Source organism: Pogona vitticeps, chromosome 8, assembly GCF_051106095.1.
Source record: "Pogona vitticeps strain Pit_001003342236 chromosome 8, PviZW2.1, whole genome shotgun sequence".
Classification (NCBI taxonomy): domain Eukaryota; kingdom Metazoa; phylum Chordata; class Lepidosauria; order Squamata; family Agamidae; genus Pogona; species Pogona vitticeps.
Genome location: NC_135790.1, coordinates 6,006,921 through 6,079,009, shown reverse-complemented (window position 1 = coordinate 6,079,009; position 72,089 = coordinate 6,006,921). Strand labels below are relative to the sequence as shown.

The 72,089-nt window shown below is 42.2% G+C and overlaps 1 protein-coding gene and 1 long non-coding RNA gene across 2 annotated transcripts; one reads left to right on the top strand and one right to left on the bottom strand.

Moving 5' to 3' along the window:
• Positions 1 to 16,323: 16,323 nt before the first annotated feature.
• On the bottom strand, positions 16,324 to 71,173 carry ADAM28 (ADAM metallopeptidase domain 28). Its single transcript, XM_020780350.3, has 25 exons — positions 70,971 to 71,173; positions 59,803 to 59,915; positions 58,171 to 58,247; positions 54,729 to 54,807; positions 48,132 to 48,208; positions 45,611 to 45,806; positions 43,920 to 43,982; positions 42,528 to 42,599; positions 40,965 to 41,134; positions 39,016 to 39,100; positions 38,272 to 38,402; positions 34,792 to 34,969; positions 33,766 to 33,855; positions 32,565 to 32,760; positions 29,918 to 30,020; positions 29,443 to 29,599; positions 28,047 to 28,127; positions 27,074 to 27,152; positions 25,185 to 25,287; positions 24,054 to 24,150; positions 23,106 to 23,171; positions 22,586 to 22,642; positions 22,140 to 22,208; positions 20,401 to 20,469; positions 16,324 to 19,076 (listed from the first exon to the last, which is right to left on the bottom strand). Exons 1-25 carry the CDS (start codon positions 71,020 to 71,022, stop codon positions 19,044 to 19,046), a joined length of 2,493 nt encoding a protein of 830 aa, XP_020636009.3. The 5' UTR covers positions 71,023 to 71,173; the 3' UTR covers positions 16,324 to 19,043.
• Positions 25,286 to 27,415, top strand: LOC144584176 (uncharacterized). Its single transcript, XR_013538271.1, has 2 exons — positions 25,286 to 26,186; positions 26,538 to 27,415. It is a non-coding gene; the product is annotated as an uncharacterized LOC144584176 (long non-coding RNA).
• Positions 71,174 to 72,089: the final 916 nt, after the last annotated feature.

The window sequence follows — 72,089 nt, the reverse complement described above, 5'->3', positions numbered from 1 at the left end:
AATGCATGAAACCTAGAATGGTAGCTTCAGCTTCATGATAGCTTCAGTTGCATTGGCTCCACAACTCTATTCAGCTATCATCATCATCATCACCATCTTAGAACTACAGAGCTGGAAGGGATCCTATGAATAGAGTACAGCCCTTGTCAAGCAGACACAGCGGGGTGGGGTGGGGATTGAACTCCCAACTTCTGGCTCTGCAACCAGAAGTCCATTAATGCACCATCATCAATGTTAGAAGGGAGGGCTAGCCCTTCCCCTCTATCACTGCTTTCTCCAGGTGAGCAGAGGTGAATCTGAAGAGCAGAGGTTCCTTGTCACCTGTAGATGTTGCTGGAACCAGTTGTATTGGCTCTTGCCTTTCCATTGAACTATTTCAGCGACGTGGAGAGAACATAATATTGTTTGCTGGAAAAGTCATTTCCTTCCACAGCTCCTCTGTGGATTATGGTCTGAACAGAGAGAGGAACTAGAAACTCAGGAATTAAATTGCCACCTGACCCATTAAAAGATGTCAGAGATTAAATGGATTTCTTTCATTATCAACAACAGTTTCAGCTGTGTTCCTGAGCTCCTAACCCCTCCCTCCTCTGGTTGGATTTCATTTTGCATCATTCTGTTGGGAAACAGAGATAATTTCAATATAGCTATGGATTTAGGGGGATATACAGCATTAATTATGTTGCCTTTGCTTCTGGAATGATGTGAATATGTCATTTGTCTATTTTCATTTGTGGATTAATGCTTAGTACTTACCATCACCTGAGAGATTAGGTCTCCTGAATGCTTATTTCTCTAAAGAGAAAGATGCTATATTGGGTGGAAGGAGGGCAACATTTCCTACATCTCACCTCCCATTTCCCTCTTCAGTCACAATAAATTAACTCTTTTCCTTTGCCAATTCCATTATAAAGCCAGGCATGATGGACTTGTTTAATAAAGTGAATATGGGAGGACGGCTGTTGATAAAATACACGTCACGTCTAATAGTGGCTAATGAAGATGAAAGCTTTGGGGCTTTGGTGTCCGGTCTGAAGCTTAAGCGCAAGGTTGGTTCCTCTTCATCAGTCATGATGTAGGCATCAGCTGCATGGGACATATGTAGACATATTAGATTTCTGCACCTTCTTTGTACAAAAAGAGACCAGATCAGGAATATTCGTATGATCCCAATGAAGGAACATCTATGTTGATCCCTCATATCCAAGGTGGTCTTTGTAACATTACAAAGATGGTCAGCAATTTAAACTGAGGAGACAAGAAAGTGGAAGTAATAGAGCAGAAGTGGCAAACCAGGGCTGAACCACCACCCCATAAAGCTCAAGTTCTCTCCTGGATATGCAGGGAGAATTCGGGCTGTGCATTTCTTGGCAGCTGTTCCACCAGCCATTTCACGGAGCTGTAGGGCAAAAAGCAGAAGTGTTTGGGTAATCTCATGGCGCAGTGGTTAAACTGTAGTACTGCAGTCAAGGCTCTACTCATGATCTGAGTTTAATCTTGACAGGCTGAGGTAGCCAGCTCAAGATAGACTCCTCTTTCCATCCTTCTGAGATTGATAAACTGAGTACCCAGCTCATGGGGAGGAGAGGCAATGTGTACCCTTCATAATTAAAGTTGTAAAAAGCACTATGAATGCTATGGGGCAGTATGTAAACAGGACACATTGCTTTTACATTCTGAAATTTATTTATTTTCCTTTGTTCTCTCTCTCAGCTTGGTTCAGCAAACTTTTCTGAAATATTCTTACATTTTAGGATTGAGTATACGTGATTGTGGGAGGGAAATTGACGTATAGGCTTTCAGTGCATAAATTTCAGTCATAAACAGTGCAGAGGAAGCATAACCTATTTAAAGGTGACTCACAGCTTCTGGAAGCTTCCAGGAATACCAATGCATAGTTTTATATTAGAGAAAAATTATTGGCAAGGGATTTTGAGAGGGTAAGGGCAGAGAACAGGCTTCAGCGACTGCGTACAGCCCTGGGGTTTCACTTGCACATCCCTGATTTAATACAAACTAAATGTCACAAGAGGGACGTGGTGGTGCTGCGGGTTAAACCACAGAAGCCTCTGTGCTGCAAGGTCAGAAGACCAGCAGTCGTAAGATCGAATCCACGCGACAGAGTGAGCTCCCATTGCTTTGTCCCAGCTCGCGCCAACCTAGCGGTTCGAACGCATGTAAAAATGCGAATAGGTACCATCTCGGTGGGAAGGTAATGGCATTCCGTGTCTAGTCACACTGGCCACGTGACCACGGAAACTGTCTTCGGACAAATGCTGGCTCTATGGCTTGGAGACGGGGATGGGCACTGCGCCCTAGAGTCTGACATGACTGAACTAAATGTAAAGGGGAACCTTTACCTAAATGTCACATAGCAAGATCATTTATGGCCAAGGATTTCATTTAGTGGAGGGATATTTAGTGGGGGAGACAAATATCAATATCGCCACCACAGGTGGCTGGGCCCTTTGGATCCACCCCCTGGAACTGGCTGGTCCATTTACTGATCGTGGAGCAGCGCACGTGGCTGTCGTTGTTTGCGCCACGCCAATCACGTTTCCCTGACTCCCTGCACTGCAGGCCACTCAGCAGCTGAGCAGGGAGACTTGTTATCCCACCTCCTCACTGGAGTGGTCAGCAGTGCAGGGAGGCAGGGAAATGCCAGCTGGGTTGCTTCCATGATTGGTGCAGCATGAACGAGGATGGCTACATGGGCCACAAGCAGTTATGCCGGGGGGGGGTGGCTGGATGCAAAGGGCTCAGCCACCTGGGGTGGCTATATTTGTGTTCGTCTCCCTCAGGAGATGGATACGAGTATCCCATCTCTAATTCCATTTATTTTTAAGGTGAAAAGAAATATTGGCAGTCACATGCATTGTAACACAAGGCATTTAGGGGGTGGGAATACTCCGATAATTCTGCTTTCTTCTGCATACAGAGTTTTTAAACCTGATGCTCATTCCACCCTGAACAGAGAAGGGAAGCATTTTGTGTGGGTTTTTAAAATATATTATTATTGCATTTGCCAGAATCCCAGAGCCTGCATGGTTACTTTGGACCTGACAGCATTTTCGGCTTCATGTATGCAAAAAACGACCAGCTTCAGAAGTGCTTTGGGTCCTCCTCGGAAGCTGGATGCTTCTAATGAGATGCTCTTCTGGAATCTGCCTGCTGTCTGCTCTGCAGTCAGCAGATATACCCCACCCAACATCCTTCTCTGTTCCTGTGCTTGCATAGGGGAATCACTCTGCAGCATTATTCTTGGCAACTGTTCTCGGCTGCAGCACCGTCTCCTTCTGCTATGCATAAGTGGGCTTTTGCACAAGCAGAGAACACGCTGGCTATCATCTGGTCCCGTTAACGGATCAGCTGTTCCAAAATGCACAGGGACCCTGGTTTTCTCAGGCAAAATCTGTCCACCACGGTAATTCCCATCTCTGACATTTACTTGTCCCCGCAGCAGGCTGAATTACAAGACTGAAAAGTTTTGCTGGCGTCCTTCTGAGTTTCCATCACACACACACACAGAGAGAGAGAGAGAGAGAGAGAGAGAGGATGGGGAAGTATAGTCTATGGAAGAGGAATCTATTCATGACATTATGGTCTAGCATGATGAGATGGCCTTTTGAGGATTCTTCAAACCATAATGAGGCTGAGATATCAAGCACTTCCTTATAATGTTTTCTAGATGGTTCTGTGCAAAGCCCAGTTCCTTTTCTCTCTCTTTGAAGCTGTGGAGAGAAGATATAGCTAGCACAAAACAACAAGCAGATTGATTATAAAGATACAAACAGCCCATATAGTGCCACTCCACTAGTCCAGTGGGTGAGAAGAGAGTGTGCTGTTTAAAAAGAGGGAGCACTTCGTGCTGACATTTTGGACTCAGCTTGATCATGTGTTACCCCTCAGAAGGAGATGGTAGGCTTACATGACTGAATGGTGGAATCCCCCCAAACCTACGACACATTCAGAAAAGGAACTTATTGAGTCAACCTCATTTCTTGCATGTTTTATGTGATGCATCCTTAATGATATTTAAAACACCACCTACTATACATACTACCAGATGTACCTCACGGTCTGAGCAGTGGGGAGAGCTTCATCCTGCAGGTGAGGGAAGAACCCCCACCCACCCAGTCAGACCACGGCCCTTCCCCATTATACCTGCTCTGGTTTCCCAAGTGTCTTGTCTTGCTTTGGTTTCTTTCAGCTGAACACTTCATCGGAGGTAGCCTGCTTCCACCCACCTTCTATGTTTATGAATTTTAGATTGTATTTTACTTTTAATTTCCAACCTATTTGAGGCTGGGTCCATTTTGCTTCCCTTTCACTCTTCAATCTGTACTATAATTCTTATTAACTTTAGTTAAAAAAAAGATCGTCGTCATTATTATTTTAATGCTTTGCTTCTGAAATCCCTTCCAAGATTCTTCTCTTTTAATGAATTTCAGTATATTATTCTCTCTTCCAAGCTGCTGTGGGTTTTTTTTTGGGGGGGGGGGTCTTGTCTTCTGCTGTGGTTAAACAGCCCATCTTTCTGCTTTCTGTTGTGGCATTCTGGTAGTTATGGTCTTTTAAAAAGCAGCATTTCCTGCCTCTGTCTGAAGGCAACCTGCATATATTTCCCCATTATTAATTGGAAGGAAACCTGCTCCAAATCCATACCCATTTTTGGATCTGCTCTGTATCTCAATCCCAGTCCAATCTCTTTCTCTTGCTCACTCACTGAATACATTGCCCAACCTTAACCATGCATATGCAGAAATGTGTCCCATTGCAATCAACTCACAAACTTTCAAAAGATGTGGATGTTCTTTTTAATAATATTAACTTTAATAAATTAACATTTCCTTCTTGTATCGAACTCCTTTTGGCAGAAAAAGACACTTGGTCAACAGTTGAAGGACTCCCTCTAGAGGCAAGGTGGTAGAAAGACATGCCATTTCTTCATTTCATGTACAAAAGGTTCTTCAATATTGAGAATAAGGTCTCAAGCTTGCAGTCTATTAAAATATAAGCAGTCAGAGAAAAAATCAAGCTAGAAGCCCCGTTACTTTTTTGCAGCATCAAGATGTTTCATTTCCTATGACTAGAAGACACATAATGCACGGCATGGACTAAATCTGAACTGGTTGGGGTTTGAACCATCTGAGTACCCTATAGACAATTCCTGGTGTGAAGTAATGGTTAATGTGATGAAATGGAGCAAACTTTGTAGGGGAAGGGACAATTTCTGTTCCCTGGACCTGTCCTCTTTGTTCAGAAGTCAGCAGAAACAATTTTGTAAAACAATTTTTTTAAGGGACCAGCCATAGTTAGAAGATTCTAGAAATTATGACTCTCCCATTTTTAATTGGGAAAATTCACGGCATTGGGACCACACAAATAGGTGTGGAACAGAAGTGTCCCAGAGGATGCCTGATTCTCACATCTGGATTAGACCATTTGATTCTTGGAGGGACCTGGATTCAAATTCCCAAACAAACATTAAGTTGTGTAGGTAAACATAGGGACAATCAGAGGCTCTCGGCCTAACCTCCTTCATAGAGCTATTTCAAAGAGAAAAATGTGGAGGAGAACTCATGTACATCACCTTGAATTCTTTGGAGGAAAACAGGAATATTGATGTAATAAAAAAGTATTCATCCATTATAGAGGAAAGAGTGGGTGGAAATAGGATGGAATTAATGTCTGAAATCCTATCACGTAGCTCCATCCATGCACCAGGAATGACATAATGGGCAGCAACAGATTGCTGATGATTAAAGACTTCCCTTTGCAATTTCTAGGTGTGCACAACTCATGCACAATGTGATGAAGTTGTGTGCATCCAGAAATCACAGAAGGAAGCCACAATCCACCAGCATGAAAGACATTATTCCTGTTACAAAGGCAGAACTTGACAACTAGGATTTCAGCCTGTGAAGGGCTCATCTGCTCTCTTTAAGCTAATAAATAATAAATACCTTTTAAATAAGAACTTGCAATTTTAACATTAAATAATCCTCTTGTGACTAGTTGGAGGCAGACACGTGAGACCCACCTAAAAGAATCATATGCTCCTGACTTTGGAAGAGAGGTTGATTATACTCTTGGTCAAGTGACAAAGAAGTAGGAAAAGTAAAATCCTTCTAAGAAACAATTAACAACAGCAGCAACAATAACAATAATAATTGAATCTTGCAGGCATGTCATCTGTCTCCCGATTAGGATCTGATTCCTAATTTTTAGACATGATTCTTTGGTCCACCACCAAATATCAGCAGTGTTGAGCAATGATGAAGATGATGATGATGATTATCTGGACATTGTTAAAACAACTTTCTAGCCTAGAGATACCGTTTCTTCATTTGTGACCTTTTGTCCTTCTCCCTCCTTTGTCATATTAATTTTTTTTTCAAGTACAGAATGTAATGGAACAGAACAGACAAGATCTATATTGATCTATAACTCAATTGCTTCTTAGCTACATAAAACCTTATTGCCTTATAATGCTTATAGCAAGGGAACAATTCCCCCCCCTTATTGAACCCAAAATATATTGGAAAAATAAAATGTGTAAACTGTAGAATAAAGGATTTTTTAAAAACTTATTTAATTTTATCCTAGTGCTTCTGGTCAAAACCTTCCACTACCTTAATCATATAAGGACACCCTCTCTGACCTTCTTCCCTGTCCTTTTACAAGTAACAATCACTGATTTGGAAAAACTGACCTCAGGCTTCTGTTATATTATTAAACACCTCCAAAATGGAAGGGCAGCATTATAATTAGAACTGCAAAGCCCTTAAACTGTTCCTGCAAGAACAGCTGGAAGGAAGCAGATGTACTGAATTTATTTTCTCGACACAGAATCTCCTTCCTACAATAGCTCCAGTGTGTATTCAAAAGCCCAGATATTATATCATCTCGAGGGTCTGGCTGTAGATGAGCCAGATGCCTGGCTGTAAATTTGTTGTTGTTGTTTAGTCGTTAAGTCGTGTCCGATTCTTTGTGACCCCATGGAGCAGAGCACGCCAGGCCCTCCTATCTTCCACTGCCTCCCAGAGTTGTGTCAAATCCATGTTGGTCACTTCGATGACACTGTCCAGCTATCTCATCCTCTGTCGTCCCCATCTCCTCTTGCCCTCACATTTTCCCAACATCAGGGTCTTTTCCAGGGAGTCTTCTCATGAGATGGCCAAAGTATTGGAGCCTCAGCTTCAGGATCTGTCCTTCCAGTGAGCACTCGGGGTTGATTTCCTTCAAAATGGATAGCTTTGTTCTCTTCGCAGTCCAGGGGAAATTAGGCAGGTTTGAATATGGTGGGAGATCAACTGGGAACTCTGTATCAGGGATGTTGGCTAATCTTTGGGATAAAGTCCAAAGTCTGAGTCTGAATCTTTTGGACCAAGTCCTAAGCCTAAGTCCAAGCTTTGGGGTCTGATTCCCAAGCCTCAGGTCTTGAGGTTTTATTGCCTACCTTTCCCCGAGGCTTGGGATTTGGGACTCACACTGTGCATGCACCACCCAGCTGAAGCTGGTACATGCGCAGAGACAGCAGGCGAACGTCCCTTCCCTGAGCTGGCCCCTGCCTCTGTGCAGATGCTGGCCTCTGCCTCTGTGCAGATGCTGGCCTATCAGTTGATGGTGCATGTGTGGGTGGAGGCAGCAGCTGACTCCTAGAAAGAAAGCTGGACCTGATGCCTCTCAGAATGGCAGTGGCGGCAGGCAAGGCCATCCCATAGGGACCCAAAACACAACTTGGGAAAATGGTTCCAAGTCTCAAGTCAGCCCCCCTATAAGTTCCAATGTTTCAATGGGCCTGCTCCAATGTGTCATACTGTAGGACCCCTGTACCAACAGGATCAATATCTGCTGATTCACTAATCCACAGTCTGAAAGTATTAAAATATTAAAAGAAAAATCCTAGAAATATAATTTTTAAAGATGAAGTTACCAGAACCAACAACTAGAGGGAGCCAGAGACCATACTATGTATATCACTTGCTGTTCAGATATTGTTTAGTATACTCTGAGGAGGGTGAAACTGATCCCTTTCGGACATGAGTGTCCTAATGGATTATGAAAAGCAATAGGATTCCAGCCATTGTGTTTATATGTATACATTTAAATTTTACTTGTACTATTAATCACCAATATTCATCCTATCAGGTGATCCATTTAAGTAACCACCCCATGACCTCCCAGTTTCACCATTTTCCTACAGTTTTTTTATTTTTATTTATTTACGGCAAGAGTACCTAATCTTTAAGCAGTCACAATCACACAGAAATGGGGAATTTTAATTTTTGGGCTACGTTTATGAGATTACAACAACCACAACCACAACCACAACCACAACCACAAACAAACAAACAAACAACAAAAAAAAAACACAAGGTGACTAGTAGCCAGATAGTCAAAGATATTCTGGGGGCGCTAGTCCAGAAAACAAACTTTTCCCATCAATACAAGTGTGGCCGTTAGTTACAAGCATGCTCACTTAACCAGGAGAGTAAAATGATATCACAGTTCTGCAGTAGCAGTAAAGGCATCACTGATGCCAAATGAGGGCTGCTGAGAAAAGAGCAAGTAATGGCAATATAACTGAATAAGCCAATATCACTAGAAAGAAGAAAATATACGAACACTGAAGCATTTTTCTTTGTTTGTTCTTATCTGATGGCATCACTAAATTGTTCATGAAAACATGTCCATTCTAGTTCTCAGTAAGAACTGCTGGATAGCTCAGTGGTTTAGACATCCGGCTGGGGAGCCAGATGTTGGGAGTTCAATTCCTCCCTTTGCTTCAATGATCTACGCAGTTCCATCCAGCTCTACCGTTCTAAGATTATTATAAGAATTGATTGAGTGATTACATCAATAGCATTAAATGTAATTCTAGCGGGTACCTATTAGGTATCACCATAACAGAAATAAAAGATTTAGCTCGCTGCTAAGTCTGCAGACTTTGAGCAAGTGAGCATTGTTTGCCTCCCACCCCAGAAAAGGCAGAGACATCACAGGGACACGTGATGGTTGGGGGGGAGAGAGGAACCTATTTAGGTGACTCACCCAGCGCACGTTGTCCTCTTCTTTCCGGGCACCCACCCGCCCTCCCTAAATTTAGTGTGAGTTTTTCTGGTCGCCATCTGGGGCCGGATAGGAATTTTTGACCTTCATCCTGATTGGCCTTGGATGGGGGGATTTTTCGCCTATCCCACACCGGATGAGGGTTTTTGGTGGAAACTATTTTGGTCGCACTGGCGGGTAGTGCGGAAATAACCGGTATTTCGGTGTGTCCCCGTTTGTAAAATCAGGTAAGCCAACAGCGCATCTGACCTTCCTGTGCTGCGGATCGTGCGATTACAGTGCCTGTGGGGGGAGGATGCGCTGGGCCACTTCTGGACCAACAGTCATCAGTCAAAGATGTCTTGAGGTCTGGGGGTGTTTATTAGCGGCTAGCCAGGATCCTGTGGTCTCGGGACCGCCGGAGCTTGGGGGCCAGGGACTCGCCATTTATTGATCAGGGGGTATGGGAATACCCCCAGTTAACCGGCTTCCCGCACTACAGCAGGCCCCCATATTCTTTTACTGGCCGAAAGGCAATTTTCCTGATTCATTATTTAAATAAAGTGTGGCCCGCATTTAATCCAATCTAATGTCTCATGTCTTTATTCTGGGGTTGGGGTGGCAATATAAAAATCGTTCTACTATACTGATTTAGAATAGCACTATACTGCATGTCAGTAACAAGCCCAAATCCTTGCAGGCCATCTTCAGGATGATGAATGATATTTTTCCCCTGTTGCTAGCCACACTGTGCTTTTCTTAGATGCAGATTTGATATGCATGCTGCCTGAACTGCACTTGTTGTCATTAATATTTCAGCTCTATTTTTCCAGTCTGCTCTGTTCTGCAGTGCACGGCTGATGCTAGCATGACAATTTCTGGCAAATTGCAGGCATCTCAAGGATCGGATGATCACCGGATGATTCAGACATGAGGGGCTTGGCTGCAGTTCTCTTAAGGACAAAGTGCCTGTTGCAATGAAGGCTTTACTTACTTTTTTATTTAAAGTGCAACTCTCAAGAGTTGGAGTGGTTTGCCCTTATTAGACCAGAAACAGCCGATTCAGAATACTGTTGCATAAGGCTGGAATCCCATCCACCAGGGAGTGGGTGAACTCCTGCCTTCTGGCTTAATCTGGCAAGATTTGTCCAGAATGCAGACCTAGCCTCTGACATTTCCCCTTGTCTCCTTAAATGTCTATCCTTGCAGAGAAAAGACAGAAAGAATGAAGATGCCCCCTTTGGCATGGTGTTTCATGCTCCCACTGTGCCATCGTACTGACTCCTACATGGGAAAGGAGATGAGAAGCCAAGTCTGATACCCATCCCAAAGCACTGGGTGGAAAAGCCCCCTCCGAATGCTTCTGAAGAAGAATCCATTTGATGTCAGAAGTTGTGGCCATGCCTTCTGACATCAACCTCTCCCTAAAGGAGTGGTCCTTGGCAGAGCAAAGATCCTTGAGGAATTCACAGTATGGACTGCCCTCTCCAACCCTCAGATTAATTCTAGCATTCACTGCATGATTAGAAGTGGAGAAGAGAAGAGGGCCATAGTATCTTTCATTTGAGACCCAGTGAAGGAATGGACGGGGAAAGAAAGAGCAGAAACTCTAGGGGTAGAACTAGAAGCTGTCTTCCGCCCTCCTTTTTCAATAGATATACACCAATTAGTTCTTTTTCCTGAATAAACCTATTTGCTCATCTCATGGATCAGAGAAGAGAAGGTTGAGAAAGGGAACCAGATGCAGTAAGCACACCGGCTCATTTGAATGAAAAGCAAGCTCCCTGTATTGCCCTTTTAAGAAGAAATGAAAAAAAACATGCCCATTGCCCCTTTAAAGTCCATCACTCACTCCCTTCTCTGTCAATGCCTAAGGAAATAGCTTGTTGGTGAGATTAAAGCTTTCTCTTGGCAGATGAAAAATAAAGGGAGAGATAATACAGAGCACCTTGGATCTGCACATTACTCTTGTCCCGGTTAGAAGCAATTTTGCCCTGCACCCATCTCAGCTCCCCACCACTCCACCCAAACCCTAGCACCTGGTGCAGTTGCACCATATATTTTGACCTGGCCTTGCTATTCGCATTTCTCCATTTGCAGGAATGTGGTTTTTTTCCCCCCTGGAGTTCCAGAAATGCACAAAAAACATCCTAGACCCAGACAATGACTCTATTCTGAATGTCAGTGGATCAGGAAAGATCAAGCACCACCTTATGCATCCTTAGTGATGCATGGGCCATTGCGTATCCCTGCTTCATATTCACATGTTCTAAAACCTCTAATATTCTTTCTCTTTGATTAAATCTTTAATCTTGTGGTCTACATTTGCAGTTCTCTGAAGCTCTCTCAAGATCTGCATGTTCTGTTCATATGGGCTTGCACCATGAGTTTGGAGATTTTTAAATAAGATACTTGCAACAAAACACACATCAGCATGTATAAAACCCATGATGCAGAACTTGATTATTTTATTAATGTCTTTAATAAAATTCCCCCATTGTGCCTCCTTGAGAAGGGCAGGACTCGATGATCTGTAGGGTCCATTCCCCCAGTTCAAAGGTTGGTGTTTTGTTTTTGTTTTTTGTTGTTGTTTTTGTTATCTTCAAATGTAAGAAATCTCAGAGCTGAACATAGAACTTTAGTGATGATGTTGTGATTCTTGAGCCAGTGCTCTTCATTTCTTCTTCAGAAGGAAATCCAGAGGTGACAGGATCTGTACACAAGAATCTCATAAGGTTCCATTCAAGGTGAATGGATTTGGGGTCCCAATTATTGTTTGGGAGTTTTCTTTGGTGAATCTAAGTAATTTTGCTGAAATTCGGTGCTTTGCTCTTACTTGCTCCTTCCGTGTTGTGTGAGGAAGGGTCAAAGATTCTACTCCCTATGTCCTTAAGAAAAAAAGAAAAGAGAGTGAGAAATCCCTTGGAGACTTTTTCCCCCGTTTCCTAAATCCTCAATAGCCGTATCAGTCAATAAGCAAACCTTTGCTTTCCTCCCCATAGACTCTCCCACGGCTGAGATCATGCCTAGACAGGGAATTATTTATGGATCTCATGTCAGTTACAACATGTTCACATCTCGGATATAGCTCTGAAGATTGCTCTAAAAGCAATCAAGTGGGGGGGAGGGTCTGCTCCTTGTTGGCTGTCCCTCGCCCTCCTGCCTTTGAGTGCATAAGAACCCACAGGGAAATCAGAGACACCAATTAGGCAACCCTGGGGATACTGCCCAGAAACAAGAAATTAACGTAAATGCCTTTTACCTACTTACCATACATCGCTAAGGACAGAGATGGATAACCAGATGAGACAAGGATATCAGTAAAACTTTTCACAGTAGATAAGAAGACTGGAGGGGGAGGTGATATTCTTTTTCAAGAGTGAACATTTCCCTAATTTCACAAGTGCCATCTTCTAACAACCACATCTAACAATCATACATAATGTTACTTCAACGAGCGGTGTGTGGGTTTTGTGCCATCAAGTTGGAACTGACTTGTAGAGACCCTTAAAGGGTTTTCAAGGTAAGTGAGCTTTTTAAGGTATGGTTTTCCCAGTTCCACTCCCCGAGTGAGTTTCCATGGCTGAGCAAGGATTCGAACCCAGGCCTCCTGAGTCTTAGTCCATCCTTCTGTCCACTATACAAGACTGGGAAATCTCCATGTGGGGACCTGTGCCTAAGCCATTGCTTAGTGTTGATGTCTGCTGTGTGCAGTCAAGGGTAGTTGTGAGGAATGGGACTGGCATAAGAAAGAAACCCAAACACTGAGTTCCTAAGGAAAAGGGCTGAGATTCATGTCCAAACAGCTAGAGAGAGGGATTGGGCGAAGACTAATTGCAATCATCCCTCTTTTCTTCTCAGAACAGAAGATGCCTGTTCTCCACCCAATCCCCAGTAGTGAAAGGCCACTAGCTGCAGGGGCACTTTTGGGGTGGCTCCAAACTCTGAAACTCTTTCTGTGGACATGTTGCCTGGATCCCTGGTTGGCTCCTAATGCTCCTGGTGACACCTGAATACAGTGGTGCCTTGCAAGATGAGCGCTTCATAAAACGACGAAATCGCATCACGACGAAGTTTTTGCGATCGCAAAACGATGTTTCCTATGGGGTTTTTTTGCTTTGTGATGATCGGTTCCCTGCTTCGCTAACCGATTATCGCAAAATGAAGATTTTCACACAGCTGATCGGTGGTTTCAAAATGGCCGTTGGGTTAAAAAAATGGCCGCCCGCTGTTTTCTGGGACGGTTTCCTCGCTGCACGGGCAGCAAAAATGGCTGCTCTATGGAGGATCTTCGCTGGATGGTGAGTTGGAAGCCCATAGGAACACATTAATTGGGTTTTAATGCATTTCTATGGGCTTTTAAAAATCGCTTTACGATGTTTTCGTTCTACAGCGATTTCGCTGGAATGAATTAACATCGTAATGCGAGGCACCACTGTAGTTTGCACAAGCTTTTGAATGTACTGAGGGTCTCCTTATAGATCTCAGTGTTCTTGTTTACATATCGTATGTGATATATGTAAAATAGATCTGAAGGTTTTTTTCCTAATAAGGTATTCTGAGAAATCTGAGCGGAGCATTGTTACAAATATTATTTCGCTAATTAAAATTCTATGCTACCTCTCTCCCTGTAAAGCAGTGCTTCACAACTTCGGGCACCCAGATGTTCTTGGACTAAAACTCCCAGAAATCCTGACCAGCACAGCTTTAGTCCAAGAACATCTGAGACCCAGAATTGGGAACCACAGATTTCTAGGGTCACCCTAATTCGAGTTGGTTAGATGAAAAGATTAGACATGTCAGCTGATATTTGGTTTACATAGTGGGTTCAAATGCAACAGGGAAATGTGAGAGGCCCAAGGAATTCCACTTCCTGCTACATTCGCTCCACCATATGGCGTGCCGAACATGAGGCCCTGATGCAACTTTCATTTTTCTCTAGCCAGCTTTCTGTGTTTCCGGCCATTCAGCTCCTACCCTTGCAATCAGACAGAGTCTGGAGCCCAGGTTAAGCCGATCACCAGATGACAACTCAACTTGAGCCTCAGCTTTCCTGAACACATAATTCCTGTGGCAATGAACTATTAGAAGAAATGGGCTTTAACTATCGATCGGTTTCGGAGCCAGACTGTCTGAGGCTCTTGTGCTCCTGGGTTAAAGCTGTCACAGTTAATGCACATGTCTGCAAGAGGAAATGGTGCCAAGATTCATAATTAGTTAAAGGTAAAGGAAATTTTTCATGGAAGAGGTGATCTCTTCCTGTAATTGTAAAATGGAGGTCATCTCTCTCTCTCTCTCTCTCTCTCTCTCCCCCCTCTGCCATCCATTTTCTTCCCTTTGTTGAGCAGGAATCATCTTCTGGCTCCCTCTTGTGGAAATGGTTCAATAGTCCAGAGGCAGGGAAGGGAGAAAGGTGCAAAGGTAGGTATTAGAGGTTTTTCCTAGCAGTGCAACGAATTTTTACAAAATTATTCATTCTTGAATAACTCACAGCAAATACACTTTCCTGGTTTATTGCAAAGGTGTCATTACACCCAGAATCTTATGGCACCTTGAGCTGGTTTTAGTATTCATTTGAGATTAGATTAGGCATCCTTCAGTCTCGAGAGACTATGGTAACATGCTCTGAATAGAGGACTTGGAACAGCATCTAGTGTGGCTGAGAAGGCCAATTCGAGAGTGACAATTCTTTTAGTATTCATAAGTTTCTATGTTTTGTGGGCTGTTTCTTCAGATGTTTAAAGTATAGCTGCTGTAGATTGGGCAAAGGGGAGAATCAAAAGTAAAATAAATGCAAAAGGTCCAGCATTCTGACAGTGATGGCCAAACAGTGTTGTTAAAGGTTGCTGGCGGTCCTTGGGGTTAACAACAAGAAGTCTTAATGGTGGCCATTAAAAATCATTCAAAGGTCATTGATGAGTGACAAGTATGCCCGAACATTGTAAAGAGATCAATATATATAGGATGGGGAGAGGTCTTTGTTTAAATCCAGTACAGTGGAAGAGTACAGTCCACAGTTTGTCCAGGGCTGAAATCAGAAAGGGCAAAGGAATAGATTTGGTAAACTACATGTATAAAAACTAAACCCAACATTTCTCATAAAGCAGACATTATTTGGGCATTAAAACAGGCAAACTTTTCAACAATGAGCTGATTAATGTCTGTGATGAGTTGAAAAGACCTTGTCTGTGTTCAGTCCAAGAGAGATTGAATGCTCTTCTCAAGCCAGAGGAGAAAATATACCACTTTCTTGCAACCTAAGAGAAAATATTACTTTGGGAACTGGACAAGAGTATTCCAGATGAGTTTGTTTCGTGCATCCTCTCTAACCTCTGGAAATGGATCACAAAGAATTCATATTTGTATCTGGAATGCAGTTGAGGTCCTTCAACAGTAGATGTCAGGTTTGCATCACAAATTAATGTTTCCTGTGAGATTCTGCTTTTGCCAAAAATCTAGGTAGGTACACCTAGTGCTAAGTAAACTGAAATTCAGCCAGAGTGAGGAAGATGATGGGATGGCATCAAAGGCAGTTTTTTCTCAAAGAAATAGATAGTTTAGGGAGGTTGCAGTTACATTGGTTGGGACTGTTCACATCTGGGAAAGAGTGATTCCTTCATGTTACCCCTCCAGTCCTAACTATACACCTTTGCCATGGATGATAATATTAAAGGAAAAACAGGACATGTGGACTGCATCTAAGAGTCCTATTGCACCTTCAGCACTAAAACATTTATTCTAGAGTGAGTTCTTGTCCCTTATAGTCCAAATCCTCAAATGCATTCAGTGTATTGCACCATTTTTTATTTGTTTCATCAAGCAGAGCTGATAAATCTGCACTGCAGAACTTTGTTTGTTCTGCTGTGAAAAGGCAACATTGTGTAAAAGTTCAGGGTGTGGACAGAGAGAAGGAAGCATGGTGGCAGAATGTTGTCATTTTAATTTATATGCCACTCAATAGCGCTAGAACACTCTCTAGGCAGTTTATAATTATGCAAGCAACACTTCCTCTCACACCCACACCCAACCTAGCTACTTACTCATTTTACTGATTTTGGAAGGAAGGAAGAACATCAATCATGAGCCAGCTACCTGAGCCTGTCAGGATCAAACTCACGTCATGAGCAGAGTTTTGAGTGCAGTATTGCAGTTTACCCACTGCCCCATCTTTGTCTAGTGGCAATGAGTTACATTAACTCATGCTTGCTCCAGGGTGCCATAATTGAACCAAACTACTCAGAATGTAAATGAGACAGACACCATAATATATTTTGACTTTTTTTTCAAGAACATGTTTTTATTTTATATAAGAACCTTTTAAATACAGACATATTTGTAAATATATATTCTTCATAGATAACAAAACAATATTTAACCTCTACTCACCAATTGCAAACTTGCATATATTTTAAAAATTACAGTTATGGGGAGGCAAGAGAACAGGGGGGGGAAGGGATAATCATTAAGAAAGTCACAAGCCCAGAGGAACAACACAGTCAAGTAGGAAACTCTTGAAATGTGTGAGAGCTGTTTCTAAGGAACTACAATGAAGTCTACATTCACCATTTGGCAGGGTCAGATGATGAAGATGTAACAGTGATCACAAAAATATGCAAGGATGAGTTGTACATGCATATGTATTAAATGAGACAAATGGCAGTCCTAAGCTTGCCTTGCGCCTCCAGCCTGGTTTTGCAATGCTGACACAGACACACAGTAATGCATTGCTATACACAAAGCAGCCTGCGTGGGGCCATAGGCAGGATTGCATCTGGAGGCTCTCTGTGTGGAGGTCTGTTGATGTCCAACTGCACTTTTTACCACTGGCGCACTGAACACCCCACAAAAAGGCTTGATGGAATCACACAGAAATGTAAATCTTAACTTGGCTCATTCTAGCTCAGTATATTAGATAACACATATCCCCCCCCCCACAAGATGTCAGGATTTATCTGATTATTATTATTTTGTTGCTCTGGGTGAAACTTTGCTCTGGGTGAAATTCTGTACATTTTCAAGACTGTTGTTAGGAGGGTGAGTGAAAATAGCAGCCTCGGATGGGTTGTTTGTGTCTTTGATCTATCAGTCTGTGTTTTTGTGTTTGCTCTGTAAGCCCACCCTTAGCTTCATAAATGGGGGAGAGGGGGAACACAAGTTTTCAGAGACACAGAACTTTTGAGCAAAGTGAATTTTGCACAGCTACAGAAACCATGATGGAGAAGACGCATTTGGTGACCATGGCTTAGCGAATGGATTGAGATTCTGCCTCCCCCTCTCTTAGAATCTCACCAATGGTGTCTTCACTTCCTTATATCTGTGCATTATGAGCACATCAGATGTGCTTTGGACTGTGTGTCTTTTATCTAGGTGTTTTGGTGAAATCAAAGGAGAGGAAGACAATAAGGAACTCAACAAATGTGGGGCCCTATGCAATACTTTAACAATGAATTCAGAGAATGCCATGACCACATTGGTCCATCCTGGAAATAAGAGCCGGTAACTCAGAGCTCCAAAATCTGTGGGGAGAGAGGGTGTGCAGTCAAGATAGATCTGATTTCAGAAATATTTTTACCTAAGCCATTGTGAGGAGGAGGAGGAGGAGAAATTTTTCTTCCATTTTCTTTCAATTTTCTTTCTTTTTTTCCTCCTGATCTAACAAGACTATATTCTTCTGGCCTTGCTTGTGTGCCTGTTTATATTTTTGTTTGTTTGTTTTTTAAAAAAGTTAAATTAAAATGATAGTTTTTGTTCCTATCTAAATTTCATCTCGAACCATTTCACTCTTGTCCCATTCACGAGCTCTCTCTTTCTCTTTCTCTCTCTCTCTCTTTCCCCCATCTTTCTCTCTCTCTCTCTCTCACACACACACACACACACACGCACAGAGAAATATACACTGTTCCATAGAGTAAAAAACCCCCAAACACAACTCCCAGGTGCTTCACTTCCTATATTAAAAAACAGGTGTTCAAAGAGGATTTCATCAGATGAAAGACATGAACATTCACACACTAGTGTTTTTGTGTATCTTTTTAAAGTTTACATTCTAACATAAATAGATGATCAAATAAAGACCTCAAAGATGCTGTGGTCTGTTCAAGTGTTTATGTGGGTGGGTGGGGGCCTTTATCATTTAAGATTGCCATCTGGCCTGCCCTTGCCCCTTTAAGACACACAACATCTGAGAGGGCAGAGAGCTGCATAGAGTTTAAAACCCAGATGGGGATCAAGTACTATTAGAAACACAGCAACAGTGGGTTTGGAAAGACGTTGGCAATCCTTGCAAGATTACACATGGCTGCTGGACATTCATGGTAGATAATATGACACCAGGTATTTGAAGTCTGAAGTTTGCTTTTGTGTTTCTTGATAAAGGAGTTGACAGAAGAGGTTGTATTTCCAAATAATTCGATGAAGTGGATGGCTTCATTTGTTTGTTTTTGAGGCACTAGATAAGGCCAAGTTTTACTCCATGGTGCAGAAAAAAGAAAAAGAAAAAAGAAGATGATCATCATCTATCTGTACACTGGTCAGATATGAACAATTTCCAGTCCCGTGAAATTTTCAGGCAACTTTCTGAAATCTCAGATCTTGTTCATGGATGGCAGTGACAAGTCGCAGAGACTGACAAGGACCGTTGGTGCAGAAACAGAATCGCTTCTAGATGGTTAACATTGCTCGGCTTGGTTTTACAATTCACACACACACAAAAAATCCACTCAGATTTACAGCAGGAATAAAATGCTCAAATCACAATTTGACCGCCGTGGATGTCACAGGACCAGGCTGAAGAAGTCCCTGTCCATTTCTTTCTCGAGAGTCAGAATTGCTGGAGAGGATGCTCAAAGGCAAACATGACAACCTGGTTTTCAGAGAAATGTTTGAACTTTCCACAGAAAGCCCCTTTTCTTTGCTCCTTTGAAGCCAAGAAAGCGCAACGTCTTCTTCAAACCAGAGGAAAGGAATTGGTTTGGTCCTTCAACTTTGTTTCATACCTTGGGGTTACCCAGCGGCTTCTGTGCCTTAAAAAAGAAAGGCAGTGAAATGATGAGTTGAAATAACTGTCAGCATGGGATTACAACAAACAAGATCCAAATCTCTAAGTATGTAGTCTTAAACACTCAGAATAATCCTAATTGTGTGATGCAGGATGGGAGAGATATGACAGGCAATCTCCTACAGCCCTTTTGTATCAGTTAGAAGAGAATCTACTGAGAAAATCCTGTCAGTTTTTTGTCATTTTAAATTTTTTTCTCCTTTGAAACCAAAAGTGAGGAAATGAGATACTGTACATTAATTCTAGGCTGGGACTGATTGAATCAGAGGGGATTAAGTGAATGAACTCTTATGCATGAACTACTGATTCACTAGACATTTATACCCATAGTGCTTCCCATGGGCATATCACGGGCCCCAAAGACAGATGGGCCCTGCCCTCACCAAGAGTATACTAGCAGAAGGTTTTGTTATTGTTGTTGTTGTTTCACCCAGAGTTATTCCAGACAGCAGATCTACTGGTTAGAATTGCACTGAAACGATCATTTATTGTTGATCTTCAAAATACTCAAGGGGGCTTATACAAGATGCCAATAGGAACAACAATAAAGCCATCATGCTAATTAAGAAACACAGAGCGATACTCCCATGCATCCTCCCCTTAAAGAAAGAGGATAAATAAAGCAAAGCATCCATAAAAATAAAATACAAATAACACTGGAAATCCAATGTCTTGATGCACCACAAGCTTTCCAAAAATGAAATGCCCCACAGCACTGGGGAAGCAGAAGTCTGCCAGACCTCCCAGAGCAGAAGGTTCCACAATCTAGGTACTATATCACAGAACAGTCCCTAGTTCCTGTCACTTACCAGGGAGTAAGTCCTGGTGATCTTACCTAATTCTGAGTAAACCTAGCATAGTAAGACACACTTAAGATTTTTGTGTTGAGGCAGCCTTCTGCCTGCTGAGAAAGGGGCATTTCCTGGTTTATTCAAGTCTTCTGCTGATTTTTAATGCCTTTTAATTCATTAGCATAAAATTATAATGTATTCAATTGTTCTTTAACATTATACACTTATGCTTATTTCCCTCTATTCCTGCTTTTAATCTATACTTGTTTTTAATCCTGTGGGGTAAGGTGAGTCTGTTTTGGAAGACAGGTGATGTAAAAAAAATAAAGGAGGATTCCTGTTCTGTCAAGTTCATCCCTTGGAAGGATTCCTTCCCCGAGTCACCTTGCCATGTGGAGGGGGTCCCGGCTCTTTTATTCTTCCATCGTAAACTGTAAATTGCCCCCTTTATTGCTTATGCCAACCACTCAGGTTTCTAAACCATCTCTGCCCCCTTACCTGAGGAGGAGGAGGTGGTGGTGCCTTCGACTTGAAGTGAGGAGTTGGAATCACCTTCATGGCTGCCACCTGGAAGAGAAGTGCCAGATTGTCCTAAGCAAATGTCACTTAATGTCCTCGTTCAGTCACTCTTAGTAGCCTCGTCCCAAGAAATGCCACTACTGGATTGCAGTCGATGTGTTAAATATCCTCCATATACTCATCACCTATTGTTCTAAACAGAAGAACTGCCATACTGTGGTCAAGAAGCAAAATCAACTATTGCTGCACAGCATGGCATAATGCCGTGCCAAAAATATATTGCACATTCTCTCATGTCATTCTCATTCAATTTGACAGATAAGAAATTGCTTTTTTGGAGGAAACCCCCCAAACTAGAACATCTTGATGAAATCTTCAAAGTTGGGGCACGAGGATATTTTTGTTAGGACGTGTGTGTGTGTGTGTGTGTGTGTGTGTGTGTGTGTGTGTGTGTGCGCGCTTCCCTTAAATTCAAGTTGGCCAAAAAGAATTAATGACTATCCTTTCATTCATTAAAAAATAACTTCTTGAGAAAACTACAGTCGTTTTTTAAAAAGAGGAAGAAAGAAAACAACTCATTCTGGCTTCCTATGTATCATGCAGCTTTTCTGGACTGGAAAGTATAAGAAACGAGAAATTGAAAGAAAATTAAATAATATCCATCACCATTTCACAGTGATCAGGTAGCCAATTAAAAAAACTACTGAAATGATGGAAAAGAAATTCCAAAATGGGAACAAGAGGATGAAAGAAGGGAAGAAAAGAAAATGAAGACAGCAAAATTGCTTCATTTCAGAGAGAAGTAAAACTTTTGGGGAGCTGGATGTTTGCTTAATACGGAACAATGTCATTCCCTTTGAACACAATGGTGTTTGCTTCCGAGTAAACAAGAACAAGAACGGGCTGTAAAGTGATGCCATGCATGATATTGTGAAACTATGAAACACATCACGCATGGACATTAAAAGCAATTCAAGCAACTACAAAGAGAGAAATATGTATGGCATAAAAATCAGTCAACCTATTCCCTATTTAGAAGCAATGAGACATTCTAAATGAAGTGGTATAGCCTTTGCATCGAGACTGTACCACACTCACATGGGGCAGAGGATGGATCCATTTGAAAACAAGGTGAAACACTTGTTATTTTAAAAAATGTATGAGAGAAAAGTCTAGACAATTAAAGTTCTTCATGACATACTAGGTTTTTCACATAATAAATTGTTCTAAAGAAATGAAAATCCCTACATGGCTTCTTTCATAAACGTTAGAGGTTTTAGAGTCCTCGAAGGAGTGGAAAAGTGTTTTTAATATCACAGATAAGCACACTTAATTCGAAAGAGGGTACCAGGAGAAGAGCAAATATTAACTTAATAACTTTCTTACAATTTAGCATCTCTCCAGAAAAGCACCAGTTTACTGGAAAAATGTCTCAACTCTCTGCAGTTGGAAGAAGAGGGGATTGCTGGTGAATGAGAAGCTGAGGTAGCAGCCTGGGGAAATCTTTCAGCATGGAACATAACTTCAGCCATCAAAACAGACACTTGGGGTGACCACATCTGAAAGTCCTTCACTATTCCCGTCCCCCCACCGATCCTAAGCTCTCTCTCCACTGGCTGAACAGCTTTGAGATCACCCCTTGATTTTATGCCCATCAGCCTTCAGCTAGAACAGAGGAGCCCCATCTTGGATGGCCAATGATTAAGAAGCTGACTTACAGTATTCCCTGTGACAGGAGGCAAGGCAGTCGGAACTGGAGGTGGAGGGATATTTGGTTTGACAATGGGCTGGAAAAGAAGAAGAAGAGGAACTTATTGCATTTACATACAATAGTCAAGAAACATTGGGATATCAAGAGAACAACCACAGTTGTCTGAAGAAGCCTTCATTTTTTCAAGGGATATCAAGGAAGGCAAGAGTGAGAAGCTGCCTTGGGAGCATTTTCCATTTTCTTCTCTTGCTCTAAGCCCAGCTTGTCTTTCTGCAGCAAATGTCACCGAACAGTGCTCATTTTCAGTGTGTAAACTGTCATCTCTTGCAATGAATGATCACATTCTAAGGATGTGGTCTTTGTAATTTATAATTTCACCCTCGGAAATAGTAGACTGAATGCAATGGAACTTTTATCTAATACAAGTGTCCTTTATTCAAGTGTCCTACTCACCATTCTGGAGTTTTGATAGAAGGCTGGGGTGTGGCTGGATTGTTCATCTGGTATATTCTGAGACATAATGGGAAGTAACACCAGATTAATGGTAACAGCATGGAGAATATCTGCAGACGGTGTCATATGACCCAAATATTCACCTAAATAGGAGGTGGGAGTCCCTGAATATAAACAGCAGCATGCTAGGGACAATGATTTTAACTCTGTTTTCTCTGTGATGTTCCAATTTTCTGTTTATATATAAGTGAATCAAGCAAATTCAATCCTGGTCATGCCCACTTGGAAGTAAGTTTTGCAGAACTCAATGAGATGTGCATCAGTACAGAGGCACAAGATCAATTGTGGACTCTTCTTTTTTGAAGCGTATGTGTTTTAAAAACAGTATCAGTTGAATGTTTGCTTTCATGGTTATACTATGCAATTCCATATTAAACATATTTGATTTGGTTTGTTTGATTTTGACTAAGCGATCAGTGTCATGCCTCTAAGTAAAAATATTTCATTTAGTTCTACTCACAACACGAAGTGGTGGCTTGTTTGCTGGAGGTGGAGGTGGCGGAAGGAGAAATCGAGTCGAGTTGACCTAGAAATGTGAAATGATCAGAGCATTAGATCACATCTAATCTTTGTTTTATTGTCTCCTTATTTTTTTTTATTGTCTTCTTCCTCACCCCATTCTCAAAAGCTGTGGGAGCAAGAAGCTTTGGGGAGGAGTTAAACTTCCAGTGACAGCTGGCAATATTCAGATGCCAGTCCAGATAAACCTCATGATCTTCCACTAGCAAGTGTCATCAAAAAAGAGAGTCCAAACAGGGTTGCATTTGGAAGACCTTTGAACTAGTCAGTTTTGTTGTCGACCTTTTCATTTTTAAAAGTTATTTTTTTGGTTAGCCTCAAGTTCTCGCTATTGCATGTATGGAGTAACATGAGTGTCTCAAAATTGTCTATCGGGGGGGGGGGGGAGCAAAACTGTCTAAAGTTCAAAAAAAAAAGAATGCCTTGTGGGTTAAGTCACATAACCCCAATCTACCACACTCACTCAGAGTGAATTTAGCTGTCCCGTTGTTCATGTGTCCTAGCCCATCTAGGAGAAGGAAAACTCTGATTCCAAACCTCCACTGCCTTGTGGCTATATCCACTCATGGAAAAGGCTTCAGGAGTTAACCTCGAGGCAAAATCTGGAGCTGGAGTCCTGAAGGCAGTTCGTGTCGTTCTGCCAACTCCTGTGACTTGCTGGAACCAGTTGTATTGGCTCTTGCCTTTCCATTGGACCATTTCAGCAATGTGGAGAGGGGAGATCTGCTGCTTGGGTAACAGCCTGTCCTCCATATTACCTTACCCGGGCTTCATGCTCTGGAGAGGACACTCCTCGATTCAGAGCATGTTACCATAGTCTCTCGAGACTGAAGGATGCCTATGCTATGTTCATGTGTCTCTTATTTAAACCATTTGTGTTGGTTCTTACCTCTGGCGGTCCAGGTGCAGGGACAGTATTAGGTCTTCTCTTCTGCTCTTGACCAGAGAAGCCTGGGTTAGTAGCTCCAGGTGCACTCTTGTGGATACTAAAAACAACAACACCAAGAACCATTAAATACTAGCATGAGACCTGTAATCTGTACTAATTGTCTTAAACATTCAGCACTCAGCAACATCAAAGCCAATGTCTAACTAGATTTAACAGGCACATCAAGTATTTCCCGGCTTTTGAAAAACTTCAGTATGGAAGGCTGAGGACTCTCTTGCTCAGTGCTGAAGCTGAAGAGAAGATAGTAATTCTCATGGAACTGTGGTTGAAGAGATTTTATAATTATTATGATTATAGTTATTGATGGAAGTCAATAGCATGTGACAGCTTCCAAGAGCAGAGTCTTATAGTTATGGGGAAGAGGTTGAGGTCTGTCAAAATGGAAAGAAAACCTTCATTATAATTCTATTGTTATGGCTGATTAGAGGTTTCCACATCAGCTCCCTTCAGAATAATCCTGGAGACTGTGTTTCTCTGTCATAATTCCTTCTGGTGACCTATTGATTATGGCTTTTATTCACCGATTTGGTAGTTCTACCTCTGAATTCAGTCGCAAGTTGAATGCTTGAAGTCTCCCCTTGCAGCTCTGCCTCTTTAAGAAAAAGGCTAAAATGGCAACACCCCCTTCTATTTTAAGTGGGTATGGCTTTCTTAGAGATCCAGCTATATGAAGGAAGTTGGTTAAGTCCAAGGGATTTTGTTCCCTTTGACTGTTGGGCTTCTTTTATCTACACAGCAACTTTTAAAAACTTTTTTTCCTAAAGATGAATGTTTTCTCAACACTGATCATTGAGTGATCCTATATTTTAAAGGACAGAACATAGGGATATACATTTCTGCTCATCTCATTTTCTGCACTTCCTCTTCCTTTCTCTCTTATGTCATGTTGTTTTGGATGCTAAGCCTGAGCTTAAGAACTATCCTACTTCTTCTTTTGCTTTGTCAGATGCGCAAACTGTTCCAAAAGCCCTTCGGGCTGGGAAGGGGGGGTGTATATTCTAGGCAAAAATTGGATAAAACAGACACTTAAGAGAAAGTTCAACTGAGAATGGGTTTGCTTTAAAGCTTCACCTTTGACTCTGTTTCTTCTTTAAAATTTGATAGCGGACCAGGATGGCAATGATGATTGCTGTGACCGCAAGGGCCACCAGTACAGCAGCAATGATGATGATATCTGCAAAGGAAAAGAAAGGACTCCTGAGATAGTGCTGAGGTTTTACAGAAGGAAAATCTTGCAGGAACCCCAGAGACAATTGCTAGAAATCCTACTGCCCCAGACCTTTACATTTGTTATATGTAAAACACAATCAATGCGTGCTTCCTTAGAAGGAACGTATATTTCTTATTACAGTATTAATCTATTTTCCCTTCCTTAATGACCTTTCCTTGGTGGTATGTCCCATAGCCATCAGACTGACAAATTTAGCCTGCATTTATCTTCCAATGACCAATGCCAAAACAAAGCACGCTAAATACAAGATATGCAAGTAAGGCAAAGTGCGCCTTGCAAACAAAGTATCTTTCACTTCTTGAGAGAGAGCAGCTCTTTTGAACCTGTGTTAAGCATATCCTCTAGTTCCCCTATAGACAATTCCCCTTAGGAGCGTTTGTTCCATCGGGAGAATTTTGTCACTAATACACTAAAACCTACACAGTTTAAGAATGTGTTCTTGGTATTTTATAATGGCCAGAATCCTACTGGTTATTTACATCACTGGTGCAAGGGAATAAACTACGGCAGCAAATAACCCCTAGCTAATAAGTCACTGCTTGGATTCCTCACTGTACACACAGTTATGTGACTGGTGGGTGATAACAAACACAAGTAGCTACAATTCACTGCTATGGCAAACATCCATGCACTCACACCAGCATAAATAACCAAATATGATTCTGGGCATTGTGCTATTGACTCCTGCTATTGCACTAGCCACTCTACTCCCTGCAGAGTGAAGGGCGGCATCTGTCTTGAATTTTTTAAAATGCAACAAGAATTCTACAGTGAAGGTATCCCTTTTCATTTTGGGCTGGTTGCATTACTTAGGTTCCCTATCAGAGACTCCTTCATCGGAGGTAAGGTAAAGGTAAAGTTTTTGTCCAGTCGTGTTCGACTCTAGGGGGCGGTGCTCATCCCCGTTTCCAAGCCATAGAGCCAGCGTTTTGTCTGAAGACAATCTTCCGTGGTCACATGGCCAGTGCGACTTAGACACGGAACGCTGTTACCTTCCCACCGAGGTGGTCCCTATTAATCTGCTCGCATTTGCATGCTTTCGAACCGCTAGGTTGGCGGGAGCTGGGACAAGCGACGGGAGCTCACTCCGTCGCGTGGATTCGATCTTACAACTGCTTGGTCTTCTGACCCTGCAGCACAGGCTACTGCAGTTTAGCCCGCAGCGCCACCACGTCCCTAGACATTCATCGGAGGAGCTGACTATTATTTTGAAATGGCCGGGCCACTAGTTTCATCAAGTAATCAAAACGTGTGGTCATGCGGAAAAAGCACTGCACATATTTGTGTGTGTTTTCCAGATGTAATGGAGACAGTTTTTGAGCAATGAAAGCCAGACTAAAGCTACTGAACTTTGAGGTGAGGAGAAGATATTGAGAGATTATATAATGCAAAGGAAAGCCACCTCCAGTAGCATCGGCTCTTGGTGTTTTCCCCTGCCACTGTAGTTACACATTGTGCAACACAACGCCTGCCAAGGATGAGTAACTTCAGCAGGCTTGAAACCCAATTATCCTAATGAGCACATTAGGAAGAGATGTATTAAAAGGTGCATGAATTTCATGTGGGGGCATTGGTGGAAAGAAATTCTCACCTTCCGTATGAAACCAAGGCAGGCAGAAGAAAATTCAAGTGGGATTCAGAGAAGAACTACAGAATCTAAACCAGTTGTGTTGACTAGTTAAGGAAAGAAAAGGTGAAATGAGGCTTCAGGTTTCTGACTTCAACTTACATCTGTTTGCTGTGGGACCATCACAGTTTGGTGGTGCCCATCCTTCTTCACATTGGCATTGGAGCTCATGGTCACAAACCTAGGACAACAGAAACCTAACATTAGTCTCCAGAATGAGTAAGTTTGAAACGATTCTTTCTCTACCCTTCATTGAAATAATTTATCCTAAACTGTCATTTTCTCAGGTCTGACACTCAGTATGTCCATACATTAAATCAAGATATCATCATCGCCACTACAACCACCACCAACAACAACATCTAATTTATGGTGACTCTTTTCAGGGCTGTATAGGTATATGCCAGAATTTTTGGTATATTGTTTAACACACATTCATAAAAAGCAGAAATAGTAAATGAAAAAGAGTTTCACTACTCATCCAAGTAGCTTCTTCAGTCTGAAGAGAGTCAGTAGGAGCCCCCTGATATTTCCTCCACATTGGTTTCACTTCCCCCTGAGATCATCTCTCACCCCCAGTCATTTGTCCTGAGCCTATTCAGACCAGGGGGAAGTGAAACCGATGTGGAGGATATATCAGGGGATTCCTATCAACTCTCCTCAGTCTCAAGTACCAACTGTGGGACTCTGCCACTGCAGTCAAACATGGATCTCCACCAGTTCAGATTCCTTTCCAGAAACAGGTCTGACTGCTTTTGCATAGTTAATCCAGATTCACTCCAATACAAAGGCAGAGCATGGCCTTTTAAACAGCAATATATAAACAGCCATGGGTAGTTACATGCTGGCATCTGCCAGAAGCTACAAAGTAAAAGTGGGCATGAGGATTCATGCCCAATCGCAAGAGAAACCAAAGGTTTCATCAGAGAGATTCAGTGGATCATTGAAGAACAGGGTCCTGGGAGAATACTGTGAGATAAAAGGTAAAGATGGTAGGTAGACATGTTTAACAGAAGAGGGAAAGATCTCTAGAGACGCATCTCAAAGCAGAAAATGTATTCATCCCTTAACTTACAGCATGTCCTTGGCATTTGTTGGAGCAGTTAGTAGACCTGTAGGCTCTCTCAATCTCAATACACTTGCCATTATAGCAGACCTAGAAGATAAAAGCCAGAGCTGGTCAACAGGAGAAGACACCAGCCTTTCAGATTCAACACGAAATTGCCCATTGCTGCTGCCTATGGGAGGGATGGACAGCCTGCAATCCTCTCAATGTTGTCAGACTGTAATTTCCATTGATCTTAGCCCATGGGTAGGGATCATAGCAGTTGCAATCCCAGAACATTTGGAGGTCAATGAGTTCTCGATGCATGGTCAAAATCCAGAGTGCTATGTAACTCCCTTGAATTTGCCTACACTCACAAAACCTCGAGGTTGCATTCGATGGAAATATCCATCGAAGTAATTCTGAAGAGACATTAAATGGTTGCTGTGGGTTTTTCAGGCTCTTTGGCAGTATTCTTAAGTTTGTTCTTCCTAACTTTTCACCAGTCTCTGTGGCTGGCATCTTCAGAGTGCTGTCCTCTGAAGATGCCGTCCACAGAGACTGACAAAACGTTAGGAAGAACAAACTTCAGAACACTGCCAAAGAGCCCAAAAAACCCACAACAACCATTCGATCGTGAATACAGTCATTAAATGGCTCACTTTTATTTATATCCAAGTTGGCAAGAGGATCACTCAGAAGTCACAGTGAGCCCACACAAATACGCCATTCCTCTTTTACATTTCCCAGGAGAGTATTCTACAAAGTAAGATGTCCCACATCATCATACTATCATGGAAGCTAAGGTGGATGCTTAGGAAAAAAAAGATGTCATCAAATGGTTGGGGAGGGAGAGAGAACATATATTCATAAAATGTTCATATATTAAGTCAAAGGAACCAATTTATGATGACCAAAGGTGACATAGTTCCTAAGCAACCTCAGAGATGCTCTGAGCCTTCTCTTAAGATTATTGCAACTTTAGCAATTAGCCTGACATTTCATGTCAGCATCATGCCTCATGAAGTTTGCTTTTAAGGTTTTAAAGTTACTTTTTTGGTAGAGGACCACACTGGCTGGAATCTCTGGAAGTTGTGATGAAAAAGTAACTTCCAAGCTCTGAGAGGAAACCCTCAGACCTTTAATTGATATAAAATACTTCAGACATTGAATTCAGGATGCCGTTGTATACACATTTAGAATAGAGAAACACAACTGGGAAACAGGCTTCAGTCAAAGGCATAATCAGCATCACAAGGCGTATTTTCCCCAGTGATACAGCTCTGCTTGGCAAGCTGTTTAGGAAAGACAAGTTCATTTTGTAGTTCTTGCAGCACTTTGAGCAAGATCTGTACAAAAACGGTGTCATCAGGACCTGTTCCACCGAGCGCAATTAACGGTTCATCAGAGACATCCCTAAACTTACCATGCCTTCTCCACATTTTGTTCCATAACTGACCATTCCACCATCCTCTTGACCTTTGCTTGGGAAGCTGGCTTTACAGCTATCAAAAGACACTAGACTTCCCGTCGAAGGCATTCGGGAACCACCGGTGCAATACAGTTTGCCACACTTTAGATCCCTGGAAAAGAAGTCACTTTCAGTTGCAGGACTTGTGATTCATCAATTGTTCAGTCTGACTGTCCATCGGCAAATAATAATGAAGTGATCTTTAGCCCTACAATGCATATTTACCCGTATTTTTCGCTCCATAAGACGCACCTTTCCATAAGACGCACCAATTTTTTAGGAGAAGAAAACAGGAAAATATAATCTGTTTTCTTCTCTCCATAAGACACACAGACTTTCCACCCCCCTGTTTTGTGGGGGGAAAGTGCGTCTTATGGTGCGAAAAATACGGTAATATTTTATTTGACCACTAAGACCCTCAGTTACTTACTTCTGTCCACATGGAACATATGTGCCATTAGCCTTCCTGCAGTGGCCGTAATACACTCCATTCTGGTTGACAGTGTAACAAGAATCTGCACCCACTTTGGCATCTGTAAAGGGAGAAAAAGAATGTGTCCATTACGGTGTAACATTCCAATATTGGTAAAAAAATACTTTGAAGTATTTCCAAACTAGACAAATAGATGAAACAGGAATGGGTTAATTGGTAGCCAAAAAAAGAGAGAACTGTTGGATAGATTAGTGGTTTAAGTATTTGGCTGTGGAGTCAGAGGTTGAGAGTTGAGAGTTCAATTCCCCCTTGTGCCTCCTTGACAGGGACTGGTCTTGAAGATCCATAGGGCCCCTTTCAGCTCTGCAGTTCTAAGATGATAATGACATTCCATTGCTTAGTGTAGTAAATTACACTCTAATAGGCCCATTGAATCAATGGGGATTTGATGAGTCAATTTTTCCATACATTTCCTGGACTCAAATTGGCCTATTCTAACTGCAGTTTACTATGCTAAAGTAAGTCACAGCCCATTTGAATTAATCAAACTTACAGAAGAACTGACTCACCGATCCCCATTGATTCAATGGGACAATTCTAGAGTCACAAGATTTGAGCCAATATCAGTTTACCAATAAAAGAAATCATTGATATAGTCCAAACTATGCTGAGTGATTTTAATCCAAATATCAAATGTCACTATAAATGTGTGGTCATCTGTGATCACACTTACTTGAAAGTTTTGCGTGGGAGAGTAAAGCCAAAATAAACAAACTTGCACAAAATCATATGGAAACCCAAAAGCAGAGATAGGAACTGAAGTCAAGGCCTACACCTCCATGCCCAGTCCTTCCTTTTTTCGGTTGACAGCAATATTGCCTCAGGGTAACCTGAACATAGTTGTGCCACGTCCTTCTCTCTCTCTCTCTCTCTCTCATGCATGCACGCAGGCACACACACACACGCACACACACACACACACACACACACACACACACACACCAGGAGCCCTGCAGAGATCTAAAGACTTCCTGGGCAAAGATCAGAAGCCTATGTTCATCACAGCTGCACTTTAAAGGGTTAATCCAAGAATGATCTCGGACAAACATAGAGAAGCGTTTCAAAATGCATCTGGGTGTCTAAGCCTCTTTGTCTCTTCAAGACCCTAAGGATCTGAGAGCGAGGTGGAAGTGGTGCCCCCAAATCATTTCTGCTAGCACATCATACAATCAGTCATGCCAGGGATGTGCAACCAATTGTGCAATTCCCTACTGCAATTCCCTGTGGTTGGTCATAATGCCCAGCACATTTACATCAGCATAACTTTATGTCAGTATGAACAAGATGCTAGCCAATAAGGTAGACTGAGAACCACTTTTCGATCTCTGAGTGAGCGCTGTTCCTGATCTCTTTCTCCCCCTCCCAACCTATAGCCAGTTTTGCATCAGCTCTTCTGTTATAACCACTGCTTTGATTCTTAACTCAGCTAATTTCTTAGTACTTAAACCTAAAACTTAAGCCAGTTTAGGAATATCTGCTGAGTGTGTTTGTGTTTTTTCTTTCTCCTTTCTCCTCTTTAATGTTATATTTAATGTTGCACTGCACAGTTCTTTGGGGGGGGACACTACTTCCTGTTTCTCAAGAAACATTTTACACAAAAATGAGGAACTAATTTTTAGCTTCCCTTTCCAGAATGTGCCTTTTTCTCAGGTGTAACACTGAGCTCCTACCATTGTCATCACGTTCAGCACAAAACGTATTGACCTGGAGGGCAATTTAAAAAATCCCTCAACCCCCGGACATATGGGCTAGGAGATTCTGAGATTATGAGAGCTGTAATTAAAAAAAAAAGCCCTAGATGGGCTCTCTGGATGAGATCCAGATTCTGGATGGAAGAGTGTTTTGTCACACCTGAAGACAGCAGGCTTATTTGGAGGGGCAGAGGACAAAGTGCATTGCTCTCTCCAGATTTCTCCAACACCTCCTGCCTGAAAGTATGTGACATAAAACTGAATTGTCTTTAAAAAAGGCAACCCAAAGCATTCAAAAGACACTTCAGGAGCTGCGGTGGGCAAAGCAACCATCAGTGTCCTGCATGACACTTTAATGATCTTGCAGGTGTATTTAAACAATTGTGGTCTGGATGCAAGATGCATCATTACCCAACCAGGCACCAAGAGCAACCACAAAAAGAAAGTCTCTCTCTCTCTCTCTCTCTCTCTCTCTCTCAGCTTCCTTTTTGCAGCTTTCTAAATGGTTCCAGGAAGAATATTTTCTGTATCAAGTTATGTTAGGAAGGCACAGCTTTCATTAGATTCTCAAAGAGGTCCCATGACACAAACAAGATAGAAAACCACGTCTTGAGATGCTCCAGCATACAATTCCCATCACACCTGACTGTTGACTATGCTGGAAAGCACTGGTGGTGATTATAGTCTAAAACAGATAGAGGGAATTAGATTGTGGGATGCTGAGGGAAGGTATGTAATATTGACGAATGGCCACTCCGCTCTGCCATTTTGACAACAGTTTCACAAAGGCTGAAACAGGAACACAGTTGAAACCGTGACCGTTTCTGGCTCATGGGGAAGATGCTTATAACTTAGCTTGTTACGGATACTCTGTCATCCTAGGACCAACTTACCTGGTCCCCAAAGATCTGTACACTGGTTCTGTAATGTGGGACACTTCCCCATGTAGCAGTAACCCTGGTTGTTTTTGCAGGGGTGTCCATTCACTCGGAAACGGTCAACTGGACATTGATGAGAGTGGCCCGTACACAATTCTGGGAGATCACAGTCGTGTTTAGCTGGTCGGCAGACAGCTCCTGCTCGCCTAAGCTGTGGAGCAAAATAAGAGGTCCTCCATCTTCATATTCAACAGCAGAGCTTTAGTGGAGATAGCTGGAGTTCCCAACCCACTATGAGCCTTTCTCTTTATCTAGTTGGAATTGCCGGACTAGGAAAAGGTGACCATTCCCACCACAGAACAGCTTGTTCTAGAAATGATCCAGCCTCTAAAAGGAGTCAACAAAACACCTCGACGGTAATCAAATCATAAAGACTCATCTATACTATTTTAATTATTTTTAGAAAAGGAAATGGTTATCATAGAAGTGTCGCTTGCTATATCAGGACAGAAGCAACATTGAGGAGCGCTGGGAGCTTTGGATCATGGCACATCCCATAAATACCAAGCCTTGGCAAGTGGGAGTAACAGTGTTGACTTGTAGTAGAGGCCACTGACCTCAAAAATAGAACTTGGAAGCTGACTTTTTAAAGATAAATTAGTTCTTAATATTGTGGCGAGAAATTAATTCACTGTGGTTTGTGATTATTATTTTAAAGGATCTTCCAAGCTCTACTTAGAAAACCAGAGTGAGGTCTACCTTGGACTACACTTGGCTGTAGTAAACTGAGTATCTAGCAAGAAGCTGGTAGAGTTTTGCCATGTCTGCCACTGGCCATTTAAAGTGGGAGTCAACACAAATGGTTGATGTACAATGACTTGTGTCCTGACTTAACACAGCTAACCATGCTTTCACTGTAGAATCATGGCAATCTGACTAGAGAAGTGATTCCTATAACCCAGGTAATCTTGGACTGCAGTTCCCAGAAGCCCTCACCACCAGCTGGGTCACCCGGGGTTTGTGGGAGCTGCAGTCCAAGAACGCCTGGCTTACCCAAGGTTGGGAACCACTGAACTAGAGAAAGGTGTATGGGATCAGGCTTAAATGATTACGGGCAAGGTGAGCATAACAAAGGAACAGGGCTAATCCAATCTGTCTGATAAACAGGAGGGTCAAGATGTGCTCTAGCTGTCTAGCACATAAAACAAAACCTTACCTGGCAGTTTTCGCAACATTCTCCATACCCGCATTTAGCGCCGGGCTTGAGTTGACATGTTGTAGCATCACAGCAGTCATTTGTGCATTCCTGAAAATCAACAAAAGTCATGTATTAGTACTTGAGACTTCCACCTGGTCTGTTTTGATTAGCATCTTTTGAGAAGGTAGATGATCAAGGAAAAGGTATTTCTGCAGCAAGCTTCATTCAGTAGAGGGGTTCACCGGCACATTAATGTTGGTGGCTGTGATCTGCTAACAACCTATTTTCTTATTAAGAGTCAATCATTTCTGCATAACCAAACTCATACGTTTGGGGGCTAAGTGGTGTCAGGTTTCCGTTTTGGGAGAATGACATGAGGTGACAGCTAGTTAGCTAGATATATTGACTGCTAATCTGTATCCATGTCATCTGATCAAATAAAACTGAAATCTGTAATTTACAGAATGTCTTGCAAAGCTAGCGTATTTGCAAAATGCATAATTTTCCTTAACAATTGTTTTGCAAAAATAATTCTTTTGATCCTCATGTGATTATGCAGGAAATGGTTGTAATAACAGCAGCTGGAAGAGTCCAGAAGGTATGGTTTCAGGCACATCCACAAACATAAGGACTAGAAACTTGATTTAAATGTGTTTGGGATTTTGGAACTCATGCCTTTTTTTTTTTTTTTTTTTTTTTTTTTTTTTTTTTTGCTACATATCTAGACCATCCTCCTGGCTCTAATGCTTCCCTGCTCGGCTTCAAGCCCATATGATATTTAATTATGTGCAGCTATGCTGATTGCAGCTTATGACAACCCTTGCAATATAGACAGCACTTTTGGGAAAGCTAGTTGTGGGTTGGAGGGAAAGATGGGTTGCAGATGGATTGAACAATAATGCCCAACAGCATAGCTAATGGCCAAGGAGGATGGGAGGTGTAGTCCTGCACATCTAGGGAGCACCAGGCACTGACTCAGGGAATCTATAAGAATTTCACAGCTTTGCAAAGTTGCTCTAGGAGCTCATGTTCCTAAAAAGATACCTCTGGGGAGCCACAGTCACATTCTTCTCCCTCCTCCACAAAAGCATTTCCACAGACAGGGTTTGCAACAATCTCCCTCGGGAGTGGCATGTTGGTGATGCACATTGGAGTTTGATCCATGATGTATTTCTGAAAATCCTGGAGACTACAGGAGCTGAAATCCTTGGGGGTTTTATAGCTGTAAAGACAAACCAATATACGGAAAATTAACACTGGGTGTGTTTGGAGAGGGTTTCTCAGAGTATGTCTGCACTATACAGTTATGAGTGGTTTGATCCCACTTTAACTGCATGATTCTATCTCATGGAATCCTGGAGTTCACTGTGCAAAGCAATGCCCCTGGAATTCTCCAGCAGAGAATTCTTAAATGCCCTGCAAAGCAACAAAACTCAGGATGGAAAAAATCCCAGGACAGAAAAAAATCCCATATAATAGAACCATGACGCTTAAAGTCATATCAAATTCATCATCATCATCTTCCAAGTGCAGGGCTGGAAGGGACCCTATGAATCATCTTGGTCCAACAGAGTACAGTAGATAGACTCACCCCAGTCTCAGTTTTTCTGCATCTCTACATTCCTACCCTTTGTGTGTCTCTGGTTATTTTTAGTTTCCACTTGGAAATAGACAAGCATTTTCCATACACATTATCACATTTTTCATAACATGTGCAATTTTGCATTCATTGCAGTTTCTCTACTGGGGGAAAATGTGTTCCTGTCTGTTTGTCAGCTGTATGCCTTTTCAGCTGTGCACCTTGTGTACTACATCTCTCCAAAATGTACCACACCCTCACAAACATGTGGATGTTCAAGGTGTGCTTTGTCTCATCAGGAATCCTGGGAGTGTCACAATGAGTGTGAATCTGAAAAGTGACCCAAAAAAAATCCCATTCCTACATGGACAAAAGCAATAGGAAATAAGAAGTGACTCTGAGCAAGTCTGACCTTGGGCAGGATAATTTCCTATATTACTAAGTAGGAAAGTTGCTTTGACTGCAACAGTTAGGAAGTAAAAGATGTTCATTAACACTAAATGAACTTGTGTTTTAATCTTCCCACAATGGGTCATTGGTGTGTTCTAGAGATGTGTGCTGTCTCCAGATGAGTGTGCAAAAATTGACCCAATCAGGAATATTGCGTGGATTTTGGAAGGACAATTGGTTGGAAGTAGAGCAATATCTCAAAAAATCTCCTTCATCCTATTCCGTGATTCTATGGTTTAAAAGGTGGTCTGAACCAGTTTGCAATGAGGAAAGGGAAAGCTACAAGTATCACGTTCCTCATTCCAAAGGAGAAGATGATTGAACAGTGAACACCCACTAGCAAGACTTGCCCTGGCAGTCCAACCACTAAAATGCTGAGCTGGGCTCAGAAATAGCTGGCCATGCATGTCTACATATACCCTCTTGCATTCTATGTTTCTGTCATTTTGTAGAAAGAGCGTCTTGCTGGTTATATCTATCTATCTATCTATCTATCTATCTATCTATCTATCTATCTATCTATCTATCTATCTATCTATCTATCTATCTATCTATCTATCTATCTATCTATCTATCCATCCATCCATCCATCCATCCATCCATCCATCCATCCATCCATCCATCCATCCATCCATCCATCCATCCATCCATCCATCCATCCATCCATCCATCCATCCATCCATCCGGTTAGGCAGGTTGCTTTTTGTTTGTTTCTTTGTTTGTTTGTTTTACCATTCTACAAAAAAACACAACTTCTTCTTTTTCCCCATTTCTTCAACTCTTGGCTTGGTTTGCAACATTGTACTGATTCTGGAATATAACTCCCTTTGAGCCACTGGGAAATTGTGGGAGTTGCAACACCAAAAAGGTAACTTTTGTGCACTCTGAATGCACGACGACTTGCACAGCCATGGGAATGAATATCAGTCATCAGCACACACTGGGGCAAGTGCCAGAAAGAGAGCTGTCCGGTGCTACTAGTTTTGCAGACATCATTTTCCCCTGCTCCTCCTTTCGCCAAAAGTCAACACTAACCCAGAAGGTTCAACACCTGCTTCTTGGGCAAAGCAGGCATTCTTTTTAGGGAAGACTCTCTGGTTGAAATACCAACATTGCTGTTTCAAAACATTAAAACAGCAGATGACGCACAAATTCTGTTTAATCGGTTCTGGAATGTGTACATTGTCTTCTTTAAAAACAGGAGTTGTGGCCTCATCCTTGTTCCTTTAAATATGAGGCAATAAACACCTCAGGGTTTTACAGCCGAGTGTATGAGCTGGTGAACAAGACCCGCCAAGGGTCCAAAAGTCTTGCCCAAAGGGTCACTGTGGAGTTTGCAATAGTTCTGCACCTGAGAAGACTTTTATTCAGGTTAGGCAAACGGAAAGAAAAATTACAGTACGGTACATGTACTAATACACATCAGTAGAAACTATTTTGTGGATTGCACTATGGGTTACACTCCACAACATCTGGAGGATGCATAAACCAAAGGAATGAAAAGAACACTTGCTCAATACCTGTCTGTCATTAGTTTAGATTCTGTTGGTCTGAAAATAGACATTAACAGCACATTTTAAAGCCCCACAAGATTCTTCACCTCCAAATGAGTGGACAAAAGGTACTTTCTCCACATCTTAAGTTTTCTATAATTTGTATAAAATGTCTCCAGTGTTCTTTCCCTTTGGAAGAAACGGTTGCACATATATACAGACAGCAAAAGTGGAAAGAGCTGGTGATTGTTAAAAATGATGCAAATAACCCATTCAGTGCTTCAAGTTGTTAAACAAAATAGCAGCCATCTTTGCATGGGGCAATTTGCATCCTGCAGCTTGCACAATGGGTGCAGCTGCATGGATTATGTGGTGTGCCCCCCCAATGCTCAGTTGAAAAAATGCTCAGTTCTGTACAAAATATTTTGCAATCGCAAAATGATGTTTCCTATGGGGGAATTTCGCTTTGCGATGATCGGTTCCCTGCTTAGGGAACCGATGCTTCGCAAAATGACAATTTTCCAACAGCTGATTGGCGGTTTCAAAATGGCCACCGGGTAAACAAAATGGCCCCCGTTGTTTTCTGGGATGGATTCCTCACTGCACAGGCAGTGAAAATGGCCGCCCTATGGAGGATCTTCGCTGGACAGTGAGTTTACAGCCCTTTGGAACGCATTAAACAGGTTTTAATGCGTTTCAATGGTTTTTTTCTTTTCGCATTATGACGTTTTCATTCTACAGCAATTTCGCTGGAAAGAATTAATGTCGTAATGCGAGGCACCACTGTAAAAAAAATCAATAGGTGCTAATTTTTGCAAACAGTGGATCAAACATAACTTGCTCTCTAGCAGAAATTGCACCTAATTGCACTACATTCCCCCCCCCCACGTCTTGGCACTTAAAACCTCCTATTACAGCATCATTAGCAGACTGAGGTGCAGAAAAGCAGAGGTCTGTGAAAGCAATCAAAGGCTGTGACCAATACACATCCAGTCATCTCACCTGAGCTGCGCTGCCATGATACAAGATTCCGAGCCACACGAACATGCACTAGTGTCATGATTCATGCCGAAATTATGGCCCATCTCATGGGCCATGGTAGCACCAATAGCAATTGGGTTTGTGTTGTGATCCTGTACAAGGGAGAAGTGTCAAACTGTTATGAGTCCACCAAGCAACAGAAAATAAAGTGGTTTGTCATTAGTGCTGCGAGAGAACATTCATAAGAATGTTTTGGCTGGAAAATCAACAGAAAGCAGAGTAATCTTACAAATTTTAGGAACTTTCCTTGATTTTATTCTACATTTCTGGTGGCACTTTTTGACTCCAGGTCAAACTAGACAGTAAGGAAAATGCCTATTTCCTAGTAGTTAATTGCTCCTATCATGGGATTTCCTTTGATCAGTGGTTCCTAACCTTGGTTCCCAAGGTGCTCTTGGACTAAAACTTGCAGATGCCTTCACCACTAGCTGTGTGGGCCAGGACTCCTGGAAGTTGTAGTCCAAGAACATCTGGGGACCCAAAGTTGGGAACCACTGTCTGAGATCTGTATGACTCTATAATCAAATTATGCTTTAAAAAAAGAGGAAGTGGCAAGATGAAAGTGACTCATGAATGAAACTGACAGAGGCTAAAAATAGCCTGATTTGTCTGTCTCCATTTGTACTGGAGACAGGGCATTTTAATAGACCTTCCTTGTTTACAGCTCCATGTCCTATCTTTATAATAAAACTCAGTTCCACAAACCTGGACAATTCCTAAAGAGTGAGCAGGATTGCACATGGTTCCCACATAGGCCAAGCCTACTGTTGGTCCACTGAAGTCAATGCCCCTGTTAAGAAAGAAAAGGGAGAAGGATGAAGATCTACAACCATCTCACTCATTTCACTTACAAAACCTGACAGATTAGCAGACAAATGAAACCCAGGAATTCAACTTCAGAGAACTGTAGACTAGTCATTCTGACAAGTCAACCTACTGATTTTTTGGACTACAACTCCCAGAATTCCCAGCCATTGGCTACATTGGTTGAAGTGATAGGAACTGTAATCTAACAACATGTAGAGAACTAGGTTTGGGACTAGTCTGTACTATGGATGCAAATCTTTGCTCCTTTCATTCTTTATTATGGCTATGTGCCATCCGGTTGCCTCTCACTTATGGTGACCCTGTGACCCTATGTCTGACATGTCTTGTCCTAAGCAACTGTTCCAAATTCAAGGCTATGGCTTCCTTTGTTGAGTCAATCATCTCATAGTTGGTCTTCCTCATTTCCTACTGCCTTCAACTTTTCCTAGCATTGCTTCTTTTCCAGCTAATATTGTCTTCTCGTGATGTGCCCAAAGTACAACAGCCTAGTTTCTTGTACTTTGGACACATCATGTGCCCGAGGGAGAATTTTGCTTCTAAGGAGAATTTGTGCTTGATTTGACCTAAGGCCCAGTTGTTTTCTTTCTGGTGGTCCATCATATCTGCAAAACTCATTTTTTAGATGAGAACAAACATTTTCAGAAGTTTCATCACTGCTGGACAAGATTACTAGAGTTTTTGTTCAGATTTTGAATTTTAGTACTTTTTTGAAAAAATCTACACAAGCTATTTTTGAGCAAGAAGAAAATTGTATTTTGTGCAAAAACTTGGGCTCTGCTAAAAAAAAGTTACATTTTGTGCATACAGCATGTCTTTTAGATAAATGTAACATTTCATTTACCAAAAATTTAGCATTTAAAACACAAAAATACAACTTTCTGTGCAAAACAAAGAGCCCCCTCCCCCATGGCACTGCTGAAGAAAAATGTCTTTTTATTCTACTACAATAGGAAAATCTCTGTTTAGTAGGGTTTTTTTTAAAAAAAGATATCTCTCAATATGTTGAGACATACTTTTTTTGTCAAAGAAGGACATTGTGTGAGTGATTGTTACATGCTCAGTATAAACTGTACGTGTTGGAGCAGTGATCCTCCATTTTGATTTACACCCTCAAGTACATTTGATCTCTGGTTCCCCTTTGAGAAAATTAGTCTAGATGGAGCCATGTTTAATTTCTAAATATGAAGCTTGGTTCTTGAGCTCTCTTGGGAAATGATGGTACTGCCATAGGTAAAGGTAAAGGTAAAGGTAAAGGTAAAGGTAAAGGTTCCCCTTGACAATTTTTGTCCAGTCGTGTTCGACTCTAGGGGGCGGTGCTCATCCCCGTTTCCAAGCCATAGAGCCAGCGTTTGTCCAAAGACAATCTTTCCGTGGTCACATGGCCAGTGTGACTTAGACACGGAATGCTGTTACAATAGGTGGTCCCTATTGATCTACTTGTATTTGCATGCTTTCGAACCGCTAGGTTGGCGGGAGCTGGGACGAGTGACAGGCACTCACTCCGTCGCGTGGATTCGATCTTACGACTGCTGGTCTTCTGACCCTGCAGCACAGGCTTCTGCAGTTTAGCCCACAGCGCCACCACATCCCTTTTACTTCCATAGGTATCGACAGCCTTATCTGGGGCTAGCAGATAACTAGGAAAATCGGTCGGAACAACACTATCCTCATGGCATCTGGATAGCATTTTGAATGTACATCTTGCAAATATTTTTATAACGTTGGAAGCATATAGATTCCACATGGTAGTCCTGTACAACTCATAAAACATCCCCATCACAATTTATTCTCACTATCCAGTCCCCTTTCATTGCAGTGGTACATACGTGAGTAACTGGGCATTATCATTCCTTTTGCGCTTCAGCAGAACCTCCTGCCTCCACTCGGAAAAACGATCTAAAGTGATGCCTGCTGAAGAATTCACAACAATCTTGTCCCCATCAGACCAGATTTCAAGGCCAATCAATGCCACGTGGATATTTATGGCTTTGTAAACCTGTGGAGAGGACATCGTGAGAGCCCAAGAAACAGTGCAACAAACAGTTCAAGAAAAAGAAAACGGAGTTGTAAGGGATTTTCGTTCCACTCTGGGGGCACATGAAGTTGCAAATATTCCAAAATAAGGATATTTTGATTTACCAATAACTGCTCTGCAGGATTCAGAGTTTTATATCCTAAAACAGTGGCTTCCAACCTTGATTTCCAAGATGTTCTTGGACTGAATCTGCCAAAAGCCTTCACCAATAGCTGTGCTGGTCAGGATTTCTGGGATTTACAGTCCAAGAACATCAGGGGACCCAAGGCTGGGAACCATTAATACTGTCTCTGCTGTCTTCTTAATTTACATCCCCCACAGATATATTTTGAAGTATGTAGGGAGGGGGAACAAGTTATATTGGCATTGCTAATAGCAGCTCCAAGGGTTTAAAAATTAGGATCAGCCAATAGTTGAAAGGCAGGTAGATCAACTGACCATTTTGGAAGGCTCATTTTTAAAAGTATCTCCACAAGTTACTTATTTCCTGTCCACATTCTTTAACAGTTCAATTACATGTTGCATTCCATGCTACATTAGTGGTGATTTTATAGTTCCTTTTTAGGGTCATTGTCCAAGGACATAGTCCTCATAGAAATTGGTTTCCTTCCCACCCAAGCCTAGCTCTTTCTTTTTTCTTTCTTTTTTTTGTCTCCCATACAGTATATAATTTCATTAATGCTAAGGCTCTTGATTTCTGATTCTATGCATCAGAAAACAATTCATATCTGTCTTCCTGTTTGGATGTCTCTAAGACTTTAGAATCTGTCTCACATCTGCTTCCTGAAATCCTTTAACTCATTGTAATGGGAAAAACCTAAAGCAAAGTCTGCATAAATACAGGAAATGGGGTCTTGAGAAAAGAAGACTGAGGGGGGTGGGATAGGATAGCAGTTTTCTAATATGTGAAAGGTAGTCCTACAGAGGAGAGGCAGGATCTGTTCTCAATCATTCCAGAATACAGGACATATAATAATGGGCTCAAGCTACAGGAAGCCAGATTTAGCCTGAATATCAGGGAAAAAAACTTCTCAACTGTTAGAGCAGTATGACAATGGAATCAATTACCTTGGGAGATAGTGAGCATTCCAATGTTGGGGGCATTCAAGAGAAAATTGGACAACTACTTGTCAGATCTACTTTGATTGAGCAAGAGGTTGAACTCAAAGGCCTTCTAGGTCCCTTCCAACTCAATTATTCTATGATTTTATAATTCTATCATACAAGAAGTCTCAAACTGAGGGACATCTGTCCTCACTAGATGAACACATGGTACCATTTGGGCATCACCATAAAGCTCAACTTTCTTTTCACCTAGAAAGCTACAGAATCTTTGGCATAACATCTTACTTACCATGTTTATATAATTGACTATTTCAAATACTCTCGTTCTCACTCCAGTCATGTTGCGGCTGTACTTTCTGAACTGCAAGAAAGGGAAGGAAAAAAAGGAAGGTGAAAATGATGGTCAGGATTAAAGTTCCAATTCATGTTTCCTCTTCTTTCAATTTTGTCCCTCTAGAAGGGCAGATTCTTCAGTACTACAGACCTGAGACATCAGATATAGAAACAACACTGTGGTATCTCGCAACTGACCATTCATAAAACAGAAGCAGGATCATTTGCCGAAAATGGATTGAGACAAGCTCCTGTTTGAAAAAAATAGATTATCTTTTCCTCTGCATTGGTCCCCAACCTTGGGTCCCCAGAAGTTTTTGGACTACAACTCCCAGAAATCCTGGCCAGCACAACTAGTGGTGAAGACTTTGGGAGTTTTAGTCCCAAACATCTGGGAACACAAAGTTGGGAACCACAGTTTTATGTAGTAGAAAGAGACAGTGGGATATTAACCTGAGTAAGAACCAGTAAACGAACACCCTTGTGAGGAAATTTCAGATGTGTATCTTTGTTCCAAATTCATTCACAGGATTCATACCAAATTCTTCACATTGAATTCTAACCAGCAAGAGTCTATTTTGTTGTTGTATTCTATCCAGCATCCAAACAAGAGTCTTTCTGGCACCAAGTTAAATGCCAAAGCATTAAAAAAGAATTCACTGGATTTTATTGGGTTTATTCTGCTTAATCCTGTTGTGTTTTGTTACGGTTGCTCATTAATTTTATTATAGTCGTTATATGGTAAGCAAAATATATCAGCAGAATTCAGAAATGAGCTTGATCTGCAAGTTCCTGAATCCTCCAGGCTGCTGTGGTTATCAGTTTCCAAAGTGGACACTGAAAATTTAAAGACTCATACCAGATGGAACACTGAGCTTTGTTCTCATTTAGCAAGACTTTCAAATGGAACTTGCAACAAAATGTTGCCATGTTGGAATGCAGTGATTCAGGATTCCAGTGTTTTCATGCAACTCCTCCTGATACCTTTGTGCTTCCTCCAATTTTTAATAGGTATTTCATGGCTACTAAGAATGTTTATTTCTCATCAGGCAGTTGGCAGGGGGATTCCTTTTCTTTTGTGTTTCCCCTAAGAATTTTATTTTATTTCATTTCTACTTCTTGGAGTTGTCTCAAAACTGATTGGATGGAGGTTTTGGATCCATAAGCACTTGTGCCCTATTTTGGATCCATAAACACTTGCACCCTCAGCCCCTGAACATCAGAAAAAGAAGGAAAGATGCTTTGTCAAGTAAACAAACTCTGTGAATGAATGAATGAATGAATGAATGAATGAATGAATGAATGAATGAATGAATGAATGAGGAAGCATTCATTCATTTATACTTACCACTGTGTTGTCTACAGCTATATAAAGTTCAACATATTTCCGGGCCTGCATGTATGCCTTCTTCTGCACAAAAAAGATCAAATGAAGGTGGTTCAGTTTTCTTGTTCCCCAGCTGTCAGCTCATCAGATAACCTAAATATTACTGTTTTACAGCCAGATGAAAGTACACAAATCCTGAGATACCAGCTCTGCATAGTAAAGCATGTCTATGGGTAAAGCTTGTTAAATATGTTGAGTTTAAGGAATGTAAAGATTCTCTTTTTCATAAGTGAAAGAAATACAACATGAGTCATCAACAGAAATGATGACTATCTCCTTCTTAAAAATTCTACTAGGACGTGGAGATATATTTTGGGGGGATGGGACACTTTCTTCATAACGAAAATCGTGCCATATTTGTTTATTGCACTAGACTGCCGTCATTTTGAAAATGCTGAAATGCAAATATCTAGAGCTCAAAATAGCTCTCCATGTGCAATTAGCTGGCATAGCATAAAGTCTAAGGACCATGAACGAGGAAGTAATGCTTTTGTAAGAGGGGAAGAATATGTTCTGAAATAAGAATTTCATTCTACTTTGTGAGTGTTCAAGGTTAGCCCATTAGGGAATATGTTGGAAATGTACAGAGCTATCACTCCTCTGGGATATGCCTGTGAGATTAAATCAATGAAGCCAAACAAAGCTAATTAAGAGTAAGGACTAGAGATGGGGGCATTTGTATTCATATACGAATATCCCCACGCAGCTTATCTTAACAAGGGCCCACTCACACATCTGCCGGTGGCCCTGCTCACCCTTCCAATTGTTCTTGGAGTGCTGCTCTCTTCCCGCTCAGCAGGCCACTCAGCAGCCGTGCAGGGAGACTCATCCTCCCTCCCCCTGCCTGGAGTGGCCAGTCGAGCAGGGAGAGAGTGGTGCTCCAGGTGCAATTGGAAGGATGAGCGGGGCCACCACTGCCACCAGATCCTTGTTAAGTCCAGCTGCATGGGGATATTTATATTCATATACAAACACGAATTCCCCCATCTCTAGTAAGCACCATGCTTCCTACACCGCCATGACCTCACTCTGAATGGACCAATATGCATGCCTTCTTTTTAATGTGACGCCCCCTTAAAAAACCTGAAAGAAAGGTGGTCTTTTCAACACTACCTAAAATGATAATCAAAAAAAAATCTTCCAAGCCATGAATTTAATTAGAACTAGTACAATCTTTCTCTTTCTCTAGGTAGATGGAAAAATACATGCATCTGTCTCAACTACCTCATACTGTGTTAGATCACCTGTACTTTGGGCCCATGATCTAGGGGTGAGCTTGTGTTTCCTGGTTGTTTAGTTGTTTTCAGTTGGTTCACTGGTTGTTTGCTAATAAAGCAGCTTGAGTTTCATTTGCAACGAAGATGCCAAGCCTTGCATTTAGGACTTTATACATGTGAAGGCATACATCCAATTGCTGTTCTCAACTAGAGCAGATTCATGGAATCAGTGGAGTTGGCATAAATTGCTGACATATCATTCAGCAAGTTTCAATGGCTTTGCCCAAAAGAGACAAAAACATTGACTTTTCTCCCTCATGCTTGGGAGAGAGAAGAAAGAGAAGATTTGCTCCATTCAGGTGCAGAAGACAAAACTGAACACCATCCTTGTTCTCAAACTGTCTTCAATGCTTGAGATTCTAGAATAAGACTTACTTCAGAACTTGTGCTCATCCTGGAGGTCTTCTTGATGGGTTCCTCTGACTGCCATGTAGTGTTGGTTACCCCACAGATCTTGGGAGTCTCATCTTCTTGTTCTAGACTCTCGTATCTGAAGACTGCATGGGCTTCACTGTCTGAGAGCTTCAGTGGTTCAATAACATACCTCTTGCCACGACTCTTGAAATACCCTCTGTAAAATGGTGAAAACGTATTGATTAATCTGAATTTCTCTCTCTTGCAGCTGCCTGGCCAGTTCTACATTTTGTCACAAAGCAAACTTGGTTTGCCTTCTCATAGATGGTGAAGGGCCAAGGAAAGGCTAAGGCTATTCAAGGTGGACCACACAATCTCCTTTTCCTGCAAGCTGCCCCAGCACCCTGTTCCTAGGATCCTGATCAGTTCATTAAGCAGTGGTTTATTTGTTCATTCAATAAACCAAGGAGTATTTCTGACCTTCTCTCTGTTTGGTTCAATCTTTACTAAACTGGAAAATAGAGTTGATCTGAGTCTCCTTGCCTGATCTTAGACAGGTTCTTCCATTTTCGCCTGTCTTGTAAGGAATTTAAAAATAGGCTCTGAAGAGTTATTAAAAAGAGGAGTGATGGGTTGCTAGCTTTGATCAACAGGCATTCTGTCCTACCTTGCAATGTTATAAATGCAGACACACTGTTTTATTACTTCTGATAACAAGAACTGCAAGATACAGGCCATTTTGGAGGCAGTCCAGTATCTGATGAGTTCTGCTTGCATCTGCAAAGCCTTTCCTCCATAACATCTTAACGTTCATGAAGTTAAGAGGGCTTTCCTGGCTTTCCTGTTAAACCATCTCAGACCCTCATTTTCCTGTTCTTACTCTCTGTAATAGCTTTGCCTGAAGGAGGAACTTGGATGTCTTTAAAAAGCTCGCACAGTGACTGTTGTACCTTTTGGGTTGGCCATTACTATAACATGAGGAGTAGTAATATTAATCCCAGTCCTTGCTAAACGTCAATATGGTGATCAGAAAGACATATATATGGCAAACGTTGCATGCAAATCAAGGGTGTGCATGCAGGAGTTGTGCTAGTACTAAGGCAGACATATTATCCCTGAAGCAATTCTGTTGTCCTGTTGCACAATCAGTTCAGCCAAGGATATGCGCCCAGTTGTACAACTGCACAACACAGCCATTTTTAGCTGAGAAGGATGCAGGCATAACTTTCTTTCTTTCTTTCTTTCTTTCTTTCTTTCTTTCTTTCTTTCTTTCTTTCTTTCTTTCTTTCTTTCTTTCTTTATTTATTTATTTATTTATTTATTTATTTATTTATGTTATACTGATGTGAACAAGATACTAGCCATAGGTGATTAACTGAGTTCCATAAATAATAATTATTAAATGGGAATTATGATATAAATAATTAAAACAATGCTAAATGAACAGTAAATAGTGATGGTCATAATCCACTGGTTTGGTGGTTCAGCCCAGTTAATTTACCACCACACCACATGTTTGGTGGTTTGGTACCCACCCCCTCTGGCAGGCTCCCACTCAGAATCGATGCCTAGAGGAGCTGTGACACTTCCAAGATGGAGCCCATCAGAGGGCGCAAGATGCTTGAACTGCCAAACACCTACTACAGCGGTAAACGAATGGGGACAGACCACCATACAGTGGGGTCTTGACTTAAGAACGGCTTGAGTTAAGAACATTTTGACTTAAGAACCGCTCTCATAGGAAAATATTGACTTGACTTACATACTTAGATTTGAGTTAAGAACTGAAAAAAACCCACGTGGGAGGCAGGGCAAGTGCAAAATTTGAACTTTCAGTTAACTGTTGGCCAGTGAAAGGGGTGCCTGTCTGCTTCCTCACTCCTCCCAGCGTTTAGAGAGTGGATTGGGAGACAGTCTTCGGACTGCCTGGTACTGTACTGCCTGGACTGTATTTTCCCTGCCTTCCCTGAACCATTCTTGACCTAAGAAAAAAAGAAACAAAATATCCCCCTCTAGTGGTCGAAGGCGGAATAGCAGCTTCCCATTAGTTTCTATGGACGGAAAAGAGCAGATACGGATCAAATGGTTCTCAATGCATTCCTATGGGAAATGCAGATTTGACCTGAGAACTTTTTGACTTGAGAACCGCCTTCCAATACGGATTAAGTTCTCAAGTCAAGACCCCACTGTACTGGCAGTTTCTGACCATCTCTAATAGTAAATGAAGGAAGAAGTAATGATCAAATACTATCTGGCTGCAGAGCCGGAGGTTGGGAGTTTGATTTCCCCCACAGTGCCTGCAGGGAGAAGAGCCAGCCTGGGTGGCCTTGGGCAAACTGCACAGTCCTGGGGCACCCCCAGTGGAAGGGAAGGGTAAAGCACCTCTGAGTCTTCTCTCCCTCGAAAACCCTGAAAGAGGGTCACCATAAGTCAGAACTGACTTGGTAGCACTTCTTTTTCTTCTTCTTAGCTATAGCAACAGCACCCACTAAGGACTACCACCTTGCTATTTTCAATATTTTAAAAATGCTGGTTATCTTACCTCAAACCATGGCATGCACTGATGCTTGCAGCGGAGCCGGCATCATCGTGGATGTGCCCTTCATAATAGCAGTGATCCTGCGTGGAGAAAAAGGCTCATACAGGTGAGTTTTGCCTAGTGAGTGGTTTTGCGAGCACTTCTGCTGTTCTGTTCTGCTCATTTGTACAGCATTGCAATAAAGAACATCTGGGCGAGCCTAGAGCCTTTTTGGCCCCTGGGATAGAAAATCAGTATCTCCTGTTCTCTTCCACCCGTCAACCTAGGGCATTAACAAACTACATTAAAATGTATAGGCACAGCAACAGAACAATGTTACTGAATTGCTGGGCATATCAATATGGCGAATGTTGTGTAGGTCCTATGTCGGAGGAAAACTTTTGTCCCTTAGATCAGTAGTCACCAACCTTGGGCCTCCAGATGTTCTTGGACTACAACTCCCAGAGATTCACCACCACCTCTGCTGGCCAGGATTTCTGGGAGTTGAAGTCCAAAAACATCTGGAGGCCTTCCTCAGCTTGGTGCCCCTCAGATATTTTAGATGTCAGCTAACATGGACAATGGTCAAGAATTCCAGAAACTGTAGGCTAACACATATGAAGGCCAACATGTTGACAAAGCCAGTTTAGCAGGTATGAATCAAGTTTCTTGATGTCAAAATTTGTAAAGATGAGATTCTTCAAGTATCCTCACGTCTTACAACTATCCTTACATCCTCGCAACTGTTTGCCGTTTTGTAAACATCCTTTTGCAGGAACTAAAGCATAACTTTATTATTTAACATTTATAAAATATGACTTTATTATTTCATATTTTAAATAAATGAATACATGAAATAATAAACCTCTTCCCTGGCTTTGTCAGGAAACATTCTCTTCCAACTCACTGACCTGAATAATGATCTCTTCCATTTGAGGAGGGGGACCTGTGGCCTCTAAAGGCTGCTGAACTCCAACTCCCTGCATTTCCAGTTACCGTGATTAATGCTGAGGGATGATGGGGGATGTAGTACACAAATGTCTGTAAGGGCATATTTTCCACACCCTGAATAAAGGACATTCCCCCCTTCCTTGGAACTACAAAACAGCAGCTCCCAAATGTTTGCAAATGTGCTGATGTCAGTCTAAGGAACATTTGGCTCAACAACCGTATGATTCTGCATCATGTTAACGAACAAATTTGCTGAGCACAGCGAATGCAGGAGTTAAAAATAACACACAGACCATGGACATGTCTTGCCTTCGTATACAAGTGGTTTTTTTCCATAACCAGAACTCCCCTTACTGCTTCAGCCCCCAATGCATCACTAGTTTTGAGTGCTTTGATCACCATTTTTCACTGGGTGTAAACTTTGATCAAAAGCATGTTGGTTAGGGATGGACAAACAGGCAGTTGCTCTTTCGTTCAAGTGCAAATCTTGCAATTTTCAATAAATTCAGATTAGAAATGAACTGAAAGGAAGCTTGCGCCAGAATGGGCAAATCCAATTTACTTTCTCTCAAGACTTGAATTCTGCAAATTTTATTATGTTTTCGACACAAAAGAAACTGAAACAAAATTCTCCCCCCAACTTCTTCCCCCTCTTCATCCATTTGGTAACAGCTGCATAAAAACACTGGCCACAAATCAGATGTATCTTATGCAATGTATAGGGACACTATGGGGCAAGTTAACACAGAATGTATACATATGTGCGTCCTACATGTGCATCCTCATGGTCAATGCATATGGTGGTGACATATTCATTGAGAGAAGAAATAAAACAATTGTGCAATGATCATAGTGTGTTGTTTGCATCCACCTTCGTGTCATTTGTCTACATAAAACCACAGTCTGCACCCAAATTTCATGACTGTCAACCACAGTCATGAGAATGCAAAAGGAATCATGAGAATATAAAAGGAGGTCTTCCAGCTCGAACCCGGAGATGGGTGAGAATGCTGTTCAGTCTTTATACAAACCATTCATAATTCCTTTAGATATATAGAACAAACTTCATTTTAACAATCTGAACGTGTGAAAAAGCAACGCTTGTGCTCGAGGCTAATTTACCCATCTAAGGCAAAAGTCTAAGTCATTCGCTCTTAGAAGTCTGTCCTTGAATATTCACCCATGTTTGTGGTGCTACATAGGGTGGCAGATGAGTATAAAATCATCCTCTTAACATCTGTTATCAAATTCGGCCTGTGCAGATCATGCATTAAAATTCCAGTTTCATTCAGTCCTCTTTTTAATTCAGCCATATCAAAATATGCTTATGAATCAATAAGAAAGGTGTTGAACTATTAAAACTCTGGATGTGGGACCAGGTGAAACTGGAGAGTGGTGAATTTAGGGGTGGAAATGGGAACACATGTGGGGATAGGAAGGTGAGAAGAATGGGATTAAGAGGAAAGAGAACTGAATATGAATGCCTAATAACGAGAGTCCAAAAGCCAGTGTTGTGTAGCAGGTGGAGTAGCAGGCTAGGACTCAGAAGACCTGAGTTTGAATCCCCTACTGAGCCATGGAAACACACAGGGGTTGTAGCACCAGTAATGCTATTTCTTAAGTATATTTCATTATTTCATGTACCTTGAAAATCCTATTAAGATCACCATAAGTCAGATGCCACCTGACTACACATAATACCAATGAGCTTCCAAGGTGACAATGTCCTTTTTGACACAGGAGTGAATGTTCAGGATGCTAGTAATGTTCAAATCCTGGCCATCGCGTCTTCAAACACTCTATGGCAACCTATGGCCCTGCAGCTAGCATACAAAGGAATATTGTATCGAATGATGGAGATGCAATTTATCCTTAATGGCTAATTTATTTCTTAACCTTTCCCTCCTTTATTTTCTTCAGTGATCTCAAAGCTGAGTCAATCATTGCCTTCCACCCTTCTCTTAGCTTAACAACTACCCTCTTAAGCAGGCATAGCTTAGAGAGTGAATGATTCTCCGACTGGGAAGAAGAAACTGGATTTCTGAAGTCCCACACTAATTAATTAATTAACCACTATCCTACCATGGAATGGGGTTATTTTAGTGAAATGAATGATGAGAGGCACCGGTGATGTGACAATTTATGTTGCTTAAAAATGGAAAGTGCTTTCAGCCCCCTGCAAATGTAGTTGATTAATTTTCTTCAAAAAGGAACTTGACACAGTGAGTGCCTTTGTGCTTATAATTGAGGAACCGATTTTCACGGTCTAGCGAAACCATCTGGAATAACCTGCAAAACATCTGCTGCGGGAGGTACCTGCTGAAGCTGAACACTATGAAATGAATATCTCATTCAGTTAGATCATGTAGGAAAACGGGCAATATTTGGGTTCAGGCAGCGAGTGCCCTGCCCTTTTCTCAAGGAATCCCAGTGACCCTCGAGTGCAGGACAAATGTTTCTTTTATGGGGAAAGATTTGTTCCAGATAACCAGCTTACGTCAATTAGTGGGTCTTGATTAGGATTAGGGACAGAATATTGGTTTAAGTAGTCTTTAACTTTTATCCTGTGGACTCCAAATTAGCCAGGCAGAATATAAGAACCTGTTAATGTCTTCCCATAACATAAATATTCCATGCTAAAACCATCCCTCAGTTAACTTCCATTTTTTTAAAGAGTCAAGCAAACCTTTTATGACTATTGATATTTATACCCAGGCAACTTTATCTAACATGCCTACATTTAGGCATTGCCATCTGTAGTGCACCCATTTTTCTATGGTATTTACCTAGCAGATGAATTTTTACATGCAGCCTACCAGAGACTGTCATGGACGCCGATTCAGCAGTTCATGCCAGTTTGTTTAGTGGCTGAATAGGTGTTTGGCAATTCACAGCCCCGCCTCCTCTGTTGGGCACCCACTCGGAGGCAGTGCCCAGAGGAGGAGGGCAGGAAAGCAGGGTGCAATACCTCTGAGTAGGCGCCTGGTAGGGAAGGCAGGGCTGCGAAGACCATACACCTGTTCAGCCACTAAACAACCCACACAAACTGCTGAACTGTCAGTTCATACCCTCCTCTACAGCCTACACAACTACAAAATTTAGACAAGCTACCAATCTGCAGGATTTGTGTGTTATGTGCCATCAAGTCGGTTCTGATTTATGGTAACCCTAGAATGGTTTCTACAATTATGATACACTTAAGGAATGTGTTCTCAAAGGCTTTCACAGCCAGGATTTGATGGTTGTTGTGGGTTTTTCGGGTTGTTTGGCCATGTTCAGAGCATGGCCAAACAGCCTGGAAAACCCACAACAACCAACTTCAGGACTGCTTCTGCTATTGCCACCCATCAGTGAGTTTCCATGGCCAAACAGGGATTTGAACCCAGGTCTCCTCTATCCTAACCTGACATTCTATCCACTACACTACACTGGAGCGGGCAGGTGAGCAATACCTGTGTTCCAACCTACTCCTTAGATTCCGAGAAGGAAAAGCCCAATCATCTCTAATGTTGGGGACCCTAATCTGGCCTTCGGAGATCCCCTTGTTGCCTGTCATTCACTGAAGGAAGACAGAAGTGCCTGGAGGGGTATATCGGGGCAACTCCATGGCCAGGAGCTGGTTACACATCCCACATCATCTGAAGGGTCAATATCACATGAGCATAAGCAGCATATCTCAGAGAAATAAATGTTTTGAACTCTTTTCAGGTTGTTATTGCATGTTTGGACTCTTGTTTTCTTGTTTTCTAAGAAAAAAACCCAAATCTTTCCAAAGGGGAAACCGTGCCATGCCAACCATTGAAAATTTTAGGGGCTGGACCCATAAGTCAACTGAGCTGCTCATTGCTATGTTCACAGATAGCAACCAGTATGGACAGGCATATAGGCTCTGATTCTGGAGCTAATAGATGTAGCCATCATATCTCTCTCCCTGAGTTTCCTTAGCCCCCTTTTATCCCTGACTAAGATGGTGGCCACTATGACTTCTCTCAGGAACGAATTCCATTGTTTGTAGTGTACTAAGTAAAGAACAACTTCTGTCCATCCTTCCATTGGTCTTGAGTCTTGACTCAACAGAGGTTGTTCAGCCACTTCTAGAGCCTGGGAAAATATACTGTTGTGTACTACAGTGTCCAGAATCCTTCAGCAAGATTCCAGGAGCAAAAAGTGAACTTGTCCAGACTCTGGTGGCTGGCTATGTTTTTAAGCAGATGTGTGAACAGCTGTCCGCAAGGCATATCAAGCTATTTTTCTAGAATCTCTGGACTTCAAAAGGCAGTCGGTCTCAGAGAACAAACAGAAGCCAGAGAGTACCTGTAGTTGATACTAAGGCCAATTAAACTGTTCACCCCACCAAAATGAAAATTACGTGGTGCTGAATACAGTGCTGATCCCAAGTCAAGATACGGATGGAAATGTTTGGCCTAAAACATAGCTGGCTTAGAACTGTTCTAAAACTGCAGAGGTACTAAATGTCTATAAAAGACAGAAACATTGCCTGCTGTACGCTGAATGCCAAAAGATATTTTTTGCAGACAAATGCCAACAAGACATTATTGAATTTCAAACAAATGCGTTGTTACAGTTCGTAATTCATGGCTGTTTGGAAGAACACAAGATCAGTGTGGAAGGAACAGGGTTGATACCAAACAGTCTGAGGGGACCTGACGAATCAAGGGGAAGGGCTGGCAACCCAAAAAAGAGAAGCAAGGAATGTAGAATGTTCTGTTCCTATCACAAACTATTCTACCCACCAAATTCACCTCTCTAGAGGACAGCCCCATCAAGGCATCGCGGCTTCAGTAGTACAAACTTTTAGAAATGTGGTTCAGCCTCACTATGGGATCATTTAAAACTATGAAATGACTGCCATGTTTATTTGAACCTGGATAGCGATCCTGTCACACACACACACATACATACAGACCCCCCCACAGATACATTTTAAAAAAAACTTTGGTGGGACATCAACTGCAAGCATCACATTCTCTACCTCTTGCTTTATCATCATCATCACCATGCACAATCGTCGTAACAACTGTGAGTTACCATGCACAATATCATCAACATGCACAATTGTCGTAACAATTCTGAGTTACGACAACCATTTCCATGGTTTTCCAGGTAGAAATAATTTACCCTTCTCATCATCTGGGGTCCTCACGATACTGTGCAGCTTGCCCAAGGTCACATAGAGGGACAATGGGAAGTGAAGTCCCAACCTCTGGCTCTACAGCCAGCGAGCTGTTATCATCCAGCTAATAATAATCATGTGCTGTCAAATCAATTCTGACTTATGGTAACCCTTTTTCTCAGTTTTCCAGATAGAGAATACTCAGAAGTGTTTTACCCTTCCTTTCCTCTAGGGGCAACCTTGGGACTCTGCAGCTTGCCCAAGGCCACCCAGGCTGGCTCTTCTCCCAGAATGCACAGTGGAGAATTGAACTCCCAATTCCTAAACTACTGAGCTATCTAGACAGAAGATGGACTATAAAGCAGGGGTTTGAGTAGAAGATAGCTTGAGCCCTACCAGGAACTTGGAAGTAATCCTGGCATCGATTTCTGATTCCCATTTGTTTACCAAGCTCAACAAAAACTTGGTTAACACAAATGGTACTGCTCAAATTAAGAAAGCAAAAGTAGGGCAACCGAGCATGCTTTTAACATTACCTCAGTCTGAGGGGTTGTTGTAATTTCTCTGCCATCTGGGGAGTAATGAGTCTCGGTGTAGTCTTTGGAAAAAAGCTCCCTGGAAAGAATATAATAGAATTTATTATTCAAGCCAGAAATTAAGTTGGAACAGAGATAATGACATAATGAGTCCACCACTTTATATTCCTCATGAGATTTAGTGACTATTTTTAACATCAGAGTAGAATATCAAAGAGAAAGGCAAGCCTTTAAACCTCTGCTTGATACATATTTCCAATAAAGGGTATGGGGTTGGTAGGGTTTAAAAGAACGGCGAGCAACCTGTGGCCCTCTAGCTATTGCTGGGTTGCAACTCCCAGCAGGCTTGACCAGTATCTCCACTGGTGAGGTATGATGGGATTTGTAGTCCAACAATGTTTGGATGGTTGCATGCTCTCTCTACTGCTTTAAACAAATGCCCACACATTCAGACACTCACAGAGAAACAGAGACACTGACCCTTCTTGTTCACATGGAATATTTTGCACATCTGGATAGAAAGAAAATGTTTTGCATATATACATCAACTATCTTTTCTCCCGTAAGTCACCACCTCCACCACTACGACCATCATTATGCTTACTACTTTTTTTATATAATTTAGGGCAAGGATACTATTCATACTATTTGATATGACTTACAAACTATTCCATTAGTGCCAAAACACTATTTTGGATGGTTTACAAGCAGTTAAAACAACTACACGCACACGCACACGCACACGCACACGCACACGCGCGCACACACACACACACACACACACACACACACACACACACACACACACACACACACACACACAGAGAGACCCTAAAAACAAGATACAAAAGCATAGCCTAAAAATTAACTACTAATGGAGCAAACCAATTTTCAGAGCGAAGTAGGACTGTTAAATGTTCAATGTTGTTAGCCTGACAACATTTAACATTTTCTGAACTATAAATATCTGATCCATTCAGGATGTAAGATTTCCTCCTTTGACACCCCCCCCCAACGTCTGTGGTCTGAGCTTCCTTCCATCTTGTGGTTGTATGTGTGTGGTGCTCTACGTTGCCTCCCTTTTTGTGACATTCTTTTACCATATTTTGTTTATGTATTTAAATGTATGTAAGTCATATTGAATAGTATTTATTCAATTATCAGAAGACCAGCAGTCATAAGATTGAATCCATGCGACGGAGTGAGCTCCCGTCACTTTGTCCCAGCTCCTCGCCAACCTAGCAGTTCGAAAGCATGTAAATAAGAGTAGATAAATAGGTACCACCTCAGTGGGAAGGTAAAATGGTGTTCCCTAGTCACGGTGGCCATGTGACAACGGAAACTGTCTTTGGACAGGTGCTGGCTCTATGGCTTGAAAAGCGGGATGAGCGCCGCCCCTTAGAGTTGGACACGACTGGACTAAAAAAATGTCAAGGGGAACCTTTACCTCTACCTATTTAATTGAAATATATATATGCCACATGTTCCTCTCTTGGCAGAATTGGGCTATTGCTGGTTTCACACACATTGGAAATATATTTTTCTAGAAGCCCTTCAAAATATAGATAATGGATCAGCCATGCTCATGGCCATCTCGTCATGTGGGGATTCCCAACCCCATAGTCCCCCAGTACACAATCAACCTGGGGAATAAAATATGGGTGTTGTTTATGTAAAAAGTCTGGAAGAACTGATCTGGCACACTTCTATTGCAGAAACAGGAACGTGCAGGGGGGAAAAAACTCAATACTTCATCAAAATACAGACAATGCCTCTTTTTTTACAATAGCCCATTGTACAGAGTTTGTTAGATCCATGAGGAGGGATTATCATTTATCTTTGAGGTACCCAAATTTCAGTTGATGGGCACGCTTTATCTTTTTAATATTGAATTATTCGTTCATTTATTCATGGTATAATGCCTATACTGGTTTTGTTTGTTTATCACTTTGAGAATTGTAGGATTCATTCAGAGTTAATATTTCAGTTAGGGTTGGAATCATGCAGTGCAGAGAGCTGGACCTTCCCTTAAAAATTCTTCCAGTTGGATTCCTCCTCCTCCCCCACCTGTCCCCCCAAAATCCCTGGAGAATGGTGCCATCAGGAGGTGCAATTTTCCTCTAAAACAAGATGCAGGTGGTTGCATACCTTGTTTTAACCTAATCTTGGAAGACTTAAAGCAAAAGTCTAAAATAATCTAAAGAGGAGTGAGCTTGCAACCATTTCCTGTTTTATTTAGACTGCCTGGTGTCACCCTTGCAGAATCCTGGGTTTGAAAAAATCTGGCCTTGGATGCTTGAACCCTTGGATTTTGTCCACTCCTGATTAAAGAAATGAAAATGGTGATGTGGTGCTAGTGAGGGGGGGTGAAGATGGTAATACTTTTAATTGTTTGTCCCTCAATATCATGGCCCCCAAGTGTCTTAGAAGAGGGGTAAAATGTGTTGTTGTTTTTTTTAAATTGAACCCATGCATTCAGGCTCCACATTAGAATGCAATCTGTTTCAAAAGAAGGAAGTGTTATGTATTAAATTCACTGATTTCCAAACTCAGCAAATGGATAACCAGGTTTTAAGACCACAGAACGAGGATTTCCCAACAGAGGGAAGACTGGAAGAACAAAACAGGTCTAGATTTCCCTGTCAACAGGTAATGCAAAAACCTGTCTTTGTTTGCAGGTGAGAAAATCTGGTAGGTACAAAGGTATGGGAAATAATTTCAGTGAAAGTCTGCTATTGCCTTGTATTGAAATAAAGCTTTCACCAAAGAATGCTGAGCCCTCCCCAGTACAGCAAGTGAAAAGGCAAAAAAAAAAAAAACCTGTTTGGCAGGTTAGTTATTATGCAGATACTCGCTAAGTGGCCATTGTACTTAGCATTACTTTTATTAATGTCTCAATCTGCAGTTCTGACTGAGAGCCCTTAATCTTTATCAGAATTGAAATGCTATGGTTTCAAAGAATGGTGCAAATAATGAGGAGGAGATCTCAAACAGATGATGATCTGGGATCATTTTTCTCCATGTAATATTTTCCACCTGCCCCCAAATGCAAGAGGACTGCACAGCTCAAGGGTTGCTACTCCAGATTTTGACCTGTGTGGTCAGCCTTAGATTAGATCTGCCAACATAGCCCATCCTTCTGTGCATTTCATCCATTCCCTCTCTCTCTCTCTCTCTCTCTCTCTCTCTCTCTCTCTCTCTCTCTCTCGCATAGGCATGCACAGATGCACACACACATAAACACATAATCTTAACTGCATTAACAGCCAGTTAAGATTAAGATTTCCATGTTTTATAGACAGGCTGCTTTGATCCTGATCAGGTCCTCTCTGCACCAGCATAATAACAACTGCAGAAAAAGTGTATCATTGCAAGAATGAACTTAGCTGCCATTATTGACTCTCAGTGTAACAAATGATAAAAATTTTCTCTGTTAACTTACTTGTTTTTTTCTAGATGAAGAACCACCTTCTGCCCGTTCACTTTAATTTCGTACTGCATGGCCTCGTCATATTTGGCCTGTAATTTAAAGAATTTCTTGGATGAAGCCACAAGCCAGAGATGGCCACCTGCTAGACTTCGCAAGGGACAGTCCTCTGTTTTATGCTATCCCATATTTTGAGGAGCTGTTCAGCAGAAATTGGAAGTTAAAGTAAAAAAAAATCCATAAGCAGGAAGAACCAGGCGCCTTGAAACTGCATATTACCAGATAGCAGACTAATTAGGTATAGAGGTCTCAGAGTCACAGTCCCCCCCCCCCCCCCCGTATCAGGAGATGCACTGCAAATATGTTTAAATTATACTGATTATTTCAGAATGTTCATCAACATCAATGCATTTGTATCAATGCACATCTATGCAAATCTGTCTCCTGTCTTTTCCCCTTTTCTTTCTCACTTACACCTAAGTGACCACTCCACTGCTATAAACTAAGATGGGACACCCTCCTTGCAATCTCTTGTCGGAGAAGCAGGAAGAGGAGGAGAAAGTAGCAGAAGTTCCTCCAGCAAGAACCAGGAGGCCGGTGAAGAACCTGAACTTGGGCTCCATGAAGCCACTGTTTATGATCTGAAATGACTCCATGACAGTGGGTTTTAAATTAATACCCACTCTTCCATGCTGGACCAGATGCACACCAGCAGAGTTTGGAAACTTGGGGGAGTTTCGGAACTCTAGTCTTGAGAAGCAACTTCTCCGAGGTCTTTTTCAGACTGTGGAAGGAGGTCCAGCGCATGCATAAATGGATGTCTCAGTTTTATAAAACAGGGTGGCACAAATACTAACAAGTAAACACTCTGGACATACAATCATACAGTTCTCTGGATTGTAGACCAGGAGCCTGAATTTCTGAAAGCCTGTGGAGTTTAAATGCTAAATTTTATTTTTATTTTTTTAATGAAGACTTCAAATGGACACTTTTCCCAAGCCTGTTCCAACTTCTAGAAAATTTGGGCTTGATCCCACTGACAAAAACACCCATTGTTCTACTGGGATCTTTGTTAAAAATTTATTTACATTTTAGCGTACACACTAGGTACGTGCATGCTTGGAACACTGTGCCAGGGGAGCGAGTGTTTCCGCTCTTCTGCCAGAGGTCCATTTATTTTGGGCTGGCTTCGTTGGAATCAATTGCATATATGTGAACGCTCCATTTTATTCCTGTTACCATATACAGTAGCAGGAATTTTTTTAAAAAAACTGAACGTTCTGAGCTTGGAAAAGAGAGAAAAAGCTGATGCCCAGTCCTTTACCCTTTTGCCCGCCCAGTCACCCCCTCACTTCCTTGCCCCTCGCCTACCCAATTGTGCCTTTGCCTACCCTTTCATTCGCTCACTGCCCCCCAGCTGCCTGGTCACCACTACCAGTCCACATGGACTTTAGCCTGAATCTAAAAAAGCACCCAATCCCTCTGCTGGTTTATTCTGTTGCAGTGACCAAGAAGTCATTTCCTGTGGTTGTTGTGGATTTTTCAGGCTCTTTGGCCATGTTCTGAAGGTTGTTCTTCCTAACATTTCACCATTCTCTGTGGCCGGCATCTTCAGAGGACATTTCCTCTGAAGTCATTTCCTCTTACCTTTTGTTGCGTGTGCTGGTTTCCCCCAACATCTCTTTTATGCAACACATGGATTTTCTGTGGGTACACCACTTCAAAGTCCTTCACGCCAGGTAGTTCCTTCAAAGAGCTCCCTTCGTGCAGAAAGAAAAACCAAACACACTTGGTTATGTAATTCTGCATTCTCCATACGCTGCAACACTTTTAATTAGCACATACGGTCAGATCCTCTTTCCTACTGAAACACAGACTAAGCATGCATAAAATGCCCTTTTCTCCAAGTTTTGGCCGTTTGCTTGTTGAACCTATTGATTTAAGGGCTGCTCGTATCTAGTGGTTATTATTTATTGGATGTAATTTTGGAGGAAATCGAAGGGGATAAAACTGAACGTTTGAATAAAATCAGCAAAAAGAAAGAAATCAAAAAAAGCTAGCATATCTATTCTCCCCTGAGAGTAAGCACTATGAACAAAGCAGGGTTTACTCTTGACTAAGTGTGGGCTCATTGGCTCTTTATATTACAAAGCTGCCTGAGAAGTAAGAGGTGACTGGAGGTTGGGGGTGTGCACACAGTGAATTTGGGGGGGAATGGATGCTGCTTTACAGACGAGATTCGTTTGGTAATTCGTGGGATCTCTCAACACATCCTCAAAGCAGAAGATGGGAAATCCATTGCATTCAACAGAAAGCCTGTGCTGAATGAAATAATGGTAATAAAAATATAGACAGCTAACACATTTTGGAGTTCTACTCTTTCTTCATAAACTAGGGCAATAGTCATGAGGGTCTGCTGGGCTATCAGAACATGTGCATTTCTTGGACAGGGCAGCATGCACAACGTTGAGAGTGCCACATTGCCCCCACCTCTGTGGTAAGCTTTGCGGCTGAGTGAAAATCAGATGTGCTTGGCTGAAGGTCGCCATCCACTAATATACACTTATGTGGGAGTAAGTCCAACTGAACTCTATGGGATTAGTCTTTGAGAAGCCCTATACAGGATGGCAACGTGCATTTCAAACAAAGACTTGCCACGTGGGCTGTACACTTGCTTTCAAGAGCATCTGTTGTCCTTACTCTGCTTCAAATCCTGAAGCAATGTCTCTGCCTAATAGTAGGCCACGATCCGGTGATGCTTAATTGTGGGTCATCAAGTCAACTCTGACTTATGGCAACCCTTCCCAGGGTTTCCTAGGTAGGGAATACACAGAAGTGGCTTTCCATTCCCTTCTTCTGGGGGGTGCCCTGGGCCCATGCAGCTTCCCCAAGTCCACACAGGCTGGAACTTCTCCCAGAAGGCACTGTGGGGAATTTAACTTCCAATCAATGGCTCTGCAGGCAGATACCTAAACCACTCTGCTCTCCAGCCAGTAAGTGATTCCCTCCTGTGGCCTAAATAATCATGGGCAGATCTGCATTGTCAAAAGGGGGACGGGGCTTAGATGAGCCGGTAGCCAAAGCTACCAAGAAAATCTCCTTTTAGCTGTCACCACTATTTAAGCATCCTGGAGCAAAGAGGGATCAAAGCATAAGCCTGTTCTCAAACCACAAACCTGGTCTTTCCAAGGGATTGTAGCTCCAATCCTGAACAAGCTGTCTACCTGATTCCAGATTAACTTTGCTGCTGATAAGCAGAACCTAATTTCCATTTCTCAACCAAATATATAGACCAGAACACAGTCCCTAAGATACCACTTCTCTGAATGTTGCAAACTCAAAAAGGCATGCAAAAAGTTCGCGTTAGAGAAAAGAGTGTACAAACATACTTGTCTTAGCGAAAGATGGAAATGTGATGAATATGTGAAAGACAGTTACATATGAAATCAAATTTTAATTTTCATGTAGTTAGTTTCTTTTCAAAAATATCATAAAACTTTGCAGAAATTAGATGGAATAGCCTTAGGACTGAATACAGAAGAAGCTGATGTGAACTGGATGAAGACTGATTTGTGCATCATTCACTTTTGCCTAGATTAATTCTGAATGTATTTGCTCTCATCCTATGTGACTAAGTCAGGAAAAAAGGGAGCTGTCCTTCTTCAGAATCAGCAGGAAACTCTGAACTCAGCAGGAAAACAGCTGAGTGGGGACTGAGGCATGGATGAGTAAGGATTTGTATAAAGGGGTTCAGCTAAGAGGTGGAGTTAGTTGGTTAGAGAGAGCTTTATGAATCATATATAGGGCATTTTTAGTGCTAAGCTAACATGCTTTGCAATCTTTTTAACTGAGTTCATCCTCTCAGCAACCCTCTTCAGGGGCTGAAGTCATGTTGAGTCCAAGATGACCACCCAGACGCATCCATTAGAGTGTGTAATATGTACAATCCAAGATTTCTAATGCCAAACCTAAAGTCCTAGTCAACAGACTGTGCCAAAAGGAGCATCTTCTAGGTGTGTGACTGTGTAGCTCTCTAGATGTTATTTTGATGACATCTCCCATCATTTGGCTGTATTGGGACAGATGAGATTTGTGGTTCAAAAACATCCAGAGGACCACAGCTTCCCATCTTTTGATCTAAGTCTGGGCCATGCAAGACTGGCACATGCAGAGGATGGACAGAGGAACAGAAAGGAATGTTCAAATCTCAGCCTACAAAGACCATCCAAGTTCTTCACTGAGCTCATTTCTGTTTGGTTTCTTCATGTCTGGAGATGAGAAGTTAGAGGCAGGATACATGCACAGGGAAGGTGAGTTTGCCTCCATCCAGGAGCAGTAAAAAAAAATTGCCATCTAGAGCAGTGGTCCTCAACCAGGGGCCCCCAGATGTTCTTGGACTCCAACTCCCAAAAATCCTGGCTAGCAGAGGTGGTGGTGAAGGCTTCTGGGAGTTGTAGTCCAAGAACATCTGGAGGCCCACGTTTGGGGACCACTGCTCTAGAGCAGTGGTTCTCAAACTAGGGTCCCCAGATGTTCTTGAACTGAAGTTCCCAGAAGCCTTCACCAGGATTTCTGGGAGTTGCAGTCCAAGAACATCTGGGAACCCCCATTTGAGACCCACTGCTTTAACTTACAGCACCTTGGGTATAATCCTCAAACATCCCATTACAGCTGGGCAGATTCCCCAAGCAGCACAATGGGACTTCTAATCCTAGACCACAAGTTTGCCCACCTCTACGTCTCATCATAGCAACAGCTCTGCAATGTGTAATGCCTTGAACCTGCAGAGGAAATATTGGCAAGCAATGTAACCAAAGTTTCCTTTTTGGACAACAACTCCCATAATTCACAAGGCAGCATAGCCTGAGAGTTTTAGTTTAAAAACATTTTTTTCACTATGTTCTGGATACATTAGATCAGTGGTCCCCAATCTTGGGTAACCCAAGAGTTCTTGGACTGCAGCTCCCAGCAACCCTGTCCAGAATAGCTGGTGGTGAAGGCTTCTGGGAAGTGCAGTCCAAGAACATCTGGAGTCCCCAAGGCTGGAGACCACTGCCTTTGATCATAGCTAGTCGCAGCGCTGGCTAAGGTTTCCGAAAACTGTCATCCAAACAATTGTCTGAGGCTCTGAATATAACTAATAAATAGTTAAATAAAAGAAACAGCCAGGTTTTTTCTTTGGTAAATTTTTTGCAAACAGATTTTTGTAGTGGTTGGCTGAGGGTAGTGTCTGTTTTTATTTTTAACTCAGAATCCTTGCTTTGCCCAGTGGTCGTTTATTTTTGCTGAAGTCATGTGCAAACATGCCTTGCACAGGTAAGAGAAGTCACTCATTCCTTTGCTTTTCTAGAAATTACCTTTGTATTTCAACTACTGCACACATAACACCAGCCTCAGGCTATGAAACTTTAGCAGTAATAATGACTAATCCACTGCCAGTTCCTTTCATTAGGAAAAAAAATTCATAATTGAATAATAGGAAGCAAATTAGCACACCCACACACACTACTCAGCATGTAGATCCTACACAGTGACCTCTTGCCATGAGTCCAAAAGTGTGTGTGTGTGTGTGTGTGTGTGTGTGTGTGTGTGTGTGTGTCTTTGAGGGAGTTGTGGAGTTCTGCACTGTCACACTTTCAGGTATGGAAGCAAACTGTGAAATGGGTGTGCTAAAGGGCAGCGGAGATGATCTGGACAAAGTATGGAAAAATTGTCATCAAAAGAACAAGGCAACAGAATTGGTTGTGTTTAATCAGCAGCTGGGATTAGAAAAAAGCCAATTTGCGGACTACGGTCCCCATAATCCCCCATTGGCTTGTGTAACCAATGAGGACAAGGTAAGACTTCTCGGATACCAAAAGGGCTATCCTGAAGAGGGCAAAGACCTTAGATCAAGACTGGTCAGAGAGGTGGAACATTGCACTGATCATTTCAAGTCAATAACACCAGCCTTAGGCTATGAAACTTTAGCAATCATATTGACTAATGCTGTGGATGCCCTTGGTCTTTTTGCTTAAAATGCAGTGTCTGGAATGAGCAAGGTGGCAAGAAGCAAGCACCTAGAAACATTTTTCCCCCAAAGTGCTAGAGGTCATTGGGGTGATAATGATGAAAATGACCTTTCTTCACTTGTCTTTAAAATATCTTTCTTCCTCAGTGTCCAGTTTGAGGTCCTTTGTGCTAGGTCAAAATTTGTGGACCAACAATTTGTGGACAAACAAAATTTGTGGACCATTTACTCCCATGGATGGGTCTTTTTAGGGGGCTCACAGCAGCATCTTGAATGTGACACTCGTCCCAGGCCCCATAAAAAACTCTGGGTAATTCTACAAAATCTAATTCCAGGAAGAAGCCAAAGGCTCTCCTGGCTGAGGGTCTTTGTTTCTCCTAGCTGGTAGCACCTTAGATCATCCCTCCATGTACAAGTCAAAGCTATAATAGGAATCAAATATATCAAATACCAAAAGCCAAACAATTAACACTTTCTGGCCTTCTTCCAGTTTGGGGTTGGGTGAGTCAGTGGCTGGGCTTTTTCCACGTGGGCCGTATTGTCTGCGTGGGTGGGCAAAGCTAATTTTGGGTGTGCCGAATAGGTAAGGTAAATCATTCAACAGAAACTTGGAGAGAACAGAACATGCTAGCAGGGAGCTTGATTTGCAGAACACAGGGTGTGCATTGCTTCGTTCAAAGCTGGACAGAAAGGCCGCTAGATCATGCATCCAAACCTCGCTCCATGAAATGGAGGGACTTTGGCTTTAGCTGCTACAGCTCATACTGAATGCACCCTTTCTTAAGTGAGCTACCTGCAGCAGAACCTGGGGTACTATAGTGGACCCCGACTCAAAGGATCACATTAAGTTCTGACGCCAGCATCAGCCCCATTGCAACGACGGTGTCTGCCCCAACACTACAGCTGCACCACTGCTGATTCTCCCTTCGCCAATGGCATACAACTAATGGTTCAGCATACAGCTCTGCCAATATTTTAGATAAAATGTTCCAGTTTTAACGACATTCTCTTTCCAGACCTAACTGGCAAAGGAAGTATTCTTTTCATTTACATTTGACTTTTTTTCTAAATTGTTGCAACATGCAGTGTCGGAATTGTACAGCTCCATCAGTAGAGCTGTAGAATCAGCTGCCTCTAAATGCCTAGTTCGGGGGGGGGCATTCTCAGAGCCAGAACATCTGGGTGGAGTGACCTTGAGGTCAATATTAAAACTGGCCACTAGGGGGAACCACAGAGCACGTTCCTTTACTTTTCTGGTGAGCCGGATCCAACAAGTTAATTGTTCTTAATGTGACGGGACTCCTTGTGTGCTCAGAGCAATGACAATAACCATGCTGCTGAAAAATAGAGTAGTGCTATGAGTTCCTTTATAAGAAAACTCGGGTTGCATGCTCTCTTACTGGGGGCGGGAGGGAAACAACAGAGATCAGATAGCTGGAGAGGAAATTTTCCAGCTGGTAGAGGGATGCAAGGGGAGAATAGAAATTCAGTGGTTTCCTGAAAATGGAAGAAATGTCCATAGCCTTGTGATGTGCAGTGCAAGGCAGACTACATATCTGAGTTAGACATGTTTGGAAATAGAGTACATACCCATTGCTAATATATTCCATAGAAATTAATGGGAATTCCAATCTTCAGTATGAAATGCTAAACTTTTCTCAGGGCAGATATACAGTATTTCAGAGAGACAGTCACCCTGTGCATTCAATAGCCCTTCCTGCCAGCTAACAGATCAATCTGAGGAGGTGATCAGTGGAGGTGATCAGGTGCTGATGAGAATTCATATTCTCTCCCCCAGTCTGTGCAATGCTCAATGGATGAAAAACACTCTCTGGTGAGTGTCATGCCAGAAGTAGCAAGCGTCCGCCCCCGCATGGTGCATTTAAAGAAGGATGTTGTCCATTTGAAGTTTAGAACCTCTAGTCTAAGCCTTGCAGATCTCTTGAGAGGCCCCAGGACTGGCATAACATGTCTGAATCAACAGCAAAGTCTCCCTATCCTTCTGTGCTGTGGAGCATCATCAGAAAACACCCCCTCTGCCACTCCGGCTGACTTGAGCTGGCAGGTTGGCTGCTGTCTGTCGATGAATAGCTAGTTCTTCCTAGCACTGTTTCTCCTCTGCCTCTATAGTTGTGATTATTTCTTCAGAAAGTGTCCAATTGCAGCTGTGAAGGGCAGCCTTCCTTGCTGAAATGGGCCAAACATTTGCTACAGTGACACCCTCCTCTTGGCTGTCTTCCATTTGCTATTGAAGGACATCAACAATTGGACCGGTGGATGTGAACAATCTCCATTTAAAGAAAGCATTTCATTGGGAAGGCATGTGCAAGGGGCTTAGAACCTGCTCAGATGTTGAGCTTTGCTTTTGAGGATCCACGGGCTTGCATTTTTAAAAGCAAGAGAAGGGGTGCCCCTCTACTATTAGGAACCACAAGAGGGTCAAACTAGACACGCCATTTAGTAGGTCGCATGCTGTTACATTGCTGTTTTCTTTGGACAATACAGTTAGGCATCCTTCAGTTTTGAAAGACTATGGTAACGTGCTCTGAATAGAAGACTTGGAACAGACTCTAGCGTGGCTGAGGAGGCCAATTTGAGAGTGACAATCCCTTCCACACTGAAGACAAATCAAATCTGTCCCTTGTCCAGCTTCCTGATTTTGTTGCTTTTGTGACTTCCTCTTTGCCTCGGCCTGCTGGACAAGGGTCTCTTCAAATTGGGAGAGGCCATGATGCAATGCCTACCTCCAGGCTGAATGCTCAGATGTCAAGGTTTCCCAGCTGTTGAGGTCCATTCCTAAGGCCTTCAGATCCCGCTTGTAGATGTCCTTGTATCGCAGATGTTGTGGGGATTTTGTAGTTTTGCTGGACTCAGGAGCTGACGTTACAGTTGTAGCAAAACGGGACTGGCCAGCATTTTTACCTTTGCATCAGGCAGCTGCAGTGAGATGTGGTCTCCCTCTGGGGTGATTTCCCTGCACTAATTCTACATACAGGAGATCCTTTGGAATCCGACCATCAGCCATCCTCACGACGTGCCCAAGCCAACATAGGTGTTGACAATAAGACAATAAGTGGCAGTGAAATGGAGGGAGTGAAGTTGTGACTATGGGGTGGAGCGTCTTCTGAGGACATCCGTCATCACAAACTTTTCAATTTGCGATGGAAAGCCAGCTTTCCTCCTACTGCAAAAACACAAGAGCAGGGTAACTCCAAGTGGGGCAGGAGCAAAGAGCTGGGCCACCACTGCCACCCAGACATGCCTGCAGTCCTAATCTGCTCCTCCCCAGCCCGGTCATTTATTTTTAAAATAGCAAATACACCAGGACAAGGTAGCCTGGCCTGTGGGCTTTTTCTTATGGGGGTTGTGCTTCCTGTCAAGTGTTGCATGAAGCAAGATATTTTATACATGTTGATAGTGACTTTTGTCTCAATGGTCTTAATAAGATTCCTTTCATTAAAACAACAACAACAACAACAACAACAACAACCCCCCTTCTGTTTCAGTCTCTCGAGTTACGTTTGCTTGACTTCCTGTATTTCGTGCTGCTGAGTATGGCAGCAAATGCCACCTTGTTGCCCAAGAAAGATAACAGGTAGCAAGGTATATTCCCCAGAAATTATTAACTTCCCCCATATCAAACCAAACAAAAGGCTTCTGCTTTTATACAGCCACACACCTCCATGCCAACACAGACCCAAACACAGAGCATGGAAAATATACTTTTCTGGACTCCGAATCCCAGAATCCCCTAGTGGCTTTGGCTTTGAGGTTCAACGAGTTGTGGGTTGAACAAAGGAGCTTTCCTAGTCTTTATACCTTTGCCCACACTATGACTTGTCAAGGAAACCGCACCCCCACCCCTGCTTTCAGATCCTGCTATCAATCCCATGACTGGAACTGATGAGGAAGTAGAATATTTTAGCTCTTACACTTTCCAGGAAAACACACTGGGAAAGTGGGCCAAGCAGCCATGAAAACAGAAAATGCATAATTCCTGCTGCCTGGTGTTAGTGCCAGCTAACACCCCATCTGCATGCACCTCATGTGAAGTCCACACACACTGAGGGGCACATCCTCAGCCCACCTCCTCCCTCACCTTTTTCACACGGAAACATCTCTGCCGGATCTCCCTGTGATCCAAAAGGCCCCCAAAATTAAGGGCTAGAGGGCTGGCACCCAGCCTTCCTTGCATGTGAGCTGCGCTCATTTTAAAGCACGATTGAATAAGGCTTGAGGTAAAGTGTAAAATATCTCCTCCCCATTCATAATAATAATAAAGAAAGCAATGGCCTCAAGCAATGGCCGAATGCTGCTTCAGCAGAGAAAATGGCATAGCTTTGCCATGCAATACCTCACTGTTCCTTCCCTGCACCGAGAAACTGCCACCTGGGACATCTGCTTCATTATAGGGCCGGCCCTAAAGCTTGGTTTCTGCCTCAGTTACGGATAGATGTGTATCTAACACAGTTCTATTGGGCGATTTCTTTCTTTCTCTGTTTTGCTATTGTATGACTTTATTGATATCTGTAAGGACTGCCAAACCCTATCCAGACCTTAAGGTGAACAACCCCGACGCCTTTTACTGTGGCCATTCACAGCCAAAAAAGAGGAAATACAATTGCCAGTAAAAGGACAAAAGAGGCCAGGCATTTGTGCAAAATTTGCATGTGCTAGTTTTCTGATACAGATGTAAATTTAGACAGAAATATATGAATAAAACAGAAAAATTTATCTTCGATATTTAACATTAAAGTAAAGCAGAAATAGAAATATATTTAATTTAATAGCTGTTTAGTCTGTGGCGGCAGACCCTGACTGCGTACCTGGGTGATCTGTTGTCCAGATTCTAACGGTTGCTGGACCATGTCAAGGTCTTTGAACTCCTTCTTGGGATGTATTGCATTTAACTAGGCTTGGGCTGGAGTACAAGATAATGCTTTTTAAAAGACTTTAAAAGGAGACATGTTGCCACCTAGTAGCCTGTTATCTTGACTGACCACCAGACTGAAAGAAGGAACAGCTCTGGTTTGGGGAGAGAAGAACAGGAAGACTGCAGCTTTGCAGAGGTGGTGGAGGTGGCTAGATTACATTTCTGGATCAGTCCTGGGAAGAGGGGAAAGATCCTCATTTTAGGGTTCTTCAGTTGAAGCCCAAGGGAGGTGACAAGCGTGGAAAACTGTTAGAATTTATGAAGTGTTCCTCCCGATCTAGGCTGTAACTCAGATGGAACAACTGGGGGTTTGTCCAGCATTTAGAGTAGTGGTTCCCAACCTTGGGTCTCCAAAATGTCCTTGGACTACAACTCCCAGAAATCTTGATCCGCACAGCTAGGGGTGAAGGTTTCTGGGAGGTTTTGTCCGAGAATATTTGGGGACCCAAGGTTGGGAAACCACTGATTCAGGGTGAACCAAAATCAGGAGGAGGATCTACTGGTGGGAAGTAGGAAAGTAAACAGCAGCACTTCTTGGGCATATTTGGTTTGAAAGCATAAATTTTCTCTCTCTTTTGGAAAGATGCCCCAACCTTCTCTTCCCATTTCATGGGGGCTCCGTTCCATGCCCCACAGGTGGAATGGATGGGAAAGGATGATGCTTGTCCCGGACGCCACCATGTCTAGTTATAGGTCTGCTACCTGATGTTAAAAAGCAAAAACCTAAATCATCCAGAAAGATGCAATATCCACCTCACGGAGGTCCCAAATATGAAGAAATCTTGGCAGAGCATTCATCGTTTACGGCACATGGACAGTTCATTAAAATCCCACAGGATTTCTCCTTTTTGACCACACATGCTTTTCAGGGGCAGCTTTTCTAGAATTTGTGCAGAATGTGCAGAAAACGGGTGGCTGTATTTCCCATTTCTGAAAGAGACTGTGCATGCACCTACATATAGAAAAAGCCAAGATTCTCCTTACAGGCACAAATAGACAATTCTGTGGTTTTCTGATTCTTGCACGCATGCATGAGACAAATGACGATTTCAGATTTATAAGGGTGCAAGAGCAGAAGGTGTTTGTTGTGATGCAGGAACGGCATTAGGCACACGTGTTGATATTATTCTTCATTACCACTGTTCGTATTTCTGAGCTCAGTTTGAGAACAAATGTCCAAGCCAGATGTGCAGAGGTACTCACAGGAATTTTTTTTTAATTATTTTTCCTCCAAGGTGCTCAAGATTCTCATCCCCTGACACACATTTATTTTTACAAAAAGTCTATGACAGTATTACTAATAGTAATAGTAGTAGTAATAGTAGTAGTAGTAGTAGTAGTAGTAGTAGTAGTAATAATAATAATAATAATAATAATAATAATAATAATAATAATAATAATAATAATAATAATAATAATAATAATAATAATAATAATAATAATAATAATAATAATAAGGACTAGGCATGTTCGCTTCTACTATGTATATTGAACCCTTCTCTTCCACACAAGGTTGAGTGCTTCTGCTTCCAAGCAAAGTGCCCCTCCCAGCTCAAACTTTCTCAAACTGTACCCAGATTGTTAAAATGCTTTCTTTTGTTCAACTTTCTCATGTCCTTAATCTATGTGTCAAATACACGAAGGTAAAAAACATTAGGAAAAACATCCACCCAGTGAGATAAACAAGACCATAGACAGTTTTCCCTTTGGTATGCCTGTTGAAACTGGTATTAGATAAACAGTCCTTGCTAATCATTAAAAAGCTCACAAAGGCTATAGAAACTAATCAGGTGCTGCCTTCCTTCTTAGTGTTGATAGAGGGAGAGTTCCTCTCCTTAAAAGAGACGTAACACACACAGAAGTATCCCTTACCTTGATGCTGGAAAAGGAGCAAGCATGTAGCAAGGAAGAGAGATTTGATCATTTTGGGGCCGTTTGGGTAGATGACTAGGAAGCCCTTTGATTCCAGGTACGTAATGACTCGACTGGAACCGTCCTCTTCTCCCGAGAGTGTGGCGCAAAGAATGAGTCCTTCAGCTTTATTCCTGTTCGTACATGAGGAAGTGTTTACCAAAGGTGTTGCACAACTTCCAAGTTACAACAGTGCCACTGCAGGGCAGAACTTCGAGCTGACTTCAAGTAGTGTCATTCAAAGGATGACAGATGAAAGCCGCCCTTCGCGCCGTTCCCAAAGTGAAAGTCCAAACAGGGAAATCATGAGCTGCCACTGGGATATAACTGGCCCAGGGTGAGGGCAAGGGGTCCTGTGCCCTCTGCCCTCAAGATCTGGGGTAAGATATCCTCCCTAGGAGGTCCACAACCTCCTTGTGTTTGAACTTGAGGTTTATAAAGGTAAGCATAGTCAAAAGTTTGTAAAATCTTACTCTTTTGTTTTTCAGTGAAAAAGCTTTCCAAGCATCAAGAAAGGAGGGGGGCAACAGAGAGGTTCGGTTCCTATAATATTCTGAGAATAACACATGCTGCAATGGCAGTATAGCAATGTTCAGATCAGGACAACTTTCATAGTAGGATGCAGCACCTGTGGCAGTGCTGTTTATTCACGAAAAACAAGCAGCCGAGGTGCTTCCTGAAATTTAAAGATGGCTGTTATTGTGCCATCAACTGAAGAGTAGACACATCTGGATCCAGAGCTTGGAAGAACTACCAGGAGTCAGAGGCAGAAAAGTTATAATAATGAAGCATCTTGTGTTCTTTTGCTAATAAGGGGCATTCTAGGAGCACTTTCCCCATCTATGCATCTGAGCAGAACAAAGTCTCCCAAACCTATGCCATAACCCAGGGGTCTCCAAACTACGGCCCACGGACCATATCTGGCCCACTTTGCTTTTTTATCTGGCCCAGCAGATGGGTGGGCTGGCAGGTGTGCACGCACATGGGTGTGCAGGCGTGTACGTGTGTAGGCACGGGGGCACAGGGGCAGGCAGGTGGTCAGGTGGGAGTGCGCGCATGTGTGCATCTTCCTTCAGCCCT

Coding starts and splice junctions, on each gene's coding strand:
- ADAM28 (XM_020780350.3), bottom strand. CDS start 71,022: ATGATCAAATCTCTCTTCCTTGCTACATGCTTGCTCCTTTTCCAGCAT. Junction 58,248..59,802: donor ACCAGCACACGCAACAAAAG/GTAAGAGGAAAT, acceptor TTTAAATTACAG/GCCAAATATGACGAGGCCAT. Junction 22,209..22,585: donor TCTATCAAAACTCCAGAATG/GTGAGTAGGACA, acceptor CTTCTTTTCCAG/CCCATTGTCAAACCAAATAT.